Consider the following 68,728-nt stretch of genomic DNA (forward strand, 5'->3'; position numbering starts at 1 on the left):
TTGCCAGTTATTGTGCTCCCACTGCTGTAACCACCCCCATAGGGCATTTGCCACCATCCCTGAGTCAGTGTGAAGATAAGGCATTGGCCACCTCTCCCATTCAGCAACATCTATGGCCAGCTGCACAGCCTTTACCTCTGCAAATTGGCTTGATTCTCCTTTCCCTTCAGTGGCCTCTGCAACGTGTCGTGTGGGGCTCCACACAGCAGATTTCCATCTGCGATGCTTTCCCACAATACGACACGATCCATCAGTGAACAGGGCATATTTCTTTTCATTTTCTGGTATTTCATTGTATGGTGATTCCTCTTTAGCACACAATACTTCTGCTCGTGACGTTCCAAACATTTTTATGTTCAGACCAGTCCATGATCATCTCTAGGATTCCTGAACGGCTGAGTTTTCTCATCTGCACTCTGTTTTGCACATCTGCATTGTGTAATCAGCGCAGTCAGCTTACTCCAAGTGGCATCAGTTGCATGATGGATGGAGGGAACCTTTCCCTTGAACATCCAGTTCAACGCTGGCAGTCGAGGTGCCAGAGGAGCTGTGGTTCAGTACTGATTACTTCAGAAGGAGCCTGAACTCCCTCATACGCAGCTAAGATCTCCTTCTCAGTTGGAGTGTAGCACTTTTCGGACCCCTTGTATGCTTGACTCCAGAATCCCAGGAGTCAGCTTCGGGTCTCTCCTGAGGCTCTTTCCCACAGACTCCAAGTAGAACTTATCTCCTGTTTAATCTGTTCAAAAGCCTGCTGCTGCTCAGGACCCCATGCAAAATTATTCTTCTTCGGAGTCACCTGCTACAGGGGGCTTACAGTGAGGCTACAGTCTGGAACATGCATTCTCCAAAAACCCACTACACCCAGAAAAGTCTGTGTCTCTTTCTTAGACATGGGCGGAATCATGGAGATTTTGTTGATCACATCTGTTGGGATGTGACGATGTCCTTCTTGCCACTTTCTATCTAGGAACTGAATTTCCTGGGCAGGTCCTGAAAGGTGAGAAGGGCCCCATAAGTGAACATAAAAATGTAAGAAAGCTTCACAGTGACTGAAAACAAGGCGGGGGGGGGGAAGGGGGGGGAAGGGACAATAGTTAGAGATAATTTATAGAAGTAAGAATGTAGAGCTTGTTAGAAAAATAAGGGATGGCAGACACTGGGTCTGGCATGTGCACCCAGTGTACACGCACCGCTGAATAAACCAGACCTGCTTTGTAATCTTACTTGGGTTACAGAGTTTGATTCCAAACATCACAGTGACCAGTGTCATATTCTCCTCAGTCCTGCTGGTAAGGAGGAGAGCCCTGGGGACTGGACAGGTTCTGGCTGTCAGCAATTGTTTGTGCAGCGGCTATCAGCAACAGGCTTTTATTTTATGGGAACAGGAGACTCAGTACGCAGGGAGAAGAAATGCCCAGCATCAGTGCGGGAGGGGAATTGATTGAATGAGAGTTCCCTGCAGCTTTGTCAGAAGGAACTTGGGCTCCTTGTGGACAACAAGCTCACCATGAGCTAGCAGTGTGCTGTTTCTGCAAAGGAGGTTGAAAGCTGCTGGGCAGCAGTAGGACTAGCATAGCCAGCAGATCAAGGGAGGGGATCGTTCCTCTCTGTTCAGCACTGCTAACATCACTCACTCACCATTACACACAGAGCACTGGCTTAGGGAAGCAGGACCAACAAAGATCTTCAAAAAGTGGACTGGGTTCACCTTCCTAACAGGTGAGGCTATGAGAGCAGGGCATGTCCAGCCTGGAGATGAGAAGCTCCAAGGAGACGTACCTTGACAGTGTATCTAAACGTCTGACGGGAGGCCAGAAGAAGTGGGAGCCAAGCTCTTCTCAGTGATGCCTAGTAAAAGGACAAGGGGCAAATGGATCCAGATGAAACACATAACATTTCATCCAAGTCCAGGGAAGAATTTATTTACTGGGGGCTGCTGATCACTGGAACCGGCTGCCCAGAGAATTTCCTTCCCTGCAATCAAAATCAAAACCAAAAGATGTAACCAAAAGATGTGTAGACACACCCCTGGAAATTCAAGTCAAATCTACAGCCCTATGTCCAGATGGAGGCCTGTGACGAATGTTGTCCTTGGGACAGGTGATCTGCAACATCTTTATGAATGGCATAGACAGTGGGATCAAGTATTCCCTTAGCAAGTTTGGTGATCACACCAAGCTGAAGGGTGCAATTGACACAGCAGAAGGAAGGGACACCATTCAGAGAGACCTGGTTGGATTTGAGAAGGTGGCCCACATGAACCTAATAAGATTCAACAAGGTCAAGCACAATGCACTGCACTTGGGTCAGGGCAATCTCAGATATTTCTACAGAGTGGAAGAAGATCTCGTAGAGAGCAGCCCTGCAGAGAAGGTCTTGGGAATCCTGATGAGTGAAAAGCTGGACATGAGTCAGCAATGTGCAGCCCAGAAGGTCAACTGTGTTCTGGGCTGCATCAGATAGGAGTGCCCAGCAGTGGAGGGAGGGAATTGTCCCCCTCTACTCTGCCCTTGTAATGCCCCAGCTGGAGTAGTGCATCCAGCTCTGAGGTCCCCAGCACAAGAAGGATGTGGAACTGTTGGAGTGGGTCCAGAGCAGCACCACCAGAGTGCTGGAGCACCTCTCATGTGAAGAAAGGTTGAGGTCAGTCTGGAGAGAGCTCTAGAGAAGCCTTTTCAATAATTAAAGAGAGCTTATAAACAAGAGGGAGACCGACTTTTTGCTTAGGAAGAACGTGATACAAAATGGGGCAACATTTTAAACCAAGAGACAAGACATTTGGATTACACAATAGCAGGAACGTAGTTACTCAGGGAGTGGGAAGGCACTGGTACAGAGAAAGAGGGCAATCTGGAGGTCCTCAAGGCCAGGCTGGATTCAGCCCTGGGCAACCTGATCTAGTGGGAGGCAACCCTTCTCTTGACAGGTACTTAGGAAGGAATTGTTAAGGCCCCTTTCCACCCAAGATATTCTATGGTTTTATAATACCAGAATAAATGCCACCAAGAAAGGAGCTCTTGGTTCAGCACTCAATCACTTCCAGATCACCTAGGACTCTCAGCCTGTGTCCTTCAGTCTGTGGAGAACTCCAGCAAATAATAATAAAAAAGAGCAACTCTGCAACCACAGGACTGCCACTGTGAGATGCAACAGGGCTGCTGTGAAATGACATGAGACCCGAAGGCTACTAGGAGTGTAGAGGTACAGCATGGGTACAGGAGTGTAGGAAAGCATAGGAGTGGAAAGAGCAGCACTCAAAAGACCACCTCCTGCCCTGCCCATCGCCATGGCCCCAGCAAAGAAGCAGCCCCAGCTCAGTGGGCACAGATAGCGGGAGACAACCAGGCAGTGAGGAGCATCGCCCAGGGACACCAGGGCTGCTGCTCCATTTGGCAGCTGGGCTTCTGGTCCCTGAAATCCTCCTGCATAACAGCTTTGTTCCACCAGGTCCAGAGCAGAAGGAGAGAAATGGCTGCTGGAAGAAATGAACTTCTTCTGGCTCAGTTATAGTGTTTATCTACAGAGGAACCCTACTTCTGTAGGTACATGAGATGACTGGGTCAAAATAAACAGCTAACAAGTAGGAGGCTTAAATTCAAAATGCAAGTTTTAAGAAATAGCAACAAAGAAAAATAACAAAATATTGTTCTAATAGTTTCTGAGCTACTGTGGGATTCTTCTAAGAGTCCACAAAGCGTCCTTGAGCTCCTGGTTCCTCATGCTGTAGATGAAGGGATTCACAGTGGGAGGTATCACTGAGTACAGAAATGAAACCATCAGGTCAAGGGATTGGGAGGAAATAGAAGAGGGCTTCAGGTAGGCAAGCATGCCAGTGCTTAGAAACAAGGTGACAACAGCCAGGTGAGGGAGGCACGTGGAGAAGGCTTTGTGCCGACCCTGCTCAGAGGGCATCCTCAGCACAGCCCTGAAGATCTGTGCATATGACACAACAATAAAAACAAAACATCCAAGGACTACAGAAAAACTAAAAGCAAGAATCCCAGTTTCCCTGAGGATGTCTGATTCTGAGCAGGAGAGCTTGAGAATCTGGGGGATTTCACAGAAGAACTGATCCACAGCATTGCCTTGGCAGAGAGGCAGGGAAAATGTATTGGCAGTGTGCAGCAGGGAATAGAGAACCCCAGTGCCCCAAGCAGCTGCTGCCATGGTGGCACAAGCTCTGCTGTCCATCAAGGTCCCGTAGTGCAGGGGCTTGCAGATGGCAACGTAGCGGTCATAGGACATGATGGTGAGAATGCAATACTCTGCGGAAAACAAAAACAACAAAAAAAAGACCTGTGCAGCACATCCAGCATAGGAGATGTGCCTGGTACCCCAGAGGGCATTGGCCATGGCTTTGGGCAGAGTGGTGGAGATGCAGCCCAGGTCGAGGAGGGCGAGGTTGAGGAGGAAGAAGTACATGGGGGTGTGCAGGCAGTGGTGGCAGGCTACGGCTGTGCTGATGAGGCCGTTGCCCAGGAGGGCAGCCAGGTAGATGCCCAGCAAGAGCCAGAAGTGCAGGAGCTGCAGCTGCCGCGTGTCTGCCAACGCCAGCAGGAGGAACTCGCTGATGGAGCTGCTGTTGGGCATCTGCAGTACTTCTGGGCACCAGGACCTATTCAAGGAGGAAAAAAGTCAAGGACAAGTCTTTCTATGTGGGCTGTGTTCATTCAGCTCCCTGATGTGATCTACATTTCATGAGTTTGTGTTTGCCATGAGGGATTCTGTACTTTTTATCTCAATGAAGCAGACTTGTCCCTGTACATAGGAACGTGGTGATCGTGTGTGGGAAGATTTTTGTTTCAGTATGTATCAGATAAAATCACTACTAATGCAAAAGTGCTGGTCTGCATCTGAACCTTAACGCCAAAAATATGTAGGTCAAAAATAGAAGTTCTAGGGATCGCTTTTTCCTACAAATTCTCATCCTGCTCACCATGCCGAAGGAGTGTTTGCTGAAGTCTGAACAGCTGTAAGACCTGAGAGGCAAAGGGATTCACTGCTGCTTAGTGCAGGGTAAGGGGAGCTGACTGGCTTTCTTTCCAATTGCTCTGAGCTTGACTACTTAGCAGATGCAAGACGATTGCATTCCCATAAAGTTCTGAAGTCAGACCCACTCAGAAAACAGGAGTCCTCTGCCCATCACTGTGTATTCACCCTTTCTCGACGTACTTCAGCAGTGCCTCATCACCACACATCTTGCAAATGACCCCTAACCCTGATTTCACCAACCCCACAGCATTTGCATATTGCATCTCTCTGCTTCTTCCCTGCACTTTGATCGCCTGACTAGGGGAAATATTTGCATCCTGAAGGTCAGCTCATGGCTCTGAAGGACACCTCAGGGAGATGTGTCCTAATGATGGCATCTCATTAAGGGAAAGCCAGCTCCTTCCCAGCCTCACAGACTGCATTGCCCAAAGCCCCCGGCAGTGGCTCTCAGCCCCTGTGCACTGCAGAGGGTGATGGACACATGCCTGGGGAGATGCTGCTCTGCTCTGCTGGAGCTCTGCCTGCACAGGAGCTGGTTCACGCATCAGACCCCATGGTCATGTGGGCAGAAACGTTTCTAGTTGGGAGCTTGCTCAGAGGAAGGTCCCTGCACTGAAGGGGGTAATTCCCTGATCATATCTCTGTGGTCTGCAGATTTTCATCCTGGGGGCTGTTTTCCTGTCATTTCCCAGACTGAGCATACTGACACCAGCCCAAATCTCTGCGTTCCTATTTGCTGTCCAGAACCCACCCTGTTTGCAAGGCACTATCTAAGTGCATGTTTACTTTTTCAAGTGAAAAAGGGAACCTAAGAGAGCTCCCATGGCTTTATTGAAAGAATATATACGTTAAAGGAAAGCAGAGAGGTAAAATGCATTCAGGATTCTCTCTTGATGTGCCCTCAGAGCTGTGCTCTGATGCTGCAGCAGGGAAGCCCTCTGCTGTAACAGCTCTTATTCCATGATAAGGAAACACAGACTGTATGCAGCCTGATCTGCACTGGGATGTGCCAGATTTGGTGATCCCTCTTGGAAAAGTGTTTGCATTACCTATAGTGAGAGACTTACCTTGTCAGTGGCTGAAAGCAATGCTCCTGCAGTGAGGTCGCAGCCCACTCACACCCCTTATATCCTGTAATCCCTCTCTCCTTTCTCTTCCATCTTCATGTCACCTGCTGAATGCGCCCCTTGTGCTGAGGCAGAGTACACGGGAACTGCTCTTAGTCAGAGCTGTGTCTCTGCAGCACTGCCCACTTGTAGGAGCTCCCTGTGTCCCAGGAGCTCAGAACAGCTCAGCAGAAGAGGATGTGACTTTATTTTTCCCAACTGATCTTCCCTGAGATGACCCTGGGTCTCTGTGGCCAACAGCTCCTGAAAGACAACAGCATCATGATTGTACTCTGAAATCTGCTGAATTAACCACCAAATGCCCACTGGACAGTGACCAATTGCATACATGTGGTTAGTCCTACCAGAGAGTGTTTGCTGTAACAAAAAGGGCACAAAGACCTGGACAGAGAGAGGTGGACTTCTCCTGGGCAGAGCAGTGATGAAGCTGAGGCAGTGCAGGCATCTCATCCCTAGATGGAAACCCTGTGACTGAAATGGGATTCAGATCCCCACAGACCCAGAGAAGCTGGGATTCCTCTGGTTCAGTTCAGATGTGCACAAGGAGTTGCCTGCATGTGAGCTCTTGCTCTGAGTCCTTGGTCCTTCAGCAGCAGGGAGTCAGTTGCTCACACACAGACCCTGGGTGATGACCAAGGTGCCTGGGGTGCTCCTGGATGTGTGCTAGTGCTTGGGAAGTGTGTGGGAAATCCCTGAGACAGACACCTCCTTCCTGAGAATCAGCTGAGGGCCAGAGAGGGGATAAAGCATTTCTTGGCTATCCTAAACAACAAGAGGACCCTGCATTGAGTTCTCCTCTAAGACCCTTTTTCCGCCCTTCTCCATGGAGCATGCAGAGTTATGCAGCTGACTAAATGGCTGAGCTCACAAAATGAGCCAGATCTTTCTCTCTTCTCCATCTGATGCATATTCTGGCGCTCCAGGCACTGCAAAGCTAACACACATCTTCATTCTTCAACTGAGAAAACGTCAGTTTACTATGTGTTCTCATGTGAATGGCATCAGAAGCAGCCTAATGTCATACTGACTTCCTTAGGTGTCCAGCACACTCTCTTGCAGCTGCAGGTGCAGCTCGAGGCCTTCAGGAAAACCGTGACCTAGGAGTGTCCGTGCTGCTTGGACAATTCTGAGCCCCACAATGGGTCTAAGGCCTGTGTTTTTCCTTCTGGACACAAATACCATAGGCCTCAGGTCATGTTTGGACCACAGGGACACGGTTCAATGGCTTCCACAACTGACTGCAGCACAGGGGGGATACAGAGTCTTAACGATGGATGGGCGAGGAGACAAGGAAGTGTGAGAGTGCACTGAGCTCTTGATGGGGATGGCCGAACAGCCAGGTCAGAGAGAATGGAAATGGCAAACAGAGGAGACCTATGGTGTCTGTTCCTGCCTTCCTGATCAGGAAAAGCAAGTGGAAAGTGCCCTGTACACACAGATGGGAGCCTCATGTTGTCAGGCCCTTGTCCACTTTGGGAGTATTTTTCATTGCAGTATCTGCTGCAGGGACAGCACAGCAAGGCATGCACCATCCAGAAGATCCCTGGAGAGCACAGATGGCAGCTTCTTGACCAAGCCCTGGAGGAACCAAAGAGAAGAGGTGCTCTACTGGATCTCATACTCACCGGCACGGAAAGGCAGGTGGGGAATGTGAAGATGGAAGAGAGCCTTGGCTGCAGTGGCCATGGGATGGTGGAGCTGAGGAGTCTGAAGGGAGGGCAAATGACAAGCTCAATCCTTTGGGCTTCAGTAGAGCACATCTGGGCTTCTCCAAGTGTCTGGGAGGAACAGTCCAGCAGGGTAAGGCTCTGAGGCGCATAAGGTCAAAAAATCTGCTAACTATCTGAGGATCACTGCTTCCAAGCAGAATAAGTCCTTTCCAAGGAGGAAAGAATTTCCTTTCCAAGTCAGGAAAAGAATTGCAAAACTGCAGCAGGAATCATAATGGATTGACCTGTTCAAATCCAAACACAGAAAAGAAGCATAGAAGAAGTGGAAACAAGGAGAGATCACCTGGCAGCAATGCAGAGACTTTGTCCAGCGCACATGCTGAGATGAGTATAGGTAAGTCAGAGTTCAACCACAATTGAATGTGCCCAGGCATACCACAGACAAGAGGGGCTTGTAGAAATACAATGTAGTCTACAAAAGGAAGGCTAGAGAGAATGTGGGCCCAGTGTAGAATGGGGCAGGGAACCTGGTGAGACAGGACATGGAAAAGCCTCTGATACTCATTTCCTTCCTGATCTCATGGTGTATTAGTTGGTCTGGTCTTCTTGGAATCCTAGGTGCCAGAGACAGGTGGGAACTGTTAGTGTAAGGCAGATGTACTGTTGGTGAAAGAAGAGGTGATCAGGGAATACCTAAGCAAACTGGATCCCGTGTTGGAAGAGGCTGAGAAGTATCGTAGGATTTTGGAATGGTTTGGGTTGGAAGGACCCTAAAGACCATCCAGTTCCACCTCCCTTGCTGTGGGCAGAGCTGTCAACCAGTAGATCAGGATGCTTGGACCCTTGACATCTTGAACATCTCCAGGGATGGAGCAGCAACATCTTCTCTGGGCTGCCTGTTCTCTACCAGCTCCATGCCTCACATCGTGATCTATGGAATGTTCGAAATTCCCTCCAAATGTCTAATGTAAAACTCTCTTTAGTTTATTATCATTCATCCTTGTTCTATTATTCAGAAATGATGTAAGAATTCAGTCTCCACCTTTTTTATTTGAACAAGACAGTGACTAGAAGATGAAGGGAAGGCATTATCCAGAGTAGTACATCCATATTTCAGATCCCCAACAAAACAAAGATGTCTGCAAGTGGGAGTTGATATAAATGCATTAACGCTTCTCAACTTCAAATATTCTCACATCTCTCTCTCTCTTTTTAAGCTGAAAACACTCACATTTGAGGGAATATCGTGTCATTTATTTATTTATTTATTTATTTATTTATTTATTTATTTATTTACCCTAAAAGGACAATGTTTTCCAGAACTGTGTTTTCAGTACACAAATGCCTTCAGGCACAGGGACACAGACAGTGGTGCCAGTGCCAATGCCCTGTGACCAATGCCCAGCGTCCACTGTTGCTCTACCCTGCTGTGTATTTGATGTCCCTCACTTTCCAGATGTCTCCAGCTCTCCTAAATAAATGGCCATGCTTAAGGGTGTGTTTTCAGCAGGCCGTCTGGACACATGTCTTCCTACTGCTCTCCAGATTTCCCCATCTGTTGCTCATTGATCTATCATCTTCAGGGAGATTATTGGAATTTGTTCCATCTCTCCAAAGTCCGATGGACTCTTTTCTCAACTCCTTAACTGTGATTCTATCAATCCCTTCCTATCTCTGTCTAACTCATGTCCTGTACAAATATTCCCAGTGTAAGACAAACCTCATTACATGCAGCATGGATAAGGATAAGGCTTGCAGTTAACCACTGTGTCATTCATTACTGATCAATTGCATCACTTTTTTTTTTTTTTTTTTTTGCCCATGTGCAGCTTATTCTCTGAGGAAAGCAGGGGGGAGTTGGTGCAAAGGAGATTTAACACTGAGCGAGTGACTCCAGAGGAGAAGAGTGAAGTGAGGAAAAGTAATGCAAGTCCCATGGGGCCAATGAGAGTAGAAATGGGGTGGGGAGGTTGAGAAGAATGTTTGTCCACACAGTGACAGAAGAGAACTTATTAGGGGGCATCCTGGATCAATATAACTCACAAAGTACTGCTTAAACATCTTGTTTAAGCCCAACTATAAATAAATACTCAAGAGTACAAAGTCAGAAGGAACAGTAAAGTTTCCTGGAGTATTAATGGGCCCCACTGAGGGCCATGGACAAGCAAGCTTCCCCAGGGACTCGTTAGAGCAGATAATTGGAAGCCATGATTGCAGGCAGACCAAGGCACTGGGATGGTGGCTGTGATGCTGAGCAAAGCCTCCTTTGTCTTCTGAAGCAGAAAGGCCAAGCCCTGATCCCCAGAGCCTTGGCAGGGAGATCGTGTCCCTCCCTCGTGCTGGCTCAGGGCCCTTCCTGGGGCAGTGGGATGGAGGTTTGTCTGATGTCAAATGGAAGACCAGGGCACAGCAGCTGCCAGACTCTGCATGGGGTGCAAGGATGCCGTGAGGCCCAAGTCCCATGTGGGCAGTGTGTCTCATGCCAGGATGTGGGATGTGAGAAGGGCCCAGTCTGGACATGTACTCAATCACAAGGGAACTCTGAACTTCAGATGTCTCAGTGCTCGAGCCCTCCATTGGACTGTCTCCAATAGTTTTATGTCCTTTATGTTCTTTGGTGCCCAGAAGTCCACCCAATGGTCCAGCTGAGGCTGCAGCAGTGCAGAGCAGAGTGGGACAAACCCCTCCCTCACCCAGCTGGCACTGCCATGCTCAATGCACTCAGGGGACAGTTGGCCTTCCTGGCTGCCTGGGCACACTGCTGACTCACGTTCCATTTGATGTTGGCCAGGACCCCCAATCCCTTTCATTGGGACTGCTCTCCAGTATCCCACTTCCCAGTCAGTGTGTATGTCCAGGGTTGCACCTACCCACGTGCAGAATCAGGCACTTGTTCTTGTTACACTTCATGTGGTTGTGTTTAACCAGTTCTCTAACTTCAGCACAGCTCTCTGTAAGTCCTCTCCACCCTCAATGGAGGAAACATTTCCACCGAATTTGATGTCACCAGCAAACTGGCTCAAACATCTTCTAGTCCTACATGCAAGTCATTCACAAAAACATTGAAGAAAAGCGGCCTTCAAATGGAGCCCTGGGAAACCCTGCTAGTGACCATCCACCAGCCTGATCGAACTCCACTTAATGTGATCATTTGGGCAGGATCCATTGGCCAACTGCTCACTGCTCACCCAGCAGTTTTTTTCTGTCTAGACCTATGCAGTTTGTCCAGAAGAATTATCTAAGAAAGAATATCAAAAGCTCCACTGAAATCCTCAAGGATAACATCAGCTGCTTTATCTTGGTCAACCAGATGTGTGATTTTGTCATAAAAGGACACTAAGTTTAACGGGAACTTCCACTCATGAACTTGTGTGGGCTGTGACCAGTGACGGAATTATTCTACTGAGGTGTTTCTCAGTAAATACCAGCATCTTATTTTGCATAATTATACCAGGCACTGAAGTGAGACTGACAGCTCTGTAATGGCCTAGATAATCTTTCTTGTTCTTATTTAAAGCTGGAACAACGATTGACATCTTCCTGTCAACTGGGTACTTGCATGACCCTAGACTTCATCTGATGCCTCTCAAATGAGAGCCCAGAGCAAACTAATAAGGCGTCGTCAGTGAAAGAATGTAGATGTGTCATATAGCTTTGTAACACCTTGAACTCCAGAGGATGCCACAAATTCTATGAGAAAGAGTATCAAAAGCTCCACTGAAAGCAGCTGGCTTCCCTTGGTCAACCAGATGGGTGAGCACTTCACAAAAGGACGTTAAGTTAAACAGGACCTTCCCCTCACTAGCAAGCATTGCCTGTGACCAATGACAGAATTCTTCTTAATTCATCCTCTTCAGGTGTTTTTCAATAACTCCCAGCATTATTTTCTCCATCACTTTAACACACTGAGAGACAGTGAGACAGACAGGTCCATAATTGCTGGGGTCTTCTTTCTTACTTTTCTTTAAAACTGGAACAATGTTTGCCAGCTTCCTGTCAACTGGGAACTGGCATAACCCCAGACTTCTTCTGATGCCATTCAAGTGAGAGCCCAGAGCAAACTAATAAGGTGTCATCAGTGAAAGACTGAAGATGTGTCATAGCTTTGTAATGCCTTGAACTCCAGACTATGCCACAGATGGAGCAGAGAGGAAGATTTGGCTCTTGTGTTCTGAGCTCATCCATTTGGGCAGCAGAATAACACGACATGCTCCATGGGGACAGGTGCAAAAGGCACAGTGGGTGCCCCAAGCACAGGGCTGTGGTGGCATTTAGGATGGCCAAGAATACCTCCCTTCTGGCCCTCAGCTGATGCTCAGGAAGGAGCTGTCTGTCTCACAGATTTTCCACCACAGTTTACAAGCACAAGCACACAGCTAGGATCACCCCAGGCACCTTGGTCATCCCTGAGTGTGTGTGTGTGAGCAGTGCAGTCCCTGTTGAATACAGAGCAAGGATTCAGATGAGGGGCTCACACACAGACACCTCACTGTGCACATCTGAACTCAGCTAAGAGGACTGCCAGCCCCCATGGTTCTGTGAGGAACTGATCCCATTTCAGCCCAAGGTTTTCTATCAGCTGATGAGTTGCCTAATTTTAGGCTTAGGTTGTGATGGTCTGATATTAATAGGACAAAGGGCAAGGACATTAAATAAAAAAGTGGTGATTTAGTTTATCTGTTAGGGAGAAATTTTCTGCTCAGAATATATGGCACAGGTTGCCCAAAGAAGTTTTGTGTCCCATCCCTGGAAGCATTCAAGGTCAGGATTGATGCAATCCTGGGCAGCTTGATCTTGTGATTGACAGCCCTTGCCCACAAATGGGGGCTTGGAACTAGGTGATCTTTCAAGTCCCCTCCAACCTAAGCAATTCTGTGATTCTGTAATGTTATGTCTGGACTTCCAGATCATGAATGGAGGATTCCCAGATTTGGCATTTGCTTCTCCCTTGGTCAAACTTCTTTTAGTACAAATAACGGTGCTTCTGGAAAACAGTGGACATCCTGATTAACTGAGCTGACTTTGAAATACGTTCAGCTGTGATGACCCTGCTGCCTTGCAGGAGCTGTCAGCTCAGGAGAAACATGGATATCTCCATGGAGAGAATGAAATCACATCCTCGGCTGCTGAGCTGTGCTGGACTCCTGGGACACAGGGAGCTTATAGAAGTGGCAGCACTGCAGAGAGAGCTGTGCCCAGGAGCAGCTCCTGTGCCCCATGCAGCAGGTCTGTGGGCATGATCTGCAAGAGACAGGGAGAGGAAAGAAGGAAGAGAACTAACAGGCAGTGTGGCACGTTGGGCTGTGAGCTCATGGAAGAAGCATTGCTCACAGCCATTGACAAGGTAAGTTTCTCATTGCAGGCAATGTATCAGTTTTTATTGCTGGAATCACTAAATTTGGGGCATCCCAATTCAGGATGTAAACACTCAGTGTTTCTTTATCCATCAACTCCAGCTGAGGGCTTCTGTGCTGCAGCATCAGAGCACAGCCCTGAGGGCTGCGTGTCCCAGGATGGCTGCAGGCTGTGCAGCCGGGGCTGCAGCCGGGTGCCCAGGGCTGTCCTGCAGAGCAGGTCCCTGCTGTGCCCCAGGGGCTGTGTGCCGGGCCAGGGACTCTGCCGCCTGCCAGGCTCAGCACTCAGCACTCAGCACTCAGCACTCAGCACTCAGCACTCAGCACTCAGCCTGCCCAGGGAGCTGCCCATGGCGCTGTGGGGAGATGTGGGGGGGGAAGGAGCCCCCCGGCAGGGCAGGGCAGGGCAGGGGCCTTCTGCTGTCACAGCTGCTGCCTGGGGCTGGGGGATCGCAGATACACTGCACCCCAGAGTGTTTCTAAGAGCACTTTGCGAGTGGAGTGACAAGGCAGGGATTTTTCTTTTCTTGTTCTTAGGGACGAGGAAAAAGTCATAGGCAGAAATCTAAAAGGAACTGTGAAATATGAACACATCTCTGAGAATCCTGAACTGCACGTTTCTCAGTCTGCTGTTATGCAAACAATCTCCTAAAGTACTTTCAAACTCTCGTCTTCCAAAGGACAGCACCAGCTGAAATTGTCATTGTTTCCCACAGAGATGAATAATGCACTTATCCTGCAGACAGGCAGCTTTCTCTAACAGAAGTTTAAGGGCACAGAGGTAGGGATGGGCACTCCGAGAGCAGACAGGATAAAGATATGAGACATGGAAATTGCTCAAAGATGGAAAATATCCAGGAGGCTGAAATATGATTAGGAAACGAGAGGAAAATTAGAGCTCCCTAAGCTTCTCCTTCTTAAGGGATGGTGAAGCTCATGAAAATAAATTCAAGTTAAAGAGCTAAATGAACATTGTGCAGAGAGAAAGAAAATACTTTTATAGCGTCTGTGTCTGTGTGAATGATCTTGACTCACCATTACTTTTCTGCACTCTGCACAGGACTCCATGCCCAGGAACTGCAGATGCCCAACAGCAGCTCCATCAGCGAGTTCCTCCTGCTGGCGTTGGCAGACACGCGGCAGCTGCAGCTCCTGCACTTCTGGCTCTTGCTGGGCATCTACCTGGCTGCCCTCCTGGGCAACGGCCTCATCAGCACAGCCGTAGCCTGCCACCACCGCCTGCACACCCCCATGTACTTCTTCCTCCTCAACCTCGCCCTCCTCGACCTGGGCTGCATCTCCACCACTCTGCCCAAAGCCATGGCCAATGCCCTCTGGGGCACCAGGCACATCTCCTACGCTGGATGTGCTGCACAGGTCTTTTTCTTTCTCTTCTTCATCTCAGCAGAGTATTGCATTCTCACCATCATGTCCTATGACCGCTACGTTGCCATCTGCAAGCCCCTGCACTACAGGACCTTGATGGACAGCAGAGCTTGTGCCACCATGGCAGCAGCTGCCTGGGGCACTGGGGTTCTCAATGCTTTGCTGCACACTGCCAATACATTTTCCCTGCCTCTCTGCCAAGGCAATGCCATCAATCAGTTCTTCTGTGAAATCCCCCACATCCTCAAGCTCTCCTGTTCACGGTCCTACCTCAAAGAAAATTCACTTCTGCTTCTTAGTATATCTTTAGCATCTGGGTGCTTTGTATTCATTGTTGTGTCCTATGTGCAGATCTTCAGGGCCGTGCTGAGGATGCCCTCTGAGCAGGGACGGCACAAAGCCTTCTCCACGTGCCTCCCTCACCTGGCCGTGGTCTCCCTCTTTCTCAGCACTTCCACATTTGCCTACCTGAAACCCCCATCACTTTCTTCCCCATTTCTGGACCTGGTGCTGGCACTGTTATACACAGTGGTACCTCCTGTAGTGAACCCCCTCATCTACAGCATGAGGAACCGGGAGCTCAAGGTTGTCCTCAAGAAACTATTTCTATGTATGTTTTTTCAGCATTAATTATATCTTCATCATCTTCACATGATTACCACAAACTCAAGAAAAGCTGGGAATGGCATCATGTAATATTTCTTTTTTATTTTTTTTGGTTTTAATTTTTTTAATTCTTGCAATAGTTTTTACTCCACTTAAATAATATTATTAATTGATATTTCCCATGTACATTTGTTTTTTTTTCTTACTCCTGAAATCTTTACTATTCTTCAAGCACTTGGCTGTTTGAGTAGATTAAAAAAAAAAATAATAATAATAATGAAATTTGACTATCATCTGTATCTCAGAGAGCAGCCCTGCACACAGGAGGGCTGCAGGAACCAAGAGCCCAATGCCACACGTTGCAGCAGCCCTGGTGTCTGTGGGGCTGCCCCTCACCGCCCGCTGGGCGCTCCCTCTCTGCTGCCTTGGAGTTGTGCTGCTGCTTCCCTGGAGCCACGGCCATGGGCAGCAGCAGGACGTGCTCTTTTCAGTGCTGCTCTCTTTGCACCACCTTTGCACGCTGTTCTCCTTTCTCCTTGCACTTGTGTCAGCCCTCTGGTCCTGCAGACCAACAAAAAACACTTTGCCTGCGATGTGCTTGCAGATAATTGTAGTGCACATATTAGCATTAAAGCTGATGACTGTACCTGGACACTGAGTGTGTTTCACTGTCATATAACCAGGAGCTGTGAATCTGGGCACCCCTCCCACCCTTCGTGTGTGGGGTGTGACATGTTCCCTAATGACAATCCTCAAGGCAGGGGCAGAAGGATGGATGCCTCTCCCAAAGCTGGACTCAGCAATTCACTCACAGGGCTGCTCTCTGTAAAGACCCGTTGCTTTGATGGGATTCTCCATTGGGACTGAGGGGACAGTTTCACAGTCCCACAGTAACCTGAGAGGCATGAACGTCTGACCTTTTTGCTTCAGGGTGTCACAGAGCTATTTCAATCAATTTGTGCCCGTGAGAGGGGGCATCAGGTGCGTAGGCCCTGGACCCAAAATGGGAAGGAAAAAGAAGAAGGGTAGGGATATGGGAGCTGGGCTCCAAAAACAGAACAGCTGCAACAATCTATGGAGGAAAACTTAATTTTACTCAATATGGTATCAGAATGCAAGATAACACAATATAATACAATCTAATTGAAATTGAGGGGAATAAATCCAATAAAATAAGAGAGTCTCTGAAATTGAACATTCCACTTTGAACTGAAGGCGCATGGCTGGGGAGCACCACAACACTGCCAGGCAGCGGGAGAGGGAGAGATCCCGTGACTTCCTCCCATGACTTATCTTCCTCTCTGAATGCACAGTCCCCTGGGAAATGCAGTTCTTCTCTTCTGAGAACCAGGTATCCAGAAAGTTGTCAGTCCACGGAACTGGAGCATAAACTCTTTAATTACCTGTGCTTTACATGATGTTACGATATGGAATACTGATAACATGAATCATAAAAGCATGACATTCCACCCATTACTCTACATCACTACATCATCATATATACAAAAAGAATAATTAAAATGCATTACACACATGTCTATATACATATATACACATGGAATTACTGACTGCATTCCGAACATCAAATTCCCTTCTGGTACACATTGAACATCCCCATCTTTCTCCATCACCCACCAGGTGGACCCTGGTCTCTGTGCAAAATCAGTTCCACAGAGGAGAGGTTTGCCCTTTCCAGAGGCTGGAAGGACCCAAACTCTTTTCCCACCATGCACTTTACATGTACTACAGGGACTTTATCTCCCTCTACAGCATGTGGGAATCTGGATTGGGTAGGACCATCACGATTGATAGATCCTCTGGTATTGACCAACCAGGTGTCTTCTGCCAAATGCTTCTCCCAGTGCTTAGTTGTTCCGACACTCATTACTTTCAGCACAGTTTTAACAACCCATTGTATTGTTCAGTTTTACCAGAGGCTGCTGCATGGTAGGGAATATGATAAATCCACTCAATGCCATGATCTTTGGCCCAAGTGTTTACAAGAGAATTTTTGAAATGAGTCCCATTATCTGACTCAGTTCTTTCTGGGGTGCCATGTCGCCACAGGACTTGTTTCTCCAGACCCAGTATGGTGTTTCGGGCGGTAGCATGGGGTACTGCATATGTTTCAAGCCACCCAGTGGTTGCCTCCACCATGGTGAGCACATAACACTTACCACTGCGAGATCGTGGCAAGGTGATAGAATCAACCTTGCCACTGCTTCCCATATTTATACTTTTGCCATCGCCCTTCCCCCCAGAGAGGTTTCATCCTCTTGGCTTGTTTAATTGTGGCACATGTATCACAGTCATGGATAACCTGTGCAATAGCATCCATAGTTAAGTCCACCCCTCGATCTCTAGCTCACTTATGTGTTGCATCTCTCTCCCTTAATGGCCCATGGTCTCATGGGCCCACTGAGCTAGAAATAATTCACCCTTGTTTTCTGCCAGTCCAGGTCTATCTGAGCCACCTCAGTTCTGGCAGCTCGGTCTACCAGATGGTTTTTTTGCTGTTCATGTGCCCGACTCTTGGGCACATGTGCATCCACATGGTGCACCTTTGCAACCATATTCTTTATTTGAGCAGCAATATCTTTGCACATTTCAGCAGGGCAAATAGGTTTACCCCTCCACTGCCAGTTATTTTGTTCCCACTGCTGTAACCACCCCCATAAGGCATTTGCCATCATCCATGACTTGCAGATGACACCAAGTTGGCAGGAAATGTTGATCTGCCTGGTGGTTGCATGGCCCTACAGAGGGATCTGACAGGCTGAAGCCAATAGGATGAGGTTCAACAAGACCAAATGCTGGATCCTGGGCTTTGGCCACAGCAACACCAGGCAATGCTTCCGGTGTGGGGCAGAGGGGCTGGAAGACTGTAGAGGAAATGGACCTGGGGGTATTGATTGATGCTCATAGGACCTGGGGGTATTCATTGATGCTCATAAGAACGAGCCAGCAGTGTGACCAGATGGCCAAGAAGGTCAATGGCATCTTGGCTTGCATCAGAAAAAGCATTGCTAGCAGGAGTAGGGAAGTCATGGTCCCTCTGTACTCAACATTGGTGAGGCTGTAACTTCAGTGCTGCATTCACTTTTAGGCTCCTCACTGCAAGGAGGACATTGAGGCCTGGAGCAAGTCCACAGAAGGTAACAAGGCTGGTAAGGGGTCTGGAGCACAAGTGTTAAGAGGAGCAGCTGAGGGAGCTGGGATTGTTTGTATGGAGAAGAGGAGGCTCAGAGAAGACCTTATTGCTCACTGTAACTACCTGAAGGGAGGTTGCAGTGAGCTGGGGGTCAGCCTCTTCTCTCACATGACAGTAATAGGACAAGAGGGAATGGCCTCAAGTTGCTCCAAGGGAGATTCAGGCTGCACTTTAGGAAATACTACATTACCAAAAGGGTGGTCAGGCACTGGAATGGGCAGCCCAGGGAGGTGGTAGAGTCACCGACCTTGGAGGTGTGTAAGGAATGTGAAAACATGGTGTTGAGGGACATGGATGAGTGAGAACTGTTGGTGATGGGTGGATGGTTGGACTGGATGATCTCGAAGGTATTTTTCAACCTTGGTGATTCTAGGATTCTATGATCTCCAGACCCCTGGTCATCAAACTGGTAGAAGGAGCTCACCCTGACCAACATCAGGCAGTACTGCTTTGTCTGCAGATTATCACCTGCCTCATCTCTTCAACTACAGTCGTGTCTCTCAGGGAAGTCAGATGCAGCCCCTCTCTCCTCTCCAGATTCTCTGATTAAATCAGAAGCAAACCATTATGCTATGATGAGCAAACCATGCTATCTCCCAGTATGATGTCAGAATCTTTCTTTACCACTGTTCCCTTCCCTGCGCGTGAAGCAGCAATCTGCTGATCGTCAGAGGGCTTATTTTGCCATCAGAAGATGACTGTGGTCATCTGAAGGCTTTGTTGGTTGTCAGAGTGTTCCATTGATTGTCAGAGGTGTTCATTAACCATCAAAGGCCTCATTAATCAAGAGCGGGTGTCACTGGTCATCAGAGGGCGTCACTGATCATCAGGATATTTGAGGAGTCCATGGGTGTGGATATGCAGACCTTGTTTTAGGTGGCAGGGTAGGGGATAGGGGGACTGAAGGAAGATGAATAAAGCAGACCCAGAGGAGGGACAGGTAGCTGCAATAAAAGAGGGGGCTAAAGGAGAGTGATGTGATCGCACTGTGGCCATACAGAGGTAGAGCAAAGGGTGAAGAGTTTGGAGAAACTGGAAGGAGGATCTGGGAGAAAACAGAGGCAGGGTATTGAGGCTGCATGGCAGCATGAGGAGCTCCATCCTTCAGGACTTTGGAGCAGATGATGAGAGAGTGTGGAAGCCCACAGGGTTGTAGGTCACTGTGTGCATGGCATGGAGCTGGGGACCCCTCCCAGCACTTCAGGGTGGCCACTGCCAGGCAGGAACAGGTCCAAGCAGTCCCTGCTGAGCATGAGAACAAGGACACAGACACAGAGTGTAGCTTTGCTGAGGGATTTATTGATCATCAGAGGGTGTCATTAATCATCTGGGTCTCCATTGGTCGTCAGAGGGCAACCTTGGTCATCAGAGGATGTCAGAGGGCATCAGAGGTGAGGAGAATCCTTGTCCCTGCAGGGTTTGTCCCCAAGGACTTAGGGCAGGAGAAGAAGGGCTGGCAGCAGCCAACAGGCCCAGGGCAGGATGTGGGTCCCCTTGGGACAGCAGCCACAGCTCCTGTCCCACCTGCACGGTGACCCTTGGCTATCCATAGGGCAGCCTGAGCTTGCCCCTTCCAAATCCCCTCCTCTGCACTGCCCCATAGAGTGCAAGGGAAGGTATGGAGGTGTCAGTGCCCAGGTCCCCCTGGAGCAGGCCAGAGTCAGTCCCCTCCATACCATCCATCCCCAGCCCCTGATCCCTGGTCCTCAGGGCTACGGGACACCCAAGGTCCCCAAGTGCCCTGTGGGGTTGCAGGTGTCCCCGTGCTGCTCACCTAGACATGCAGATCCAGGACCGCACGTTTCTCACGTGGGGGATTCTCCTCTGCTCTGCTGAGCACGACCTGGGGAGAAAGGAGGTGTAGGGACACACCGAGGGACAATGGGAAATGCTGGAACACACTGGGAACACCAAGGGAAAATGGGACACACTGAGAGGCCCTGAAGGCGCAGGGACCCATTGTGGGTTCTAGAACACCGTGTCCAAAGCAAGGTCCTGTAGTCTGCTCAGCCCCAACTGCCCTCCATTGCCTCCTTCCCCTGCCCATTGATCGCCCGCCGCAGGAGGGAGCCAAACAGAGGCCTTGGGGCCCAGGGGTGTCTCCAAGTCCCAGGAAAACAGAGAGGACAGCAACACATCGCACCCCCGTTCTTATCCCAGGGTCACCCCTCAACTTACAGGACCAGGAATGTCAACGACGACAGGTGGTGGTTCCTGGGGAAGAAGAGCCAAGGGGCAGCCATGAGGGAACTGTGAGATTGGGTGTCCCCACCCAAGACCCCTGTTTGGCCCTAGGGCTGCCCCCAACCCCGTGGCTGCCAAGTTCTGTCTGCACTTCTGCCCATGGAGAAACCCAGGGTTGGGTTAGGACATAGGGACAGGACAGGAGCTTGGGGGGCCCAAAGCAAGGGGAATAGGGATGACAAAGAGATGAGACTTGGGAGTACCAAATGAAGAGGAATGAGGATATCAAAGAGAGGTGAATGGGGGAAAATGAAAGAGAGGGGACTGGGGACCTAAACAGATGAGAATTGGGATGCCAAAGGAAGGAGATTTGTTGGTGCCAAAAGGATGGGGTATGGGGACCCAAAGTGAGGGCATTTGGAGCTCCAAAGAGAAGGCATTTGGGGACCCAATGAAAAGGGGACTAGAGTGCAAATGGAAGGAATTTGGATGTTCCAAGTTGAGGGGTGGCCTCTGCCAGGCAGGGGCAGACTCCACCTGTCCCTGCGGAGCTCCCTGCAGGGCAACCCTTGGACACAATCTGTGTGGCTGCCCGGGCACTCACCACAACAACTTCCGGTGCTTGCACAAGTGGCTGTAGGGAGAGGAGTAGGAGAGGGAGTGAGAGAGACCTTGGCATCAGGGACCCCCATGGCCAATCCCCTCCAGCCTCAGCCCACATCCCCTATCGAGGCTTCACCTGAGCTTCCACTGTGCAGCACAGGGCAGCGAGGAGCATCATGAGGCTGAGCGCAGCTGCCTTCATCTTCCTCTGTGCTCTGGGAGCTGGGTGAGGCTGCAGGAAGCAAGGGCTGCATTTATCCTCCCACTGTCCCTCCCACAACCCCCAAGGGCCCCTGGGTTTGGCAGGCTCCGTTGGCACAGACTGACCTGGCATGCAGCCATCCCCTGCCCCAGCCCTGGGGCACAGGAGGCAACCAGGGATCAGAGGAAGTGCTGGGATCCCCATGGCATTGAGCCCAAAGCTCCCAGATACCAGCACCTAGCACACCCCAGCCTTTCTGTCCCCGGGACCACCGTCCCCATATCAAGGCTTTGTCCAAGGATTCATCCCTGACTTCTCTTGAGTCCTGTGATGCAAGTTGTTGGGCTGATAGTTTGGGGAACTGGGGATATAGCATTTGGGGGAGGTGAGAGGGCAACTGGGATGTGGGCAGTGAGGAAATTAGGGAGATATTTGGAAAGCAAGGAGACATACGGATATAGGGACACAAAGATATGGGAGCATCATGGAGATATGGGGGCATCATGGGAACATAAGAATATCATGACAATATGGGGAAATCATGAAGATATGGGGATATGGGGACATGCAGCCAAATGGGAGCTGGTTGGTGACAGGGACCTGGAAGTCTGTGGGGACAGGTGGGTGTTGGGGACACATAAGCACAGGGAGGCTGGCAGTGTCCACTCAGTGCCTTTGTGGTCATGCAGGAGGTCAGGAATGAATAACAGGCCTGGGCTATGGCAGAAACGTTTCCTCCTTACCAAACCTAAAGACCATGACTTTTAGAATCATGGAATCTCAGAATCACGGAATACCTGAACCACAGAAGTCACAGACTCATAGAATCAATGAGTCATGGAGGCACAGAACCACAGAATCACAGTACCATAGAATTATCGAATCATGGAATCATTTAGGAGGGCCGAGACCCCTAAGGTCACGTCAGGAGATGTGTCACGTATTTTCTGCTCTCTTAAATAGCCAGCCTCAGAAGTCCCCACGTTTCATCCGGAAATCTGTGCCACGTGTCTGACATGGCAGTAGTGCTGCCTCTGTCCATGAGGACAGATTGTCATGAGGACACACAGGCAGGGAATCCAAGGCTGGGGGTGAAAATTGGCATTAGGTTCTGAAGTCACTGGGCTGTGTGCCTGAGCTTCAGCAGAACAAAGGTGTCCTATGGGCTTTGTGTCATCATGATACAGCCTCCTGTCAGGGCTGTAAGTGAAGCTTGTTTTATCCAGATGAAAGGAAGGAAATAATAGAGCACTGATAAATGGCTTAGAACTGCAAACAGCTCAAGGATTCTTCAAGGAAAGATGATAAGCCAATGTGAAGTGCTCCATCCGACAGAATAGCCAGCTGGTCACAGCTTCACGGGGCATTTCCCATAAATAAGAGAGCTGTTGTGGGTCCTCTCTGAAAACAGCAGTTCAGTGTTTGCTTTGGAAATTGCCCAGAGAGCAGCCAGCTGGAAGAGCTTCCTTTGGGCTGATTCTGCTCTGCACAATCTTTGTCAGAGCTTAGCAGTGCTGCCTTATTCACTATATTTAAATACAGCGTGGCATTATTCCTGCTCTGGAGTTCTTTTGGAAAGAACCAATGAACTGCCCGTGCTGCCATCACTGAGGAATATTGACCGAGGTGAAGAACGGGCTGTTTTTGTGATCAACACAAAGCAGGTGGATGACACTTGATAGCAATTCCACGTGAAAGGTTCTCCTCAGGAAAACCCCTTGGCTGGTTTGAGGACATCTACAAAGAAATACTCAGGCTTTTGTAACAGCACAACACTGAACAAGTAAAATGTATGAGGTCTGAGTTCTCAGGCTGTGATCTCCCCCTGCAGTGATCTCCCCATCATGGCATCATGGCATCATTGAGGTTAGAAATGACCTCTCAGGTCATCCAACTGTTAACTCAGCACCATCAAGTCCACCGCTAAACCCATAGCTGTGACCTGTCACCAGATCTGTGCTGTGTCACCCTGCTGGGCCCTGAGCCTGTGCTGCTGGGGAGCAGGTGAGGGACTTCCATGGCATGGCACGTCCTGGGTTGGGCTCAATGACCTCATCTTCTCCAACCTCGATGATTCTGAGAGTCTAGGACATTCACATTCTAGCATGCTAGGATTCTAGGTTTCTACATTTATAGGATTCTGTGTTTCTAGGATTTGACGCTTCTGGAATTCTAGAGTTGTAGGAGTGTAGGAATTTAAGCACGTAGGATTCTTGTCTGTAGGATTCTAAATTTCTACTTTTCTTAGGTTTGCAGGATGGTAGGATTATAGCTTTCTTAGATTTCTAGATTGCTATGAAGTAGGATTCCAGGATTCCAGGATTAAAGAATTATAGGGTTCTATGTTTCCAGGATTTAGGTTTTTTGAATGCTAGGTAGGTTTCTAAGATTCCATGATGTGAGGATTCTAGATTTCTTCAGTTTATAGAATTCTAGGTTTCTAGGATTTATAGGATTACAGGATTCTAGGTTCAAGGCTTTTAGGTCTCTAGAACTGTAATTTTCTAAGGTTTCTCTAGTATTCCAGGATTCTGGTTTTCTAGGGTTGCAGGATGGGCTCTCACGACGACACACTGATGGAAGGGGGTTAAATTTTACCCACTGCCTAAGGCTCACTAAAGCCTTTTGGAAACCACAACAGGAAAAATAAGCTCTAATCTAATTTTACCCATTGTTTAAGGCTCACCACAGCAAGATCGAGTCTCCATAGATAACCATAGTTAGTCAGCATGGGTTCATGGAGGGCTCTGGTGAGGCTGCACCTTGAGTACTGGGTCCAGTTTTGGGCCCCTCGCTGCAAGAAAGACATTGAGGCTCTGGAGCAGGTTCAAAGAAGGGCGACAAAGCTGGTGAGGGGTCTGGAGCACAGGCCTGATGAGGAGAGACTGAAGGAGCTGGGATTGTTCAGTCTGGAGAAGAGGAGGATCAGGGGAGACATTATTGCTCTCTATAACTACCTGAAGGGAAGTTGTAGTGAGCTGGGCTAAGGCCTCTTCTCTCGTGTAACTGGTGATAGGACTAGAGGGAATGGCTTCAAGCAGTGCCAGGGGAGATTTAGGCCTGACGTTAGGAAATAGTACTATTCTGAAATAGTGGTCAGGCACTGGAATGGGCTGCCAGGGAGGTGGTGGAGTCACCAACCCTGGAGGTGTTCAAGGAACGTTTGGATGTTGTGTTGAGAGACACGGTTCAGTGAGAACTGTTGGTGATAGATGATGGTTGGACTGGATGATCTAGAAGGTCTTATCCAACCTTGGTAATTCTGTGATTCTGTGGTTCCTCTCTTTGCCATTTCCATTCGCTCTGACCTGCTCTGCCATCCCCAGGAAGAGCTCAGTGCACTCTCACAGAGGGCAGTCGTCCTTCCTTGTCTCCTCACCCATCCACTGTAAAGACTCTGTATCCCCCTTGTGCTGCAGTCCAGTTGTGGAAGCCATATAATTATATGGCTCTGTGGTCCAAACAAGAGCTCAAGCCTGAAACTGCACAAAAATTTCCGCCTCATCATATTTGGGTGTTTTCAACAGTGCAAAACACATGCCAATTGGGAAACATCATTAGGTTTAGCATGGCTGAGGAGCGCATCTATGGTATTTGTGTTCAGAAGGTGGCACACAGGCATCGGACCCATTGTGAGGCTTGGAGTTGTCCAAGCAGCACAGACACTCTGAGGGCATGGCTTTCCTAAAGGCTCTGTGCTGCATTTGCAGCTGCATGTGAGTGTGCAGGACAGCCCAGGACACTGCCATGACTTCTAAGGCCAGTCACATGAGAGCCCATAGAAAACTGAGGTTTCATCAGATGAAGAACAAAGATGTGTGTCAGCTCTGTAGTGCCTTGAGCTCCAGAACAGGCAGCAGATGGAGAACAGAGGAAGATCTGCCTCTTCTTTTGAGAGCTCATCCCTTTCGCCAGCTGCATAACTGCATGCTCCATGTGGTTTGGAGACAAATAAAAAAGGCACACTGAGGTGCCCTAAACAAAGGGGTCTGTTGTCGTACAAGATGGCCAAGTATATCTCCATCCCCTCTCTGGCTCTCAGCTGATGCTCAGGAAGGAGGTGTCTGTCTCAGGGATTTCCCACACACTTCCCAAGCACTAGCACACATCCAAGAGCACCCCAGGCACCTTGGTCATCACCCAGGGTCTGTGTGTGAGCAACTGATTCCCTGCTGAAGGACCAAGGACTCAGAGCAGGAGCTCACATGCAGGCAACTCCTTGTGCATGCCTGAACTCAACCAGAGGAATCCCAGCTCCTGTTGGTCCGTGGGGAGCAGAATCCCATTTCCATTGCTGGGTTTCCATGTAGGGATGAGGTGCTTGCACTGCCTCAGCTGTATCAGTGCCCTGCCCAGGGTTAGTCCACCCCTCCCTGTCCTGCTCTGTGTGCCCTTTTTGTTTTAGCAATCACACTCTGGTAGGACTAAGTATGTCTGGAGTTAGTCACTGTCCACTGGACGTTTGGTGGTTAATTTAAAGTACAGTACAAAGATTTCAAAGTACAGTCATGGTGCTGTTGTCTTTCAGGAGCTGTTGGCCATGGAGACCCAGAGACATCTCAGGGGAGATCAGTGGGTTGGATAGAAATGGCATCATCTGCTGCTGAGCTGTGCTGGGCTCCTGGGACAGAGGGAGCTCCTACAAGTCATCAGTGCTGCAGTGAAACAGCTGTGCCCAGGAGCAGCTCCTGTGCAGCACACAGCAGGACTGGGAGCATGATCTGCAGGTGACAGAGAGAAGGAGCAGGAGAGCTTGCAGCCTGCATGGCATCTGAACAGGCTGAGAGTCCACTGGAGGAGCATTTCTCACAGCCCTTGACAAGGTAAGTCTCTCATTACAGGCAGTGCCGTGGCTTTTATTGCAAGGATCACTACATTTGGGACATTCCATTACAGATGAGGCAGCTGACACTGTTTCTTTATCAGTGAAAAAGACCCACTCTAGTTGAGGGCTTCCGTGCTGCAGCATCAGAGCACAGCCCTGAGGGCTGCGTGTCCCAGGACGGCTGCAGGCTGTGCAGCCGGGGCTGCAGCCGGGTGCCCAGGGCTGTCCTGCAGAGCAGGTCCCTGCTGTGCCCCAGGGGCTGTGTGCCGGGGCAGGGACTCTGCCGCCTGCCAGGCTCAGCACTCAGCACTCAGCACTCAGCACTCAGCACTCAGCACTCAGCACTCAGCCTGCCCTGGGAGCTGCCCAGGACGCTGCAGGGAGACGTGTGGGGGGAAGCAGGGCAGGGCAGGGCAGGGGCCTTCTGCTGCCACAGCTGCTCCCTGTTGCAGGGGCTTAGAACTCCAGGGCACTTCTGAGGGCACTTTGCAAGAGGGAGAATAAGGCAGTTGTTATGCTTCAGGGTGGGCTTTCCTGAGCCTGTGCTTTCTGTTTTCTCTTCACTTGGCTTTGTGGGAATGGAGTTTGTGATTTCAGAGAAGAGACTGAGACTCCAATACTATCACACTGAGAGTTACCAGGCCTCGCAGCAAATTTCTTTATTGCCCCTGCATCCATACAAATCACCATTGCCCTGTGTCCAGTGTCACCAGGATGTGTGTGACCTGACCCTTGGCACCTGCAAACACTGAGATTCCCGTGGGCCAAGAGGGGTTGGCAGGGCAGAGCTGTGCACACAGCATCTGTAATGTACCTGTGAGCCCCAGGTAGGGTACGTGGGGACAGAGAAGCAGCTGCAGGCAGGGACAGCTGCAGGCAGCAGAGACATGGACAGGGAGGGAGAGAAGAGTGCTGACTGCAAGGGCTGGGAGAGGAAAATGGGCACCTCACTGCCATCCCTGCAGTGCACATAGCTTCCCTACAGCAACCCCCTGGCCTGTTTTCACAGTCAGGCTGTGCATCCATTCCTAGTGCATGAGAACTTGATTAAGAGTTGCATTAAGGGCTCAACTCTCTGATAAATGCTGACTTTAGGGCGAGGAATGAGCTGACTCTCTTTCTAGGACACCCCACGTTCTGGGCTTTTGACTCTGCTCCTGTGGTTCCTCCTGGGCTGAAGTCAGCCCTGCAAAATATTGCAGCTCTGCCTGCCACGGCAGCTCTGTGTTCTCCAGCAGCACCATGGAGAAGATGCCTCAGTGCTAAGGCCATGGAAATGCTGCTGGACGGCAGTGTCCCAGGAGAGAAAGGGAGAGCTGAGATCTTCCTCTGGTACAGTAAGGAAGACGAGAGACTTGGAGTTCTGCACAACTAACCTTTGCTCTTACTGGCAACCAGAGTCTTGTCAGGTTAACTCCTAGAGTGTGACCATCCTCCATGGTGCAAACACAGAGCAGATCAGGTGGACCAAAAATTTGGAAGTGCAGGGTATGCTCTTTGCCTCTCTGACATCAAAAGTGACACTGACACCTGAAGTGTCTCACAGTGATCAAGGATTTCTACCTTAAAAACACTTTTCATGAATGCTGGGGCAACTGAAGAAAATATATTGACAGAGCTCTGCTGTCCAGTTTTGAGAAATTTGTGGAAAGCTCCTTGATACCTCAGGTTTTTAATCTGAGATTACTCTATTTTTCAATTGTTTTCTTGCTGTAGAACAGAGCTGACTCATCCACAGCCTGCAGCAGAATTCCTTGTACTCTGTGGCACCGTCAGCCAGCAGCAGCCAGAGTTGAGAGGTCTTGCCGAAAAGACGGAGGCAGTGTAGGAGGTTTCAGAAGTCACTGAGTACGGTTTGCTTGGAGAAATCTGGAGTAACATTTTCCCTTTTTTCCCTCCTCAAACAGGTGACTATGCCTTGAAGCAGCAGATGCCCAACAGCAGCTCCATCAGCGAGTTCCTCCTGCTGGCGTTGGCAGACACGCGGCAGCTGCAGCTCCTGCACTTCTGGCTCTTGCTGGGCATCTACCTGGCTGCCCTCCTGGGCAACGGCCTCATCAGCACAGCCGTAGCCTGCCACCACCGCCTGCACACCCCCATGTACTTCTTCCTCCTCAACCTCGCCCTCCTCGACCTGGGCTGCATCTCCACCACTCTCCCCAAAGCCATGGCCAATGCCCTCTGGGACACCAGGCACATCTCCTATGCTGGATGTGTTGCCCAGACCTTCCTGTTTGTCTTTCTCATGTCAGCTGAATATTCTGTCCTCACCATCATGTCCTATGACCGCTACGTTGCCATCTGCAAGCCCCTGCACTACGGGACCTTGATGGACAGCAGAGCTTGTGCCACCATGGCAGCAGCGGCCTGGGGCACTGGGGTTCTCTATTCCCTGCTGCACACTGCCAATACATTTTCCCTGCCTCTCTGCCAAGGCAATGCCATCAATCAGTTCTTCTGTGAAATTGCCCAGATCCTCAAGCTCTCCTGCCCTGGTTCTTACCTCAGAGAAGTTGGGCTTATCATATTTAGTGCCTTAATCTTTCTTGCTTGTTTTGTTTTCGTTGTGCTGTCCTATGTGCAGATCTTCAGGGCCGTGCTGAGGATGCCCTCTGAGCAGGGACGGCACAAAGCCTTCTCCACGTGCCTCCCTCACCTGGCTGTGGTCTCCCTGTTTGTCAGCACTGCCACATTCGCCTACCTGAAACCCCCATCACTTTCTTCCCCATTTCTGGACCTGGTGCTGGCACTGTTATACACAGTGGTACCTCCTGTAGTGAACCCCCTCATCTACAGCATGAGGAACCGGGAGCTCAAGGTTGTCCTCAAGAAACTATTTCTATGTATGTTTTTTCAGCATTAATTATATCTTCATCATCTTCACATGATTACCACAAACTCAAGAAAAGCTGGGAATGGCATCATGTAATATTTCTTTTTTTTTTTTTTTGGTTTTAATTTTTTTAATTCTTGCAATAGTTTTTACTCCACTTAAATAATATTATTAATTGATATTTCCCATGTACATTTGTTTTTTTTTCTTACTCCTGAAATCTTTAATATTCTTCAAGCACATGGCTGTTTGAGTAGATTAAAAATAATAATAATAGAAATAAAATTTAGACTATCATCTGTATCTCAGAGAGCAGCCCTGCACACAGGAGGGCTGCAGGAACCAAGAGCCCAATGCCACACGTTGCAGCAGCCCTGGTGTCTGTGGGGCTGCCCCTCACCGCCCGCTGGGCGCTCCCTCTCTGCTGCCTTGGAGTTGTGCTGCTGCTTCCCTGGAGCCACGGCCATGGGCAGCAGCAGGACGTGCTCTTTTCAGTGCTGCTCTCTTTGCACCACCTTTGCACGCTGTTCTCCTTTCTCCTTGCACTTGTGTCAGCCCTCAGGTCCTGCATTACGTAGCAGACCAACAAAGAACACTTTGCCTGCTGTGTGCCTGGAGTTGTCTCAAAGGCTTGGAAGTACATTGATATGTCAACAGACTGAAGGCTGGACACTTGGGGAGGAGGGAATCCTGTGAAAAATGAGACAGCCTTGCTCTGCCCAAAACGTTCCCATCATGCTGTAGGATGTTCTGACTTCAAACTTGTTTTTGATGGACTTGTTTATTGCCACCTCACTCACAACCCTGGATGGCACACCTGTAAACCTAGGAGCCACAGAAGGATGCCAGAGAGATCCTTGAGGTCCTGTTTGGAGACTTTCATGCTTCAAAACTATGAGAAAGCACGCTTACAAGTCAAGGACCCCCCACTTCTCTCTGCTGGATCAAAGCTGGAACCCAGACCTGTGATGTCTTTCTCTGTCCCTCTTTCCTCCCCACCCCCCTACTCTGTCTCTCTCTTTTCTTTCTCTTCCTCTCATAGAATTGTTAAGTAACACAAGGCTTACTTTGATTTCTTATAACATCACAAAGTGTAGCTGCACATGGAAATAAGTGTAGAAGTGCCAGTACCTTACAGATAACTGTAGCGCACAGATTCACATTAAACTGATGACTGTGTCTGGACACTGAGTGTCAGTTTCACTGTTATCCAACCAGGGGTTGCAAATCAGCTGAGGTTCCCCATCCGCGCTCGTTGTGTAATCAGTGCAACCCACTTACTCCAAGTGGCATCAGTTGCATGATGGGTGGAGGGAACCTTTCGTTTAAACATCCAGTTCAGCACTGGCAGTCGAGGTGCCAGAGGAGCTGTGTTTCAGTACCGACCACTTCAGAAGCAGCCCGAATCCCCTCATATGCAGCTAAGATCTCCTTCTCAGTTGCAGTGTAGCACTCTTTGGACCCTCTTTATACTCGCCTCCAAAATCCCAGGCATCATCCTCGGGTCTCTCCTGAGGATCTTTACCACAAACTCCAAGTGGGACCTTTCTCTCCAGCAGCAGTGTACAGGATGTTCTTTACATCCTGTCCCAGCCATACTGGCCCTAGGGCCATGGCACGGGCTATGTCCTCTTTAATCTGTTCAAAAGCCTGCTGCTTTTGAAATGTAAAGTCATTTTTCATCCACGACACCTGATGAAGGAAGTGCACAATAAGGCTATAGTTTGGAACATGCAGTCTCCAAAAGCCCACTACACCCAGAAAAGACTGTGTCTCTCTCTTGCTAGTGGGTGGAGACATAGCAGTGATGTTGTTGGTCACATCTGCTGGAATGTGATGACGCCCATCTTGCCACTTTATACCTAGGAACTGAATCTCCTGGGCAGGTCCATTCACTTTGCCTCGCTTAATAGCAAAACCAGCTTGCAGAATAATTTGGATTATTCGCTCTCCTTTTGTGAAGATGACTTCTGCTGCACCTCCCCACACAACAGTATCACAAATGTAATGCAGGGATCCTTGAAATGCCCACCTCACTCTTTACTCCAAGTTCTCTCACACATTACTCTGGGTTTATTCACATTTTGTGTGTGTGTGTGTTTTACTCACACTTTCCTCAGCGTTTACTGAAACATTTCTTCAAGTTTACTCACACTTCACTCTGGGTTTACTCAAACTTTTCTCCGATTTTTACTGACACCCTGCTCCGGGTGTACTCACGCTCTACTCCTGGTCTACCCACACTTTGCTCCTGGTCTTTCTCACACTTCAAGTTTATTCACACTTTAGTCCAGCTTTATTCACACTTCTCTACGTGCTTTACCCATACTTCACTCTGGTTTTTACACACACATTTCTTTAGATTTGCTCTCAATTCACATCCAGTTTTCTCTTCCATCCTCCCCATGGGCAAAGAACCCATAGTTCTGTGGTGGCACCAACCTTTCTGCCACTTATTCAAAGCCTGCCATTTCCTAGACTGCTCTGCATCCCTCACCACCCCAGAAGAAGGAGAGAGAAAAATACCACTTGTGAAGCCACTCTCTCAGCCATTCGCCCTAACCCCTGAAATCCTTTTGCATAGGTCGCAGGCTTCCCTGAACAATTTCATCACTGCTTACCTGAACTATCAAGAATGGGTAGTAATCAGAGGAGCGAACCAGACCTGGGACTTTTCTGGTGATGCTGGTGGTGCAGGGAGGCCCCAGGGAGGCCACGCACTCTGGGAGAGGTGGAAGGGCCGAGAGCTAGTAGATGGGTTTAACAAATGGATCACAACAGCAACGATCTGAGGAGGAATGGTAATTTACTAAATCCTACTGAACCAAAGTGTGCCCAAAGTGTGAGTCCCCACGATAGTACAAGGGAAGCACATGCCCTTCTCTGCTGCAAACTGAGTGGGGCCTGAGGGAGAGCCACTGTGGTTCAGTCTGGATCTCCACCTATCTTCCTCTTCACACCATGTGCTCCAGGGAATTCTGCCCCTCCCCTCCCATCAGAATGCTCAAAATGCCCATAAAAGGCAGCAAGTGGAACCAGAACGCTAACTCTTTAACTCCCACTGCTTCACATGATGTTTTGGTGTGGAATACTGACATAAAAAAAAATCACAACACCACAACAGCCAGGACCTCACCACCCTCTCTCTGAAAAGATCCTCCCAGTCTCTAATCTAAATCTCAACTCTTGTAATTTAAAACATTTGTACCTTGTGATATCTGCCCATGTTAAAAGTTGATTTCCATCTTGTTTCTGAGCTCTCGGTGAGTACTGGAAGGCTGCAATGTGTTCTCCTCCAGGCTGTTTCTTCTCCCATCTCCCTCAGCCTGTCTTTCCAGGAGAGGTCCTCCAGCCCTCTGATCACCCTCGTGGCTTTCCTCTGGACCTTCTCTAAAAGCTTTACATCATGCTCCAGATGGGGCCTTCTGAGGGCTGAGTAGAGAAGGACAGTGCCCTCCCTTGCTCTGATGACCACCTCTCTGTTGATGCAGCCCAGGGTGCAGTTGGCCTCTCAGGCTGCAAGCACACACTGCTGGCTCCTGTTAAGGTTTTCATCTACCATCTCGAAGTCCTTCCCCTCAGGGCTGCTCTCTAGGAATTCAACCCTCATGCCTGCGATTGTCCCGACACAAGTGCAAAAACTGGCATTTGATCTTGTTGAACCTCATGCTGTTTCTTTGGGCCCACTTTTCAAGCCTGGCCAGGTCCCTCTGGATGGCACCCCTTCATTCTGTCATGCCAACTGCACCACACAGCTTGGTGACATCAGCACACTTGCTGAGGGTGCTCTCTGTCTCATCCTCCATGCCTATGATAGACGTTGAACAGCTCTGGTCCCAAGGCTGACCCCTGTGGACATAACTTGTGATCAGCCTCCACCTGGTGGAGCCGATTTCCCAGAGAGCCATTTACCACAGTCCTTTGGCTGCCACCTTCCAACCAATTTCTTATCCAATGAACACTCTGCCCTTCAAATCCATCTCAGACATCTCTCCACAGAGATAAGGAAGTGATGTGGGACCATGCCAAAGGACTTCCAAAAGTGCAGGGAGATTTCTGTACCACCCTGTGTAACTGATGTACTGTCAAAGCATCCACATTATCATTCTGACCATAAAGAACCAGGACATGTATTGAACTGTGGGGAAAATACTGATTTCTCATTTAGATCCTTGTAATATTGAGCTAAAGAAAGCATTGTAGATCCTAGGACTAAGGCTGTGTTATAGTAAAACACATCTTTTTACAGCACACACGAAGAAATTGTTTATTAGATTGATTCTTTGCTTACAAGTGGCACCTGGTAGATAAGTGTGTTTCTGTAACTTAGCAACCTTCCCTTCAGTACCCAGAGAGCTGTTATTGGAATGGTCTGGAGTTCAGCAAAGGAATCATTACCAGAGCTGCAGTGACACAACAGACTGGGTCTGACAACAAGAACAGAAATAACAACTTGTACACAGGGGTAATTTGGGAAGTTATTATTAAATATCAGGGAAAAAAAGTCAGGACATGAGACAATAAAGATTAAATAGAAACATGGCATATCACTTGGATTAGAGTAAATAGGTAAGGAAGAAGAGGATGTGAAATCCTAACTAACAGTGAGCAGATGTATGTGCTGGAAATAATTTATATTATATAGAATAACAGTAAAATGTGTTGTGGGTTAGGTGCAGTTTCAAATAATATATTAACGTGAAAGGGACGCAGAATTCAATAGCTGATCCCAAGTGTGCAGAAAGAAACAAACAAACAACAACAACAAAAAACCCTGCATTGATATGTAGCCATTGACACACACAGTTTGTTGTCTTTGGGTTTTAAGCAAAGAAAGAATAAAACGCTTTGTGCCTCAACCCAGGAATTGCTGAGATGTGTTCTCTCCCCTGTCCTGTAGAGGGGCAGTGACAGAGCAGCACAGGGGGCACCTGGGAACCAGGCAAGGTGAGCACAGCGCAGCTGGGCGCTGAGTTCCAGGCTGATTTTGGGGTCCCAGCCCCGCAGCATGAGGCTCCGTGTGCCTTCCCCTCTGCAGGACAGCCCGGCCCCACCGCCCCACAGGCAGCCCCTGGCAGCTCAGTGCAGGCACTGTGTGGGGCAGCATGCGTGCAGTGGTACAGAGATGGGCCCCCAGCACAGCCCCTGACACCACATGTCCTCCTTGTCACAGCACCTACTTCCTCCCCTTTAGTTCATCTTCCTCTTCATCACGGTGCACCCTGGCTCACCTTTTAGCTCTTTCCCCCCAGTTTGGCAAACTTCCATTGCTTGTTTTGCCACAATCAACAACTTTCTATCTTGGTCTGGTGTAAGTGCAAACAGTTATGTCAAACCCAAGAACAAGTCCTTGCACCTGGTGGAGGCAAAAAAGTGATTTCAGAGCTTCGGTGAAACAGGATCATTGATAAAAACAGGGCTGTTCACACACCAGTCAAAGCTAAACACAGAAGTTTTACGACAAGCACACACTGATTCCTTCTGCTAAAGTAATATATTGTTCAACCGGCTAATACATTGATCCCATTTGCTAATCAAGCCTATATCAGCTCCACGTTGCCCGCTGGCATCTAATTTGCCTGCAGACACAGAGGTGGAACATGGAGGCTGTGAGAAAGTCAGCACTGAGCCAGAGTTCCTATGGGCTCCAGGAGAATGAGAGCACGGTGATGCCTCAGTACAAGTAGAAGGAAGCCAAACATATGTGTAGGACCATGATAACCACTAATGATAATTACACACACACACATATAAATATGAACAGCAAAGAAAAATGAAGTGATAAACATAAATAAATATTATAATCAGTAAGGAACATAAGTTTGTTATTGCACAGACTGAGTCACTTATTGAGACAGATGTGAAGTTTATCCCTGCTGAAATGTGACCAGGGCATCATTTTCCTCACCGTGTTCTTGAGCTCCTGGTTCCTCATGCTGTAAATGAGGGGGTTCACTGCTGGAGGCACCACTGAGTACAGAAATGACACCACCAGTTCCAGGGATCGAGATGAGATGGAGGGGGGCTTCAGGTAGGCAGCCAGGCCAGTGCTGAGAAACAGGGAGACCACGGCCAGGTGAGGGAGGCACGTGGAGAAGGCTTTGTGCCGTCCCTGCTCAGAGGGCATCCTCAGCACGGCCCTGAAGATCTGCACATAGGAGAAAAGAATGAAAACAAAACACCCAGATGCTAAAGAGGCACTGATCAGAAGAAGCCAAATCTCTTTGAGGTAGGAGTGTGAGCAGGAGAGCTTGAGGATGTAGGGGATTTCACAGAAGAACTGGTCCACTGCATTGCCTTGGCAGAGAGGCAGTGAAAATGTATTGGCAGTGTGCAGCAAAGCATTGAGAACCCCAGTGCCCCAGGCAGCTGCTGCCATGGTGGCACAAGCTCTGCTGTCCATCAAGGTCCCGTAGTGCAGGGGCTTGCAGATGGCAACGTAGCGGTCATAGGACATGATGGTGAGAATGCAATACTCTGCCGATATCAGAAAGACAAACAGGAAGGTCTGGGCAACACATCCTGAGTAGGAGATGTGCCTGGTGTCCCAGAGGGCATTGGCCATGGCTTTGGGGAGAGTGGTGGAGATGCAGCCCAGGTCGAGGAGGGCGAGGTTGAGGAGGAAGAAGTACATGGGGGTGTGCAGGCGGTGGTGGCAGGCTACGGCTGTGCTGATGAGGCCGTTGCCCAGGAGGGCAGCCAGGTAGATGCCCAGCAAGAGCCAGAAGTGCAGGAGCTGCAGCTGCCGCGTGTCTGCCAACGCCAGCAGGAGGAACTCGCTGATGGAGCTGCTGTTGGGCATCTGCAGTTCCTGGGCATGGAGTCCTGTGCAGAGTGCAGAAGATAATGTCAAGATCATTCTCAGAGGCACTCCTTCTGCTATAATTTTTTTTTTCTTTCTCGCTGCACAATGTTCATTTAGCTCCATAACTTCTATTTAATTTCATGAAGTTTAGCATTCCATAAGCAGAAGACGAGTATGCAGCTTATATATTTTTCTCATTTTTTAATCTTATCCCATCTCCCTGGATATTTTCATCTCTTTCCCTGTCTTTAACCCAACTGCTTTTAAAGCACCCAGTCCCATCCTATGTGCCATTACATTTCTGTTAGAGAAAGCTGCCCGACTGCAGGTTAATTTCATTATTCATGTCTGGAGAATACGACAGTATTGTAATTTTGTTCTATCCTTCAAGAGAGGAGAGGCTGAATGCACATTGTGTGACTGTTCACAGAATGAGTGAGAATAGTGTGAATCAGGAGTCTCAGAGATGTGTTCTAAGTGAACAGCCCCATCTAGATTTCTGCCTCCAGTCCTCTCCCTTCCCCTGCCTTGTCTCTCCTCTTGCACAGTGTCCTTAGAAACATTCTGGCATGCAGTGAATCTGTGAGTCCCCCGCCCCAGGCAGAAGCTGTGGCAGCTGAAGGCCCCTGCCCTGAGGGGGGAAGCCCTCATATGGAACAAGTCATTTTCATAATAAAGAAACACAGACTCTCTGCATCCTGATCTGCAATGGGAAGTCCCTGATTTAGTGATCCCTCCAGTAAAAGCAGCAGCACTGCCTGCAGCCAGAGACTTACCGTGTCTATGGCTGTGAGCAGTGTTCCTTCAGTGAGCTCACAGCCTGCTCACACTCCACATAGACTGTAACTCTCCTTCCTCTCTCTTCTATCCTCATGTCACCTGCGGATCATGCCCCCAGCCCTGCTGTGCTGTGCAGAAGAGCTGCTCCTGGGCACAGCTGTCTCTCTGCAGCACTGCCCCCTTGTAGGAGCTTCCTGTGTCCCAGGAGCCTGGCCCAACTCAGCAACAGAGGATGTGATTTTTTTTTCCCCAGGTAATCTCCCTTGAGATGTCCCTGCATCTCCATGGCCAACAGCTCCTGAAAAACAACCGTGTCATGACTTTACTTTGAAATCTGCTTAGTTAACCACCAAACGTCCAGTGGACAGTGACTAATTCCAGACATATGATTAGAGAGTGTTTGCTGAAACAAAAAGGACACACTGAGAAGGTCAGGAAGGGTGGACTTCCCCTGGGCAGGGCACTGATCCAGCTGAGGTAGTGCAGGCATTTCATCGCTAGTTGGAAACTCTGGGGCTGAAATCAGATTCTGCTCCCCATGGACCAACAGGAGTTTCAGGGATTCCTCTGGTTCAGTTCAGATGTGCACAAGGAGTTGCCTGCATGTGAGCTCCTGCTCCGAGTCCTTGGTCCTTCAGCGGGGAGTCAGTTGCCCACACACAGGCCCTGGGTGATGACCAAGGTGCCTGGGGTGCTCCTGGATGTGTGCTAGTGCTTGGGAAGTGCGTGGGAAATCCCTGAGACAGACACCTCCTTCCTGAGCATCAGCTGAAGGCAATAGAGGGGTTAGAGTTATTCTTGGCCATCCTAAATGACAACAGACCACTACGTTTAGGGCACTGGAGTATGTCTTTTTCACTTTTCTCCATGGAGCATGCAGAGGTATGCAGCTGACTAAATGGATGAGCTCTCAAAAGAAGAGGCAGATCTTTCTCTGTTCTACATCTGCTGAATATTCTGGAGCTCAAGGCACGACAGAGCTAACACATCTGTATTGTTTAACAGAAAACACTTCAGTTTTCTATGGGCTCTCAAGCAAACGGTGTCAGAAGCAGCCACGTCATGTCATGTCATGCCAGTTCTCCAGGCTGTCCAGCACACTCACATGCAGCTGCAAATGCAGCACAGGGCCTTCAGGAAAGACAGATCCAGGAGTGTCTGTGCTGCTTAGTCAACTTGACGCCCCACAGTGGATCCAATGCCTTTGTGCCATCTTCATAAATACCATGGATGCACTGAATCCAATGACCCATCCTGAATAGGTTGTTTTCTTCTGTGCTTTTTCACTATTGAGAACACCAGCACATGCTGGGCTAGAAAGCTTTGAAGAGTTGCAGACCTGAGGTCTTGTTTGGATCTCAGGGATGTGGTTAAATGGCTTCCAAAAGAGACAAGGAAGGGCAACTGCCCTTTCAGAGAGTGCACTGAGCTCATCTTGGGGGAGGCAGAGCAGCCAGGTCAGAGTGAATGGCAATGGCAATGGCAAACAGAGGAGACCAACGGCGTCTGTTCCTGGCTTCCTGATCAGGAAGAGCAAGTGGAAGGTGCCCTTTACATGCAGATGGGAGCCTCGTGTTGTCAGGCCCTTGTCCCATTTGGGGGCATTTTCCACTGCAGTATCTGCTGCAGGGACAGCAGAGCAGGGCATGCACCATCCAGAAGAACCCTGGAGAGCACAGCTGGCAGCTTCTTGACCAAGCCATAGAGGAACCAAAGAGCAGAGGTGCTCTGCTGCATCTCATACTGCCAAGGAAGGGTTGATGGGGAATGTGAATGTGAAAGAGAAGCTGGTCTGCAGTGGCCATGGGATGGTGGAGCTGAGGAATCTGAAGGGAGAGCTCACACCTTTGGGCTTCAGGAGAGCACACCTTGGCTTCTTCAAGTGTCTGTGGTGTACAGAACAGCAGGGAAAGGCACTGAGGGAATAGGGTCAAAAAATGTGGCAACTATCTAAGCAACTTGGCTTCCAAGCAGAATATTTCCATTCCGAGGAAGAGGAAGGCAAGTTAAGATGTCAGAAATCCTGCATTATTGTGAATTGATTGTGTTGCTCTAACCCAAACACAGAAAGGAAGCGTACAGGAAATGGAAACAAGAAGTGAGCACCTGGCAGCAATGCAGAGACTTTGTCCAGTGTTCCTGAGATGAGTCTAGGAAAGTCAGAGCTCAACTGCAATTGAATGTGCCCAGGCATATCACAGACAAGAAGGGCTTGTAGAAATATGTAGTCTACAAAAGAAAGGCTAGCGAGAATGTGGGCCCACAGTAGAATGGTGTAGGGAACATGGTGAGACAGGACATGGAAAAGTCTCTGATACTCATTTCCTTCCTGACCTCACGGTTTATTAGTTTGTCTGGTCTTCTTGGAATCCTAGGAGGCAGAGACAGGTGGGAATTGTTGGTGCATGGCAGATGTGTCCTTGGTGAAAAAAGAGGTGATCAGGGAATACCTAAGCAAACAGGATTCTGAGTTGGACGAGACTGACAGGAACCACAGAATCCTTGAATGGCTTGGATCGGAAGGACCTAAAAGACCATCCAGTTTCACCTCCCTTGCTGTGGGCAGCGCTGTCATCCAGTACATGAGGATGCTTGGGGCCCTTGACATCTTGAACTTTGCCAGGGATGGGGCATCCACCACTTCTCTGGGCTACCTGTTCTACAGCTGTTCCATGCCTCACAATCATGATCTTAGAAATGTTAAGAATTCCTTCCAAATGTTTAATGTTAGTATCTCCTGTAATTAATAACTATTCTTCCTTGTTTCAGAATTTGGAAATCTGGTAAGAAATCAAGTTTCCAGTTTTTTAATATGAAGAAGATAATGGGTGGAAGATGGAGGGAAGGCATTCTCCAGAGCATTGCCTCTACAGTTCAGATCCCCAACACAAGGCTGATGAGAGCAAGACAAAGTGAGTTTGGGAAGGTTCACTCAAGGTGACTGGAGATGGAGCACTTCACATGTGAGGAGAGACTGATGGAGCTGGGCTTGTCCAGCAAGGAAAACGGAAGCCTGATGGGGATCTGTCCACACAGTGACAGAGCAGAGCTCATTAGGGGACATCCTGGGTCAATATCAGTTGCAAAGTGTTGCTTTAAATTCTTGTTTAAACTGAACAATAACTAACTAAATAAATAGAATTCATTAATGCCTGTCGTTCTCTTCCTCTTTTAGATGTCTCCAGATACCTCTCCAGTTTGCTGCACAAGTTCTGAACACCTGAAGAAGATGACAGGAAGGCACAAGGCACAGGAGGGCTCTTCAGGTTGTAATGGGCCCCAGGGGGCATTTGCTGCTGAGTCCATCACCTCCAGTGCTGAGAGTAGATTGCACGAAGTGCTCAAGAAGACAAAGTCAGAAGGAACAGTGAAGTTTCTTGGAGTATTAATGGGCCCCACTGAGGGTCATGGACAAGCCAGCTTCCCCAGGGACTTGTTAGAGCAGATAATTGGAAGCCATGATTGCAGGCAGACCAAGGCACTGGGATGGTGGCTGTGATGCTGAGCAAAGCCTCCTTTGTCTTCTGAAGCAGAAAGGCCAAGGCCTGATCCCCAGAGCCTTGGCAGGGAGATCTTGTCCCTCCCTCCTGCTGGCTCAGGGCCCTTCCTGGGGCAGTGGGATGGAGGTTTGTCTGATGTCAAATGAAAGACCAGGGCACAGCAGCTGCCAGACTCTGCATGGGGTGCAAGGATGCCGTGAGGCCCAAGTCCCATGTTGGCAGTGTGTCTCATGCCAGGATGTGGGATGTGAGAGGGGCTCAGTCTGAACAAGCAGTCAATCCCAACAGAACTTTGAACTCCCAGGCCCAAGGTGGAGGCACCATTTCCTCACTGGTAGCATTTGGTTCTGGGGATGCCGTGTTTGATGCTCACCCACATGCAGAGCTCCTGTCTGACTGCAACACCACTGTGCTCATATCAGCTGTGACGACACAGTGGAGCTGAAATCACTGAGCTTGTCTCCCCTTTCCAGCACAGTGACTCTGACATCACTGTAATAATGATCACTGCCATAACTCAGTAATTCTGACATCACTGCTCTCCACACTTTTGAGAGAACATCGTGACTGTGTTACTGAACTCCTACCCACAGTGACACCACAGTCATTCCAACCCACCGTGCTTGTATCCAGCTTGTCATGGAATCCTAGCACAACCCACAATGGGAAGGACCCATAGTGATCATCAGGTCCAACGTTTGGCTCCACACACCCGTCCTAAAAGCAGAGCATATGACTGAGTGTGTTGTCTTGTTACGGAGTTATCTGGATCAATGTGTGTCCGTGACAGAGGGCTGAAGGCTTGGCAGTCCCACTGGCCAAAAAATAAAATAAAATAAATAAAAAAAAATAAAATGAAATAAAATAAAATAAAATAAATAAAATAAAATAAAATAAAATAAAATAAAATAAAATAAATATATAATAATAAATAAAGAAATCAAATAATAATAAAAATAATAAAAAACAGCATCAATGATTGAAGAAGGAAACTTATTTTTACTAAACATGATACTGGAATGTAAGATAACACAATGTTATAAAATAAAATTGGAATTCAGGGTAATAACTCAAATATAAAGAGAGCAAGTGTCTGAAACCAAAAGCCTTACTTTGAACTGAAGGCGCACGGCTGGGGCGCGCAGCCACACACTGCCAGGCAGCGAGCAAGTGAGAGATCCCAGGTCTTCCTCCCACGGCTTATCTTCCCCTCTGAACTCAGAGTCCCCTGGGATATGCGGTTCTTCTTCCCTTCTGAGAACCAGGTATCCAGAAAGTTGTCCGTCCACAGAACTGGAGTATTAACTCTTTCATTCCCGGTGCTTTACATGATGTTATGATGTGGAATACTGATAACAAGAATCATAAAACCATGACACCAGATGGGGCATTGGCAGCTTTGCTCGGCACACACAATCTGTTAGGACAAACAATGCTTCCGAAATCAGCTTGGCTACTGGTGATTAATTCATCTGACTTCAAAGTACGTTTTGCAGAGATGACCCTGTTGTCTATCGGGAGCTGCCAGCCCTGCAGCCCCCAAGTCATCTCCAGGGAGAGCAGTGAGGAAGAGAAAATGACATCCTCTGCTGGGCTGGGCTGGGTTGGGCTCCTGGGACTCAGGTAGCTCCTACAAGTGGGCAGCGCTGCAGAGAGACAGCTGTGCCCAGGAGCAGCTCTTCTGCACAGCACAGCCTGCAGGTGACAGGAGGAGAGGAGAGAAAGGGCAGAGAGCTTATAGGATGTGTATGGTTTGAGCAGGTGTTGAGTTCACTGCAGGAGCACTGCTCACAGCCTTTGACAAGGTAAGTCTCACTGCAGGCTTTGACTCTGCCGCCTGCCAGGCTCAGCACTCAGCACTCAGCACTCAGCACTCAGCACTCAGCACTCAGCACTCAGAACTCAGCACTCAGCCTGCCCGGGGAGCTGCCCAGGGCGCTGCGGGGAGATGTGTGGGGGGAAGGAGTCCCACGGCAGGGCAGGGCAGAGGTCTGCTGCTGCTACAGCTGCTGCCTGGGGCAGGGGGATAACAGCTACACTCACCACTGGGTGTTTTTTTTTCCAAGGGTGCTTTGCAGGAGGAGAGACAAGGCAGGGATTTTCCAACACGTGTTCTTAGGGAAGGAGAATGAGTTGGAGGCAGAATTCTGAAAGGAGATGTGAAATATGAACACATCTCTGAGAATCCTGAATTGTACCATTCACAATTTGCCCTTATATGAACATTCTCCTAAAGTGCTTTCAGCTGAAATTGCTATCGTTTTCTGCTGACATGAATAATGCTCTTATCCTGAAAACAGACAGCTTTCTCTAACAGAAATTTAAGTGCAGAAAAGAGGTAGGGATGGGCACTGTGAGTGCAGACAGCATAAAGATATGAGGGATGGAAATTGATTGTAAGAGGAAATTATCTAGGAAGCTGAGATATGATTAGGAAATGAGAGGAAAGTAAGAGCTCTTTCAGCTTCTACTTCTTAAGGTACACTAAAGCTCATGCAAGTAAATTGAAGTTATGGAGTTAAATGAACATTTTTCAAAGAGAAAGAAACATTTCTATAGTATAGCAGGAGGAGAGTGTCTGCAAGTTATCTTGACTTCTGTCATTATTTTCTGCACTCTGCACAGGACTCCATGCCCGGGAACTGCAGATGCCCAACAGCAGCTCCATCAGCGAGTTCCTCCTGCTGGCGTTGGCAGACACGCGGCAGCTGCAGCTCCTGCACTTCTGGCTCTTGCTGGGCATCTACCTGGCTGCCCTCCTGGGCAACGGCCTCATCAGCACAGCCGTAGCCTGCCACCACCGCCTGCACACCCCCATGTACTTCTTCCTCCTCAACCTCGCCCTCCTCGACCTGGGCTGCATCTCCACCACTCTCCCCAAAGCCATGGCCAATGCCCTCTGGGACACCAGGATCATCTCCTACTCAGGATGTGCTGCACAGGTCTTTTTTTTGTTGTTTTTGTTTTCTGCAGAGTATTTCATTCTCACCATCATGTCCTATGACCGCTACGTTGCCATCTGCAAGCCCCTGCACTACGGGACCTTGATGGACAGCAGAGCTTGTGCCACCATGGCAGCAGCTGCCTGGGGCACTGGGGTTCTCAATGCTCTGCTGCACACTGCTAATACGTTTTCCCTGCCTCTCTGCCAAGGCAACGCCATCAATCAGTTCTTCTGTGAAATCCCCCAGATTCTCAAGCTCTCCTGCTCACAGTCCTATCTCAAAGAGATTTGGCTTCTTGTGGTCAGTGCCGCGTTAGCATCTGGGTGCTTTGCTTCAATTCTTTTCTCCTATACGCAGATCTTCCGGGCTGTGCTGAGGATGCATTCTGAGCAGGGACAGCACAAAGCCTTCTCCACGTGCCTCCCTCACCTGGTCGTGGTCTCCCTGTTTCTCAGCACTAGCATCGTTGCCTACCTGAAGTCCCCCTCCATCTCATCTCCATCCCTGGACCTGGTGCTGTCATTTCTATACTCGGTGTTGCCTCCAGCAGTGAACCCCCTCATTTACAGCTTGAGGAACCTGGAGCTCAAGGATGCCCTCAGGAAAATACTCCAATATACTTTGTTTCTCCATCAAAACTATTTTCATCACTCTCTCAAGACTACAAGAACTTAGGAGAAGCCAGATTGACTTAATTGATGTTTCCACTTTTTCTTCATGTTTGTTTGTCATACCTATGTTAATTTTAATTCCAATTAAATAGTGTCCATTATCAGTCTTGATCTTTTACTTTTTATTTCTATGTGATTAACATATTGCACTGAAGGAACCGGGCTCTTTGAGTAGATAAAGAAATCAGCACAAGATCATTTGCTTTGCCTTCCATCCAGTCTGGATCATCAGAAGAGGCTCAGGATCTAATCAACAAATGCACACAGAGCAGCAGTGTCCCTGAGTTACACCTGCCACTGCCTGGTGGGGACTCTCTGCTGCCTTGGAGTTGTGCTGCTGCTTCCCTGGAGCCACGGCCATGGGCCGCAGCAGGACGTGCTCTTTTCAGTGCTGCTCTCTTTGCACCACCTTTGCACGCTGTTCTCCTTTCTCCTTGCACTTGTGTCAGCCCTCAGGTCCTGCATTACGTAGCAGACCAACAAAAAACACTTTGCCTGCTGCGTGCCTGGAGTTGTCTCAAAGGCTTGGAAGAACACGGCCAGGTTAACAGACTGAAGGCAGGAGAGTTGGGGAGGAGGGAATCCTATGAAAAATGAGACAGCCTTGCTCTGTCCAAAATGTTCCCATTGTGCTGTATGAAGTTGTGACTGCAAACTTGTTTTTGATGGGCTTGTTTATTGCCAGGTCACTCACAGCCTTGGATGGCAAACCTGTAAACCTAGGAGCCACTGAAGGACGCCAGAGAGATCCTTGAGGTCCTGTTTGGAGTCTTTCACGCTTCAAAACTATGAGACAAGCACGCTTACAAGTCAAGGACCCCCCACTTCTCTCTGCTGGATCAAAGCTGGAACCCAGACCTGTGATGTCTTTCTCTGTCCCTCTTTCCTCCCTACGCCCCTACTCTGTCTCTCTCTTTTCTTTCTCTTCCTCTCATAGAATTGTTAAGTAACACAAGGCTTACTTTGATTTCTTATAACATCACAAGGTGTAGCTGCACATGGAAATAACTGTAGAAGTGCCAGTACCTTACCGATAACTGTAGTGCACAGATTCGCATTAAACTGATGCCTGTGTCTGGACACTGAGTGTCAGTTTCACTGTTATCCAACCAGGGGTTGCAAATCAGCTGAGGTTCCCCATCCGCGCTCGTTGTGTAATCAGTGCAACCCACTTACTCCAAGTGGCATCAGTTGCATGATGGGTGGAGGGAACCTTTCGTTTAAACATGCAGTTCAGCACTGGCAGTCGAGGTGCCAGAGGAGCTGTGGTTCAGTACCGACCACTTCAGAAGCAGCCCGAATCCCCTCATATGCAGCTAAGATCTCCTTCTCAGTTGCAGTGTAGCACTCTTTGGACCCTCTTTATACACGTCATTTTTCATCCGCGTCACCTGATGAAGGAAGTGCACAATAAGGCTATAGTTTGGAACATGCAGTCTCCAAAAGCCCACTACACCCAGAAAAGACTGTGTCTCTCTCTTGCTACTGGGTGGAGACATAGCAGTGATGTTGTTGGTCACATCTGCTGGAATGTGATGACGCCCATCTTGCCACTTTATACCTAGGAACTGAATCTCCTGGGCAGGTCCATTCACTTTGCCTCGCTTAATAGCAAAACCAGCTTGCAGAAGAATTTGGATTATTTGCTCTCCTTTTGTGAACGTGACTTCTGCTGCACCTCCCCACACAACAGTATCACAAATGTAATGCAGGGATCCTTGAAATGCCCACCTCACTCTTTACTCCAAGTTCTCTCACACATTACTCTGGGTTTATTCACATTTTGTGTGTGTGTGTTTTACTCACACTTTCCTCAGCGTTTACTGAAACATTTCTTCAAGTTTACTCACACTTCACTCTGGGTTTACTCAAACTTTTCTCCGATTTTTACTGACACCCTGCTCCGGGTGTACTCACGCTCTACTCCTGGTCTACCCACACTTTGCTCCTGGTCTTTCTCACACTTCAAGTTTATTCACACTTTAGTCCAGCTTTATTCACACTTCTCTACGTGCTTTACCCATACTTCACTCTGGTTTTTACACACACATTTCTTTAGATTTGCTCTCAATTCACATCCAGTTTTCTCTTCCGTCCTCCCTATGGGCAAAGAACCCATAGTTCTGTGGTGGCACCAACCTTTCTGCCACTTATTCAAAGCCTGCCATTTCCTAGACTGCTCTGCATCCCTCACCACCCCAGAAGAAGGAGAGAGAAAAATACCACTTGTGAAGCCACTCTCTCAGCCATTCGCCCTAACCCCTGAAATCCTTTTGCATAGGTCGCAGGCTTCCCTGAACAATTTCATCACTGCTTACCTGAACTATCAAGAATGGGTAGTAATCAGAGGAGCGAACCAGACCTGGGACTTTTCTGGTGATGCTGGTGGTGCAGGGAGGCCCCAGGGAGGCCACGCACTCTGGGAGAGGTGGAAGGGCCGAGAGCTAGTAGATGGGTTTAACAAATGGATCACAACAGCAACGATCTGAGGAGGAATGGTAATTTACTAAATCCTACTGAACCAAAGTGTGCCCAAAGTGTGAGTCCCCACGATAGTACAAGGGAAGCACATGCCCTTCTCTGCTGCAAACTGAGTGGGGCCTGAGGGAGAGCCACTGTGGTGCAGTCCGGATCTCCACCTATCTTCTTCTTCACACCATGTGCTCCAGGGAATTCTGCCCCTCCCCTCCCATCAGAATGCTCAAAATGCCCATAAAAGGCAGCAAGTGGAACCAGAACGCTAACTCTTTAACTCCCACTGCTTCACGTGATGTTTTGGTGTGGAATACTGACATTAAAAAAAATCACAACACCACAACAGCCAAGACCTCACCACCCTCTCTCTGAAAAGATCCTCCCAGTCTCTAATCTAAATCTCAACTCTTGTAATTTAAAACATTTGTACCTTGTGATATCTGCCCATGTTAAAAGTTGATTTCCATCTTGTTTCTGAGCTCTCGGTGAGTACTGGAAGGCTGCAATGTGTTCTCCTCCAGGCTGTTTCTTCTCCCATCTCCCTCAGCCTGTCTTTCCAGGAGAGGTCCTCCAGCCCTCTGATCACCCTCGTGGCTTTCCTCTGGACCTTCTCTAAAAGCTTTACATCATGCTCCAGATGGGGCCTTCTGAGGGCTGAGTAGAGAAGGACAGTGCCCTCCCTTGCTCTGATGACCACCTCTCTGTTGATGCAGCCCAGGGTGCAGTTGGCCTCTCAGGCTGCAAGCACACACTGCTGGCTCCTGTTCAGGTTTTCATCTACCATCTTGAAGTCCTTCCCCTCAGGGCTGCTCTCTAGGAATTCAACCCTCATGCCTGGGATTGTCCCGACACAAGTGCAAAAACTGGCATTTGATCTTGTTGAACCTCATGCTGTTTCTTTGGGCCCACTTTTCAAGCCTGGCCAGGTCCCTCTGGATGGCACCCCTTCATTCTGTCATGCCAACTGCACCACACAGCTTGGTGACATCAGCACACTTGCTGAGGGTGCTCTCTGTCTCATCATCCATGCCTCTGATAGACGTTGAACAGCTCTGGTCCCAAGGCTGACCCCTGTGGACATAACTTGTGATCAGCCTCCACCTGGTGGAGCCGATTTCCCAGAGAGCCATTTACCACAGTCCTTTGGCTGCGACCTTCCAACCAATTTCTTATCCAATGAACACTCTGCCCTTCAAATCCATCTCACACATCTCTCCACAGAGATAAGGAAGTGATGTGGGACCATGCCAAAGGACTTCCAAAAGTCCAGGGAGATTTCTGTACCACCCTGTGTAACTGATGTACTGACAAAGCATCCACATTATCATTCTGACCATAAAGAACCAGGACATGTATTGAACTGTGGGGAAAATACTGATTTCTCTTTTAGATCCTTGTAATATTGAGCTAAAGAAAGCATTGTAGATCCTAGGACTAAGGCTGTGTTATAGTAAACACACATCTTTTTACAGCACACACGAAGAAATTGTTTATTAGATTGATTCTTTGCTTACAAGTGGCACCTGGTAGATAAGTGTGTTTCTGTAACTTAGCAACCTTCCCTTCAGTACCCAGAGAGCTGTTATTGGAATGGTCTGGAGTTCAGCAAAGGAATCATTACCAGAGCTGCAGTGACACAACAGACTGGGTCTGACAACAAGAACAGAAATAACAACTTGTACACAGGGGTAATTTGGGAAGTTATTATTAAATATTAGGGGAAAAAAGTCAGGACATGAGACAATCAAGATTAAATAGAAACATGGCATATCACTTGGATTAGAGTAAATAGGTAAGGAAGAAGAGGATGTGAAATCCTAACTAACAGTGAGCAGATGTATGTGTTGGAAATAATTTATATTATATAGAATATCAGTGAAATGTGTTGTGGGTTAGGTGCAGTTTCAAATAATATATTAACGTGAAAGGGACACAGAATTCAATAGCTGATCCCAAGTGTGCAGAAACAAACAAACAAACAACTACAACAAAAAACCCTGCATTGATATGTAGCCATTGACACACACAGTTTGTTGTCTTTGGGTTTTAAGCAAAGAAAGAATAAAACGCTTTGTGCCTCAACCCAGGAATTGCTGAGATGTGTTCTCTCCCCTGTCCTGTAGAGGGGCAGTGACAGAGCAGCACAGGGGGCACCTGGGAGCCAGGCAAGGTGAGCACAGCGCAGCTGGGCGCTGAGTTCCAGGCTGATTTTGGGGTCCCAGCCCCGCAGCATGAGGCTCCGTGTGCCTTCCCCTCTGCAGGACAGCCCGGCCCCACCGCCCCACAGGCAGCCCCTGGCAGCTCAGTGCAGGCACTGTGTGGGGCAGCATGCGTGCAGTGGTACAGAGATGGGCCCCCAGCACAGCCCCTGACACCACATGTCCTCCTTCTCACAGCACCTACTTCCTCCCCTTTAGTTCATCTTCCTCTTCATCACGGTGCACCCTGGCTCACCTTTTAGCTCTTTCCCCCCAGTTTGGCAAACTTCCATTGCTTGTCTTGCCACAATCAACAACTTTCTATCTTGGTCTGGTGTAAGTGCAAACAGTTATATCAAACCCAAGAACAAGTTCTTGCACCTGGTGGAGGCAAAAAAGTGATTTCAGAGCTTCTGTGAAACAGGATCATTGATAAAAACAGGGCTGTTCACACACCAGTCAAAGCTAAACACAGAAGTTTTACGACGAGCACACTCTGATTCCTTCTGCTAAAGTAATATATTGTTCAACCGGCTAATACATTGATCCCATTTGCTAATCAAGCCTATATCAGCTCCACGGTGCCTGCTGGCATCTCATTTGCCTGCAGACACAGAGGCGGAACATGGAGGCTGTGAGAAAGTCAGCACTGAGCCAGAGTTCCTATGGGCTCCAGGAGAAAGAGAGCACGGTGATGCCTCAGTACAAGTGGAAGGAAGCCAAACATATGTGTAGGACCATGATAACCACTAATGATAATTACACACACACACATATATATGAACAGCAAAGAAAAATGAAGTGATAAACATAAATAAATATTATAATCAGTAAGGAACATAAGTTTGTTATTGTACAGACTGAGTCACTTGTTGAGACAGATGTGAAAGTTTATCCCTGCTGAAATGTGACCAGGGCATCATTTTCCTCACCGCATTCTTGAGCTCCTGGTTCCTCATGCTGTAGATGAGGGGGTTCACTGCTGGAGGCACCACCGAGTACAGAAATGACACCACCAGGTCCAGGGATGGGGAGGAGATGGAGGGGAGCTTCAGGTAGGCAACCATGCCTGTGCTGACAAAGAGGGAGACCACGGCCAGGTGAGGGAGGCACGTGGAGAAGGCTTTGTGCCGTCCCTGCTCAGAGGGCATCCTCAGCACGGCCCTGAAGATCTGCACATAGGAGAAAAGAATGAAAACAAAGCACCCAGATGCTAAAGAGGCACTGATCACAAGAAGCCAAATCTCTTTGAGGTAGGAGTGTGAGCAGGAGAGCTTGAGGATCTGGGGGATTTCACAGAAGAACTGGTCCACTGCATTGCCTTGGCAAAAAGGCAGAGAAAATGTATTGGCAGTGTGCAGCAGGGAATAGAGAACCCCAGTGCCCCAGGCAGCTGCTGCCATGGTGGCACAAGCTCTGCTGTCCATCAAGGTCCCGTAGTGCAGGGGCTTGCAGATGGCAACGTAGCGGTCATAGGACATGATGGTGAGAATTAAATACTCTGCCAATATCAGAAAGACAAACAGGAAGGTCTGGGCAACACATCCAGCATAGGAGATGGTCCTGGTGTCCCAGAGGGCATTGGCCATGGCTTTGGGGAGAGTGGTGGAGATGCAGCCCAGGTCGAGGAGGGCGAGGTTGAGGAGGAAGAAGTACATGGGGGTGTGCAGGCGGTGGTGGCAGGCTACGGCTGTGCTGATGAGGCCGTTGCCCAGGAGGGCAGCCAGGTAGATGCCCAGCAAGAGCCAGAAGTGCAGGAGCTGCAGCTGCCGCGTGTCTGCCAACGCCAGCAGGAGGAACTCGCTGATGGAGCTGCTGTTGGGCATCTGCAGTACTTCTGGGCACCAGGACCTGTTCAAGGAGGATAAAAGTCAAGGACAAGTCTTTCCATGTGGGCTGTGTTCATTCATGTCCATGATGTGATCTACATTTCATGAGGTCAAATTTGCCATGAGGGTCTCTGCACTTTTAATCTCAATGAAGCAGACTTGTCCCTATGGTTACATGGAACCATGGTGATGGTGTGGGGTCAAACTTTACTTACAGAATATATCAGATAAAATCACTTCTAATGCAGAAGTGCTGGTCTGCATCTGAATGTTAATGCCAAAAATATGTGGATAAATTAGAAGTTCTAGAGATCACTTTTTCCTTCAAATTCTCATCCTGCTCACCATGCCTAAGGAGTGTTTGCTGAAGTCTGAACAGCTGTAAGACCTGAGAGGCAAAGGGATTCACTGCTGCTTAGTGCAGAGTAAGGGGAGCTGACTGGGTTTCTTTCCAATTGCTCTGAGCTTGACTACTTAGCAGATGCAAGACAATTGCATTACCATAAAATTATGAAGTCAGACGCACTCAGAAAACAGGAGTCCACAGCCCATCACTGTGTATTCACACTTTCTCAATGTACTTCAGCAGTGCCTCATCACCACACATTTGCAAATGACCCCTAACACTGATTTCACCAACCCCACAGCATTTGCATATTGCATCTCTCTGCTTCTTCCCTGCACTTTGATTTCATGACTAGGGGAAATATTTGCATCCTGAAGGTCAGCTCACGGCTCTGAAGGACACCTCAGGGAGATGTGTCCAACTGATGGCATCTCATTAAGGGAAAGCCAGCTCCTTCCCAGCCTCACAGACTGCATTGCCCACAGCCCCAGGCAGTGGCTCTCAGCCCCTGTGCACTGCAGAGGGTGATGGACACGTGCCTGGGGAGATGCTGCTCTGCTCTGCTGGAGCTCTGCCTGCACAGGAGGTGGTTCATGCATCGGACCCCATGGCCATGTGGGCAGAAACGTTTCTAGGTGGGAGCTTGCTCAGAGGAAGGTCCCTGCACTGAAGGGGGTAATTCCCTGATCATATCTCTGTGGTCTGCAGATTTTCATCCTGGGGGCTGTTTTCCTGCCATTTCCCTGACTGAGCATGCAGACACCAGCCCAAATCTCTGCATTCCTATTTGCTGTCCAGAACCCACTCTGTCTGCAGGGCACTATCTAAGTGCATGTTTATTTTTTCAAGTGAAAAAGGGAACCTAAGAGAGCTCCCATGGCTTTACTGAAAGAATATATACGTTAAAGGAAAGCAGAGAGGTAAAATGCACTTAAGGGTTCTCTCTTGATGTGCCCTCAGAGCTGTGCTCTGATGCTGCAGCAGGGAAGCCCTCAGCTGGAACAGCTCTTGTTCCATGATAAAGAAACACAGAGTGTATGCAGCCTGATCTGCACTGGGATGTGCCAGATTTGGTGATCCCTGTTGGAAAAGTGTTTGCATTACCTATAGTGAGAGACTTACCTTGTCAGTGGCTGAAAGCAATGCTCCTGCAGTGAGGTCGCAGCCTATTCACACCCCACACATCCTGTAATCCCTCTCTCCTTTCTCTTCCATCTTCATGTCACCTGCCGAATGCGCCCCTTGTGCTGAGGCAGAGTACACGGGAGCTGCTCTTAGTCAGAGCTGTGTCTCTGCAGCACTGCCCACTTGTAGGAGCTCCCTGTGTCCCAGGAGCTCAGAACAGCTCAGCAGCAGAGGATGTGATTTCTATCCTCCCAGTGATCTCCCTGGAGATGTGCCTGGGTCTCCGTGGCCAAAAGCTCCTGAAAGACAACAGTGTCATGATTGTACTCTGAAATATGCTGAATTAACCACCAAATGCCCACTGGACAAGGACTAATTCCAGACATACTGTTAGTCCTTCATTGAGTGTTGCTGTAACGAAAAGAGCACACAGGCAAGGACAGGGATGGGTAGACTTGCCCTGGGCAGGGCAGTGATCCTGCTGAGGCAGTGCTGGCATCTCATCCCTAGATGGAATCCCTATGGCGGAAATAGGTTTGAGATTTCTCTGGTTCAGTTCAGATGTGCACAAGGAGTTGCCTGCATGTGAGCTCCTGCTCTGAGTCCTTGGTCCTCCAGAGGAGAGTCAGTTGCTCACACACAGAGCCTGGGTGATGACCAAGGTGCCTGGGGTGCTCCTGGATGTGTGCTAGTGCTTGGGAAGTGTGTGGGAAATCCCTGAGACAGACACCTCCTTCCTGAGCATCAGCTGAGGGCAAGAGAGGGGTTAGAGCTATTCTTGGCCATCCCAAATGACAACAGACCACTGCGTTTAGGGCACTGGAGTATGTCTTTTTTACTCATCTCCATGGAGTATGCAGAGTTATTCAGCTGACTGTATGGATGAGCTCACAAAAGAAGAGGCAGATCTTCCTGTGTTCTCCATCTGCTGCCTATTCTGGAGCTCAAGGCACTACAGAGCTGACACACATCTGTGTTCTTCACCTGAAGAAGCCTCAGTTTTCTATGTGCTCTCATGTGAATGACATCAGAAGCAGCCTAGTGTCATACCAGTTCCCTGGGCTGTCCAGCACACTCACATGCAGCTGCAAATGCAGCACAGGGCCTTCAGGAAAGCCATGCCCAGGAGTGTCCATGCTGCTTGGACAACTTGGCGCCCCACAGTGGGTCCCATGATTATGTGCCACCTTCATAGATACCATGGATGCACTGAATCCAATAATGCCTCCTGAACAGGACGATTTCTTATATGGTTTTACACGAATGAGAACACCAATATGTGCTGGGCTAGAAAGCTTTGTACACTTGCAGGTCTGAGTTCTTGCTTGGATCACAGGGACGTGGTTTAATGGCTTCCACAACTGGACTGTAGCACAAGTCTTTATGATAGATGGATGAGGAGACAAGGAAGGGCAACTGCTCTCTGTGGGAGTGCACTGAGCTCTTCCTGGGGATGGCAGAGCAGCCAGGTCAGAGTGAATGGCAATGGCAAACCGAGGAGACCAACAGTGTCTGCTCCTGGCTTCCTGATCAGGAAGAGCAAGTGGAAGGTGCCCTCTGCAGACAGATGGGAGCCTGATGTTGTCAGGCCCTTGTCCCCTTTGGGGGCCTTTTTCACTCCAGTACCTGCTGCAGGGACGGCACAGCAGGGCATACAAGATCCAGGATATCCTTGGACAGCGCAGCTGACAGTTTCTTCGCCAAACCTCAGAGGAACCAAAGAGGAGAGGTGCTCTGCTGCATCTCATACTCACCGGCAAGGAAGGGCTGGTGGAGAAGTTGAAGGTCAAAGTGAACCTGGTCTGCAGTGGCCATGGGATGGTGGAGCTGAGGAGTCTGAAGGGAGGGCAAAAGTCAACCTCACACCTTTGGGTTTCAGGAGAGCACACCTTGGCTTCTTCAAGTGTCTGTGGTGTATGGTACAGAAAGAAAGCAGATATAGGAATTGGAAACAAGATGTGGTCAGCTGGGAGCAATGCAGAGTGTTTGTCCTAGTGCACCTGCTGAGATTAGTTTAGAAAGTCTAAAGCTCACACAGAATTGAACCTGCCCAGACATATCAAAGACAGAAGGGCTTTCAGAAATTTATACACTGCAAAAGGAAAGCTAGGGTGAATGTGAGCTCACAGTGAAATGGGGCATGCTACCTGGCATGAAGGGCGTGAAGCGTCCTGTGCTGCATGTGACCTTCTAAAACAAGGTCTGAGAACGTGAGAAGATCTCAGTATCACAGTGTGACCCAGATAGTGGGAACACTGAGAGCTGCCATGGACAATTCTCGGCAGGGAAATTCTGGGGAGCGCCAGGCTCTGTTCAAAACACAGATGGATTTTCTTTTATTTTTGAAGCGGTAAGTCTGAAAGATGTTCATGTCAATAAAACTGAAGCAATTGAACTGAATTGAATGGATTGAAGACCAAGACAGAAATCAGTGAAAATGAGTTAACACACCTCTCAAGTTCTGAAATACTCATGAGATCTGGTATTTTTTAAGTTGAAAATTCAAGTCTTTCAGGGGATTTTGTGTCCTTTCTATCTTATTCCAAAAAGAACAGCATTTTGCAGAACTGTGTTAGCAGGAAACACAAGCCTTCAGGTACAGGGACACAGACTGTGTTTCATTGTTCATCATGAAGGAATTCTGTTTGTTGGAAAAAAGAGAAATCTTTCATTGCCCATGTGCAGCTGGTTCTCTGAGGAATTGGTGCCAGTGCCAATGCCCTGTGACCAATGCCCAGCATCCACCGCTGCTCTACCTTGCTGTGTATTTGATGTCCCTCATCCTCCAGGTGTCTCCAGCTCTCCGAAATCAATGACCATGGTTCAGGGCAAGTTTTCTGCAGGCCAGCTGGACACATGCTCTTCCCACTGCTCTACAAATTTTTCCTTCCCTTGCTCTTTGTTCACTCAGATACCTCCCAGTTGTCTGGCTGATCTGCGAACTTCAGGGAGATTATAGGAACTTGCTCCACCTCTGCAAAGTCTGATGGACTCTTTGATCAACTCCTTAACTGTCTACCTATGTCTTCCTATCTCTGCCTAACATATTTCTTGTACAGATATTCCCAGTAAAAGACAAACCTCATTAGGTGTGGTTTGGACAAGGCATGCAGTTGATTACATTGTTCTACTGTTCATTCAATTGCATGATGTTTACAGCTGATGGCAAAAAAAAAAAAAAAATCTTTCATTTCCCATGTGCAGCTGGTTCACTGAGGAAAGCCAGTGGGCGTTGGTGCAAATGAGGTTTAAAACCGAGTAAAGGAATGCAGAGAAGTGTGATGTGAGAAAAACTGATGCAAGTCCCATGGGGCCAATGGGAGTAGAAATGGGGTGGAGTAGCTGGGGAGGACATTTGTCCACACAGTGATGGGGCAAAGCTCATTAGGGGACATCCTGGGTCAATATAATTTACAAAGTGCTGCTGCAACTTCTTGTTTAAACCCAACTATAAATAAATAAATAAATAGTCTTCATAAATGCCCATCATTGTCTTCCTCTTTAAGCACTTTCGAGATACCTCTCCAATTTGCTGTACAAGTTCTGAACAGCTGAAGAAGATGACAGGAAGGCACAAGGCACAGGAGGGCTCTTCAGGTTGTAATGGGCCCCACGGGACTTTTGCTGCTGAGTCCATCCACCTCCAGTTCTGAGAGAAGATTGCACAGAGTGCTCAAGAAGAGAAAGTCAGTAGTAACAGTGAAGTTTCCTGGAGTATTAATGGGCCCCACTGAGGGCCATGGACAAGCCAGCTTCCCCAGGGACTCGTTAGAGCAGATAATTGGAAGCCATGATTGCAGGCAGACCAAGGCACTGGGATGGTGGCTGTGATGCTGAGCAAAGCCTCCTTTGTCTTCTGAAGCAGAAAGGCCAAGGCCTGATGCCCAGAGCCTTGGCAGGGAGATCGTGTCCCTCGTGCTGGCTCAGGGCCCTTCCTGGGGCAGTGGGATGGAGGTTTGTCTGATGTCAAATGAAAGACCAGGGCACAGCAGCTGCCAGACTCTGCATGGGGTGCAAGGATGCCGTGAGGCCCAAGTCCCATGTGGGCAGTGTGTCTCATGCCAGGATGTGGGATGTGAGAGGGGCTCAGTCTGAACAAGCAGTCAATCCCAACAGAACTTTGAACTCCCAGGCCCAAGGTGGAGGCACCATTTCCTCACTGGTAGCATTTGGTTCTGGGGATGCCGTGTTTGATGCTCACCCACATGCAGAGCTCCTGTCTGACTGCAACACCACTGTGCTCATATCAGCTGTGACGACACAGTGGAGCTGAAATCACTGAGCTTGTCTCCCCTTTCCAGCACAGTGACTCTGACATCACTGTAATAATGATCACTGCCATAACCCAGTAATTCTGACATCACTGCTCTCCACACTTTTGAGAGAACATCGTGACTGTGTTACTGAACTCCTACCCACAGTGACACCACAGTCATTCCAACCCACCGTGCTTGTATCCAGCTTGTCATGGAATCCTAGGACAACCCACAATGGGAAGGACCCATAGTGATCATCAGGTCCAACGTTTGGCTCCACACACCCGTCCTAAAAGCAGAGCATATGACTGAGTGTGTTGTCTTGTTACGGAGTTATCTGGATCAATGTGTGTCCGTGACAGAGGGCTGAAGGCTTGGCAGTCCCACTGGCCAAAAAATAAAATAAAATAAAAATAAATAAATAAATAAATAAATTTATAATAATAAAAATAATAAAAAACAGCATCAATGATTGAAGAAGGAAACTTATTTTTACTAAACATGATACTGGAATGTAAGATAACACAATGTTATAAAATAAAATTGGAATTCAGGGTAATAACTCAAACATAATGAGAGAGCAAGTGTCTGAAACCAAAAGCCTTACTTTGAACTGAAGGCGCACGGCTGGGGCGCGCAGCCACACACTGCCAGGCAGCGAGCAAGTGAGAGATCCCAGGTCTTCCTCCCACGGCTTATCTTCCCCTCTGAACTCAGAGTCCCCTGGGATATGCGGTTCTTCTTCTCTTCTGAGAACCAGGTATCCAGAAAGTTGTCCGTCCACAGAACTGGAGTATTAACTCTTTAATTCCCGGTGCTTTACATGATGTTATGATGTGGAATACTGATAACAAGAATCATAAAACCATGACACCAGATGGGGCATTGGCAGCTTTGCTCGGCACACACAATCTGTTAGGACAAACAATGCTTCCGAAATCAGCTTGGCTACTGGTGATTAATTCATCTGACTTCAAAGTACGTTTTGCAGAGATGACCCTGTTGTCTATCGGGAGCTGCCAGCCCTGCAGCCCCAAGGGCATCTCCAGGGAGAGCAGTGAGGAAGAGAAAATGACATCCTCTGCTGGGCTGGGCTGGGCTGGGCTCCTGGGACTCAGGGAGCTCCTACAAGTGGGCAGCGCTGCAGAGAGACAGCTGTGCCCAGGAGCAGCTCTTCTGCACAGCACAGCCTGCAGGTGACAGGAGGAGAGGAGAGAAAGGGCAGAGAGCTTATAGGATATGTATGGTTTGAGCAGGTGTTGAGTTCACTGCAGGAGCACTGCTCACAGCCTTTGACAAGGTAAGTCTCACTGCAGGCTTTGACTCTGCCGCCTGCCAGGCTCAGCACTCAGCACTCAGCACTCAGCACTCAGCACTCAGCCTGCCCGGGGAGCTGCCCAGGGCGCTGCGGGGAGATGTGTGGGGGGAAGGAGACCCACGGCAGGGCAGGGCAGAGGTCTGCTGCTGCTACAGCTGCTGCCTGGGGCAGGGGGATAACAGCTACACTCACCACTGGGTGTTTTTTTTTCCAAGGGTGCTTTGCAGGAGGAGAGACGAGGCAGGGATTTTCCAACACCTGTTCTTAGGGAAGGAGAATGAGTTGGAGGCAGAATTCTGAAAGGAGATGTGAAATATGAACACATCTCTGAGAATCCTGAGTTGTACCATTCACAATTTGCCCTTATATGAACATTCTCCTAAAGTGCTTTCAGCTGAAATTGCTATCGTTTTCTGCTGACATGAATAATGCTCTTATCCTGAAAACAGACAGCTTTCTCTAACAGAAATGTAAGTGCAGAAAAGAGGTAGGGATGGGCACTGTGAGTGCAGACAGCATAAAGATATGAGGGATGGAAATTGATTGTAAGAGGAAATTATCTAGGAAGCTGAGATATGATTAGGAAATGAGAGGAAAGTAAGAGCTGTTTCAGCTTCTACTTCTTAAGGTACACTAAAGCTCATGCAAGTAAATTGAAGTTATGGAGTTAAATGAACATTTTTCAAAGAGAAAGAAACATTTCTATAGTATAGCAGGAGGAGAGTGTCTGCAAGTTATCTTGACTTCTGTCATTATTTTCTGCACTCTGCACAGGACTCCATGCCCAGGAACTGCAGATGCCCAACAGCAGCTCCATCAGCGAGTTCCTCCTGCTGGCCTTGGCAGACACGCGGCAGCTGCAGCTCCTGCACTTCTGGCTCTTGCTGGGCATCTACCTGGCTGCCCTCCTGGGCAACGGCCTCATCAGCACAGCCGTAGCCTGCCACCACCGCCTGCACACCCCCATGGACTTCTTCCTCCTCAACCTCGCCCTCCTCGACCTGGGCTGCATCTCCACCACTCTCCCCAAAGCCATGGCCAATGCCCTCTGGGACACCAGGCACATCTCCTATGCTGGATGTGCTGCACAGGTCTTTTTCTTTTTCTTTTTGTTTTCCGCAGAGTATTGCATTCTCACCATCATGTCCTATGACCGCTACGTTGCCATCTGCAAGCCCCTGCACTACGGGACCTTGATGGACAGCAGAGCTTGTGCCACCATGGCAGCAGCTGCCTGGGGCACTGGGGCTCTCTATTCCCTGCTGCACACTGCCAATATATTTTCCCTGCCTCTCTGCCAAGGCAATGCAGTGGATCAGTTCTTCTGTGAAGTCCCCCACATCCTCAAGCTCTCATGCTCACACTCCTACTTCAGGGAATTTGGGTTTCTCCTTGTTAGTGTCTGTTTAGCCTTCGGGTGCTTTGTTTTCATTGTGCTGTCCTATGTGCAGATTTTCAGGTCCGTGTTGAGGATGTCCTCTGAGCAGGGACGGCACAAAGCCTTCTCCACGTGCCTCCCTCACCTGGCCGTGGTCTGCCTGTTTCTCAGCACAGGCATGGTTGCCTATTTGAAACCACCCTCCATCTCTTCCCCATCCCTGGACCTGGTGGTGTCATTTCTGTACTCGGTGGTGCCTCCAGCAGTGAACCCCCTCATCTATAGCATGAGGAACCAGGAGATCAAGGATGCTCTTCGGAAACTGATGACCAATTGCTTTTCGAAAGCAGTGAACTGCCCACATTTTTCTACCTAAGCATTTTAATGCAGATTTTAGCGGAATACAACTGCCTTTTTTTTTGGTTTGTATATTCATCTTCTAAGTGTAATTTATTGAATTTTTTTTTGTGTGTGTTTTATGTACTCTAATGTTTTTTGCTGAAACATCACTATCCACATCCAGTAGTACTCAGTTTGTACCTATTCAGTGTTGTCCAGACACGCTGTACATGAGTGACCAGCATTTCTGTGAAGTTTAACAAAACAAAGGACATGTAATGGCTTCGTTTGTCTTCCTTCCTATGAAACATTTCTGGAGCTGCTGGTCTAAACTGTTCTCAGAAACCCAAAATCCAGCAGGAAGCATACAACTGTTAATCAAACTGTGCATGAAAATGCACAATGTTGTGCTAAGAGACAGAATTCAGTGGTGTGGTGATGGTGTGTTGAGCTGAAACTCAATCCCATTGACCCTTAGCATTGCAGCTCCTGTGGCTTGGTGACAGTGCTGCTCTGTGGCTGCAAACACAAGCAAGGACACGCAGTAGGCAATTGTGTCACACAGTTTCCACCACAGCAAGTCCATCGTTAGTGGATATCTCCTCATGGCAGTGCCTGAAGGCTCCGGGCTTCTTTAAACGTTGCTGCCAAGAACATTCCCAAGGAACGGACTGCACAGATTCCCACACTTACTCTCCCACTCATTCTAAAACCAAGCTTTAGTTGCTAGCATTAAAATGTTATATTTAACGCTAGCCCAAACTGCAGCCCAAAACAAAACACCTATCTGTAATGCTTACCTGTACCCTAACACTGTCCTGAAAACCTTAGCAGAACACCAAACTCTCTCACTAAATCTTTGCATCATCTATGCCCCACAAGGTGACTTTTAACCCTTAATCCCTATCCTGAACTCCCAACACCCACAGAGCCTGCTCCTGCACTCTGCCCTCCTCACCTTCAACCCCTCCCCTAACCCTAAACTTTGCGTACTTGGTTATGCAGGGCAGAGCAGGTCATCCTGGATGACATGCTTGATCACATGAGGAAAGGGCGTGTGATCCATGACAACCAGCACAGCTTCACCAGAGGAAGGTCATGCTTGACCAATCTGGTGGCCTTTTATGATGGAGTGACGGCATCGGTGGACAAGGGAAAGGCGACCGATGTCATTTACCTGGACTTGAGCACAGCCTTTGACATGGTCCCCCACCACATCCTTATCTCCAAACTGGAGGGATGTGGATTTGATGGATGGACCACTCAATGGATAAGAAACTGGTTGAAAGGCCGCAGACAGAGAGTGGTCATCAATGGCTCCATGTCCAGGTGGAGGCTGGTAACGAGCGGCGTCCCCCAAGGATCTGTCTTGGGACCGGTGCTCTTTAACATCTTTATCAATGACATCGATGACGGAATCGAGTGCACCCTCAGCAAGTTTGCTGACGACACCAAGCTGAGTGGTGTGGTCGACACGGTTGAAGGAAGGGATGCCATTCAGAGGGACCTCAAGAGGCTAGAAAGGTGGGCCCGGGTGAACCTGATGAGGTTCAACACGGCAAAGTGCAGAGTTTTGCACTTGGGCCGGAGGAATCCCAAGCATCCCTACAGACTGGAAGGAGAGGTCCTTGAGAGCAGCCCTGTGGAGAAGGACCTGGGGGTCTTGGTAGACGAAAAACTTAACATGAGCCAGCAGTGTGCCCTTGCGGCTCGGAAGGCAAATGGGATCCGGGGCTCCATCAAAAGAGGGGTGGCCAGCAGGGACAGGGAGGTGACTGTCCCCCTCTACTCTGCTCTTGTGAGGCCCCATCTGGAGTACTGCGTCCAGGTCTGGAGCCCCCAGTACAAGAAAGACAGGGAGCTGTTGGAGAAGGTCCAGAGGAGGGCCACGAAGATGATCAGGGGACTGGAGCACCTCCCCTATGAGGACAGGCTGAAAGAGCTGGGCTTGTTCAGCCTGGAGAAAAGAAGGCTGCGGGGTGACCTCATTGCAGCCTTTCAGTACCTAAAGGGAGCCTACAAACAGGAGGGAAATCAACTCTTTGAAAGGGTGAGAGACAGCAGGACAAGGGGAAATGGTTTTAAGCTAAGGGAAGGGAGATTTAGGTTGGACGTCAGGGGGAAATTCTTTACGGAGAGAGTGGTGAGGTACTGGAACAGGCTGCCCAGGGAGGTTGTGGATGCCCCGTCCCTGGAGGTGTTCAAGGCCAGGTTGGATGGGGCCCTGGGCAGCCTGGTCTAGCATAAGGTAGGATGGTTGGTGGCCCTGCGTGTGGCAGGGGGGTTGGAGATTTATGATCCTTGAGGTCCCTTCCAACCCTGGCGATTCTGTGATTCTGTGAACAGCAGATCATATCTGATGCTTAGATACTGTGAGAAACACACTCAAGATCAACAATTTCTAATCAGGCAAAGATCTCTGTGAAGAGCAGTTTGTTCATTACTGCAATAATGGGCGCACACCCCCTACTGACCAGGGAGAAGTTGCACAACTAGTCAGCAAAATCCATCCCGTTATGTACCCTGGGTCTGACGCAGGTAAAGCCTCTCCTGGCACTCACTGGTTGAACATCTTAGGCTCACAATCTTCTAACACTATGGCTATGTTACACTTCCATAGCTATGTTACACTTCCATAGCTATGTTACACTTCCATAGCTACGTTTACACTTCCACACAATGCCTGCTACCAATCCATTGTCTATGGGAATATTCTGGACTTTTTATTGTGATAGGAGGACAATATTTTCACTTGTTCTGTCTCTTCTTTACCTTAGTGCATGTACCAATTCTTCCTAGGTCGAAATGCCCCAGTCTCAACTTGACTCTGTTCAGGAGTTTTCTTTGTAAAAGGTTTCTTATCCTATGCTATATACAGAAAATACTGAAACTTCCACTGCAAAAAAAAAACCAATCTGCCTCTCACAGGCCCATGGCCATTCTGGGCCCTTCTGGACACAAATGAAAGGGGATTGTATTTGCACCATGGTAAAACATAGTATCATTATTATGATTATTAATATCATTATTCAACCTGCTGGGTCATCCTGAAATCAAGGTCCGTCTGTCCACGTGTGGGTCATTCAAGACTCCTGTAGACACAAAAGGAAGCAAAATGCACTCAGTCACATTTGATTGCAAGCATTAAAAATTGACATCTATCAGGTGCTTATTCAGGATACCTTTGCCAAACAATGTCTTGCTTCTCACACTTAGGGATTTTGGGGTATAGATAGTACCACTGATATTGCTCCAATCTGAGGCGTTTTCAGCAGTACAGGTTGTTGCAGAATCCCATAGGATCTTTTCCTGGCTTGGTATGAACTTCTAGGATGGTTGTATTCACAGATAGACAAATGGCTTTCATGTTGAGGCAGCCACCCCCACTTCATCTATTAGTTAATTGGTAGGCAGCATTATACAATTGCAAACACCACCCAGATTCAAGTATTTCTGAAAGAAACTTAACCAACCAGTTGGTGAGTTCAGAGATGCCCTTAGCCTGAGAATAGGAGGGAGTGTGGCATACCCAACAAACCCCTTCCTACTTGGCCCAGTCTTAGAATCATAGAATCATAGAATCCTTAGAGTTGGAAGGGACCTCTGAAGGTCATCCAGCCCAACTCCCCTGCAGTGCACAAGGTCACCACAGCTCCATCAGGCTGCCCAGGGCCTGTGCAGCCTCACTTGGAAAATCTCCAGAGACAGGGCATCAACCACATCAGTGGCCCATCTGTGCCTGTGCCTCGCCACCCTCACTGTAAAATACTTCTTCATTATATCTAACTTAAATCTACCCTCTTTGAGCTTGAAGCCATTTCCCTTTGTCCTTGCCACAGACTTTGCTGAAGATTCTGTCCCCTTCTTTCCTGTAGCTCCCCTTTAGATACTGACAGGCTGCTCTCAGGTTGCCTTGCAGCCTTCTCTTCTCCAGGCTGCACAGCCCCACCTCTCTGCCTGTCCTTGTAAGAGAGGTGTTCCGTTCTGTGGATCAGTTTTGTGGCCCTTCTTTATACGTGCCCCAACAGCTCCATGTCTCCCCTGTACTGAGGACTCCACATCTGGACGCAGTACTGCAGGTGAATTCTCACCAGCGCGCAGTAGAGGAGCAGGATCACCTCTCTTACCCTGCTGGCCACGCTTCTTCTGAAGCAACCCAGAGTACGGCTGGCTTTCTGGGCTGTGAGGGCACACTGCTGGCTCACATCCAGCTTCCCATCCATGGTCGTGTCAACCACACCTCACAGCTTGGGATTTCATGACTGGCAAAAAAAGAAAAAAAAAAAAAAGGAAAGGAAAGGAAAGGAAAGGAAAGGGGAAAGGGAAGGGAAGGGAAGGGAAGGGAAGGGAAGGGAAGGGAAGGGAAGGGAAGGGAAGGGAAGGGAAGGGAAGGGAAGGGAAGGGAAGGGAAGGGAAGGGAAGGGAAGGGAAGGGAAGGGAAGGGAAGGGAAGGGAAGGGAAGGGAAGGGAAGGGAAGGGAAGGGAAGGGAAGGGAAGGGAAGGGAAGGACAAATGGTATTGGAACTGTGCAGAGTGTCACTAGTGCCATGCTTCAAGGTAACAGCCATGTACCATCCTGTGGTTTTACCTGCGTGACCATGGAGAGGGTATGAAGATGTGGGATGGCAAAACCTACCTCAGCCCTACAGGCATGGGTACGTGAGGTGCAAGGGAAAATAATCACAAGAAAGGGTCCTTCCAGGAAAGTGGCGGCTCCACTTTCCAGTGAGCCTGATGGTCTGATCTTGTCTCTGTGGTTGTCAGTGAGCCTTCTGTATTTTACACACAAAAGATGAGTTATGAATACACAAATCAGAACTCGAGGGGCCCTGCCTGCAGCTAGGTAGAGGAAAGGGGCAATTGGGTTTATTGGACTGCATGGATTCAATGGCCTGGCACATCAGGGCCACAGAAATAGGAGGCTCCAGCTGACACTGGTGCACAATGTACTCTAATGCCATCAAGTTATAAAGGAACAAAACCGATTTGTATTTCAGGAGTGACAGGGGAATCCAAGAGTTAACTCTGCTAGAGGCCAAAGTGAGCCTAACCAAATGAGTGGCAAAAGAATGTTTGTGATTACCATTGTGACTGGCCCAGAGGCTCTGTGCATCCCTGCTACAGGTTGCCTTGGGAAAGAGCACTTCAAGGAGCCAAAAAGGGTACTGGTGGGCTTTCAGTACAGCTGCCTTGGAGATGGAGGACATTAAACAGCTGTATAGCTTGTCTGGTCTCTCAGAGGATGCTTCTGTTGCAGGATTGCTAAGAGCAGAACGGCAGCAGGTGCCGATCGCTACTGAAATGGCATGTTGACATCAATATTGCATCAACAGGGACTCCCTGTTTCTCATTCATCATCTGATTCACCACCTGCAGAATCAAGGAGTAATCAGCAAGATTCACTCACCCATTTGGTCCTCTAGACTCACTAATGTGCTATTTGGCCCAAAAGTCTAATGGGGAGTAGAGGCTGAGAGGAATGTCATGGCCAGAATGAAGTCACACCACTGCTAAGCACTGCTGCGCCAGGCATGCTAGAACTTCAGTATGAACTGGAGTCAAAGGTAACCAAGTGATATGTCACAACTGACAATGGCAGTGCATTTTTCTCCACCCGTCTGTCAGCAGAGTGCAGGCCATATTTGGCTTTTACTTGGAGGGGCAATATGGGACAGTATTTGGGCATGTGTGTTATACTCAGCCACCCTGAACATGGCTAGGCAATGAAGGGTGAGACAGAGACCATTTTACCCCCAGGGCAGCTGGGAAGTACAGCTTGGGCTGAAGAGAGAGAGAGACTTAGTTCTCCCTATGGCACATGAATCCATTTTCTCAGCTCAGTATTTCTGGATGATGTTTTGCACAAAAATGAGCAGAGAAGAGGTTCAATTGACTCCACATAGGTATCTTTCACTTCACTTAGAGAGATTTCCCACCAGAAGAACATCTCCAGATCCAGAATGAGGTACCTCAATCAACTCATCAGAGTAATTTTCTTCTGCTTGGGCACCTGTGATCCCTGCCTGTCACTGCCCAGGTGTCCTGTCTGTGTTGGGACAAGGGAGGGTGCCTTTTCTACTTCAGTTTGTCTCTGACAGGAGCAATGACACTGCTGGGAAGGAAGGTGTTCTCCCACTCAGAGGAAAGGAACATCAAGGACTCCTTCAGTATTTTTCCACGTATCATCCTGTGGAGCCCTAGGGACATCTGCAGGGAGCCCACAGGGATGGAGAAAGGGATCCCTTGTGCCTCTGCTGCTGAGCTGGGCCGGGCTTCTGGGACACAGGGAGCTCATACAGCTGCTGGTACAGGAGCAGCTTCTCTGCACAGTGCAGGACTCCAAAGACATGGCCTGTAGGTGACAGTTAGGAGAGAAGGGAGAGAAATGCAACACACTGTGTAGAAGGGAGAAGGCTGAGTTCGTGGAAGGATCAACGCTCGCAGACCTTAACACAGTAAGTCTACATTGGCAGGGCAAAGTACACAAGACCATCCAATCGTTCTTGGTCTTGTTAGACAAATGTATTAGTCAGGAGGCACTCCATGCTTCTTTATTGCAGAGCAGGACCTGCTCCAGCTGAGGGCTTCCGTGCTGCAGCATCAGAGCACAGCCCTGAGGGCTGCGTGTCCCAGGACGGCTGCAGGCTGTGCAGCCGGGGCTGCAGCCGGGTGCCCAGGGCTGTCCTGCAGAGCAGGTCCCTGCTGTGCCCCAGGGGCTGTGTGCCGGGCCAGGGACTCTGCCGCCTGCCAGGCTCAGCACTCAGCACTCAGCACTCAGCACTCAGCACTCAGCACTCAGCACTCAGCCTGCCCGGGGAGCTGCTCAGGGCGCTGCGGGGAGACGTGTGGGTGGAAGGAGCCCCCCAGCAGGGCAGGGCAGGGGCCTTCTGCTGCCACAGCTGCTGCGTAGGAAGGGGCATCACAGTTCCATAGCACCCCAGAGTAGTAAAGAGGGTATTTTGCAAGAAGGGAGACAAAGCAGGGATTTTCCTTTTATATTATAGTGCTTTTATATTACTTTTAGATTCATTTTATACAAAAAGGATTGGAGGCTGAAATCTAGAAGGGGTTTTCTACTTTGAACGCAGCTCTGAGACTCCCGAATTCTTATCAATCATTTGTTTTGTGTACAGTCACACTGAATGCCCTTTCAGTCTGTCCTTCCCCAGAGGATGGAACCAGCTGAAATAAATGTCTTTTTCTGCAGACTTGAATAATGCTCTTATCCTGCAAACAGGCAGCTTTCTCAAACAATAATTTTATAATAACAGCACAGAGGCTGGGGTTGGAGGCTCTAAGAGCAGTTGGAGTAAAGATATGAGGCATAGAAAGAGCTCCTAAGATGATAATATTCAGGGAAAGGGATATGAATAGAAAATGAAAGAAGTAAGAGCTCCTTAAGCCTCTGCTTCTTACAGGATGCTGAAGATCATGAAGTTAAGCTCAAGTTATGGATTTAAACGAGCACTTTCTGCAGGAGAAAGAATAAGCATGGTCTTGACTCGTCATTATCTTCTGCACTCTGCACAGGACTCCCAGGAACTGCAGATGCCCAACAGCAGCTCCATCAGCGAGTTCCTCCTGCTGGCATTGGCAGACACGCGGCAGCTGCAGCTCCTGCACTTCTGGCTCTTGCTGGGCATCTACCTGGCTGCCCTCCTGGGCAACGGCCTCATATATTATGTATTGCATTCTCACCATCATGTCCTATGACCGCTACGTTGCCATCTGCAAGCCCCTGCACTACGCGACCTTGATGGACAGCAGAGCTTGTGCCACCATGGCAGCAGCTGCCTGGGGCACTGGGGTTCTCTATTCCCTGCTGCACACTGCCAACACATTTTCACTGCCTCTCTGCCATGGCAATGCTGTGGATCAGTTCTTCTGTGAAATCCCCCCGATCCTCAAGCTCTCCTGTTCAAAACTCGTTAGGGAAATTAGGTTTCTTGTGGCTAGTAGTGTTCTTTGTTTTGGCTGTTTTGCTTTCATTCTGTTCTCCTATGTGCAGATCTTCAGGGCCGTGCTGAGGATGCCCTCTGAGCAGGGACGGCACAAAGCCTTCTCCTCGTGCCTCCCTCACCTGGCTGTGGTCTCCCTGTTTCTCAGCACTGCCATGGTTGCCTACCTGAAACCCCATTCCATTTCTTCCTCACCTCTGGATCTGTTGGTGTCATTTCTGTACTCTGTGTTGCCTCCAGTTTTGAACCCCCTCATCTACAGCATGAGGAACACGGAGCTCAAGGATGCTTTGTGGTAACTAATGGTCAAATGTGTTTTGAAAGTAATGAACTGCCCTTCTTCTATACGTGACTTGTAATTCAGATTTTAACATAATCACGCTGTTCTCTTTTGGTTTGAGCATTCATTTCTTAAGTGTTATTTATTGAATGTTTTATTCTGTGTTTTATGTATTCCAAACTTTTTCACTGAAACTTCATTACACCTATCCATTTCTATCCGGCTTGTACCTATGCAGTGTAACCCAGACACACTGTACAAGAGGAACCAGGCTCTCTGTGAGTCTTATCAGAGCAAAGGGAATGCAATGACTTTGTCTGTCTTTCTTCCTGTGAGACATTTCTGGAGTTGCTGGGGTCAGCTGTTCTCAGCACCCCATAATCCAGCATGAAGCATACGGCTGTTAATCCAACTGTGCGGTGACTGCAGCCTGCAATAGCTGACAGGCCATCCCTTGGTGCCTGGCTGGGGTCTGTGCTTCCAGGATCACATTTGTCAGTGCCTGCTGACTGTGGGATCCTCTTTGCCGAAGCACCTGGTAGCACCTATAGAGGGAGAAGGAGGTTTGTGTAAGAGATTGTGATGGCTCTTCTGCGTGTGTACACACCTCAATAGCAGGAGGGACGTGACTTGGTTGTGTCTACTTGAGAAGCTGGCACGTGCCTTGGAAGATGATGGTGAGGTTCCTTCTTCTCAATGGCTGACCGGCCACAAGAAAGCTGATTTGTGGCATATCCATGAGGAAGTGATTTCCAACATGATGGAGTTGACCTTGGTAGTAGAAATGTGGAAGGGGGGAGGGGGGGGGAAACTCCCTCAAAGTGCAGCTTGAAAGCTCGAGACTGGGCATGGGGAAGAAGAAATGTCACTGGAAGGGTGATGATGTGGGGCCATGCTGAGGGACCACTCAGCATGGCTTTGTGTTTCAAAGGAAGTTCCGAGAGGCTTGAGATACATCAGTGAAATGATCGCAATGCAGTGAAATGATCTCTCCACCCAGAGCGGGGTGGGTGGAGAGGTGGGCGTCTGCAGATCACAGGGAAATAGGGGCTGGGCTGGAACAGCATTGGAAATCCTGCAGAGGAGAAGGCAGTGGGTGCTGGTGAGGATGGAGGGCTCCAACAGCAATAACGTCTTTGTTCCCTTGGCTATGGTTTGTGAGGAGATTTATTATGCTCGTGGTGATGGGGCCTCACTGCTTCCTTGTATCCCTGTGCAGAGGCTGGTTGGTGTCACACTGTTGTCATTCTCGTGGCGCAGAATTCTGCCCCACCCCAGCCGTTCTACTCACACTTCACTCCGTGTTTGTCTCACACATTTCTTGTGGTTTATTCACACTTCACTCCTGGCTAACTCACAGATTTTTCAAGGAATCACTCACTCTTTGCACAAGGTTTGCAGACTGTTTACTCTGCATTTGCTCTTACATTATTCCAGGTGTACTCAAACCTTACTTTGGGTTTTACACACCGTTTACTCCATGTTTACTAACACTGTACTAAGTATTTTCTCACACTTCACTTGGGGCT

The 68,728-nt window shown here is 48.8% G+C and overlaps 7 protein-coding genes across 7 annotated transcripts; 4 read left to right on the forward strand and 3 right to left on the reverse strand.

Moving 5' to 3' along the window:
• Positions 1-3,666: 3,666 nt before the first annotated feature.
• On the reverse strand, positions 3,667-4,593 carry LOC149914536 (olfactory receptor 14J1-like). The gene has a single exon (XM_090126411.1). It carries the CDS (start codon positions 4,591-4,593, stop codon positions 3,667-3,669), a length of 927 nt encoding a protein of 308 aa, XP_089982537.1.
• A 9,636-nt stretch (positions 4,594-14,229) lies between these two features.
• LOC149914537 (olfactory receptor 14J1-like) lies at positions 14,230-15,162 on the forward strand. Its single transcript, XM_090126412.1, has one exon. The coding sequence runs from the start codon at positions 14,230-14,232 to the stop codon at positions 15,160-15,162; it is 933 nt and encodes a 310-aa protein (XP_089982538.1).
• Positions 15,163-28,093: 12,931 nt separating this feature from the next.
• Positions 28,094-29,026, forward strand: LOC149914538 (olfactory receptor 14J1-like). Its single transcript, XM_090126651.1, has one exon. It carries the CDS (start codon positions 28,094-28,096, stop codon positions 29,024-29,026), a length of 933 nt encoding a protein of 310 aa, XP_089982777.1.
• A 5,812-nt stretch (positions 29,027-34,838) lies between these two features.
• LOC149914539 (olfactory receptor 14C36-like) lies at positions 34,839-35,798 on the reverse strand. The gene has a single exon (XM_090126634.1). It carries the CDS (start codon positions 35,796-35,798, stop codon positions 34,839-34,841), a length of 960 nt encoding a protein of 319 aa, XP_089982760.1.
• A 6,931-nt stretch (positions 35,799-42,729) lies between these two features.
• Positions 42,730-43,701, forward strand: LOC149914540 (olfactory receptor 14J1-like). Its single transcript, XM_090126413.1, has one exon. It carries the CDS (start codon positions 42,730-42,732, stop codon positions 43,699-43,701), a length of 972 nt encoding a protein of 323 aa, XP_089982539.1.
• Positions 43,702-48,935: 5,234 nt separating this feature from the next.
• Positions 48,936-49,851, reverse strand: LOC149914541 (olfactory receptor 14J1-like). The gene is made up of 2 exons (XM_090126414.1): positions 49,303-49,851; positions 48,936-48,974 (listed from the first exon to the last, which is right to left on the reverse strand). The coding sequence occupies exons 1-2, from the start codon at positions 49,849-49,851 to the stop codon at positions 48,936-48,938; spliced, it is 588 nt and encodes a 195-aa protein (XP_089982540.1).
• Positions 49,852-58,041: 8,190 nt separating this feature from the next.
• LOC149914542 (olfactory receptor 14J1-like) lies at positions 58,042-58,998 on the forward strand. Its single transcript, XM_090126415.1, has one exon. The coding sequence runs from the start codon at positions 58,042-58,044 to the stop codon at positions 58,996-58,998; it is 957 nt and encodes a 318-aa protein (XP_089982541.1).
• The last annotated feature ends 9,730 nt before the right edge of the window (positions 58,999-68,728 follow it).

The sequence above is a fragment of the Phasianus colchicus genome, chromosome 29 (assembly GCF_987193195.1).
Source record: "Phasianus colchicus chromosome 29, bPhaCol1.hap1.1, whole genome shotgun sequence".
Classification (NCBI taxonomy): domain Eukaryota; kingdom Metazoa; phylum Chordata; class Aves; order Galliformes; family Phasianidae; genus Phasianus; species Phasianus colchicus.

Excerpts from the sequence above, each read along its gene's own strand:
- LOC149914536 (XM_090126411.1), bottom strand. The coding sequence starts at position 4,593 with ATGCCCAACAGCAGCTCCATCAGCGAGTTCCTCCTGCTGGCGTTGGCA.
- LOC149914539 (XM_090126634.1), bottom strand. The coding sequence starts at position 35,798 with ATGCCCAACAGCAGCTCCATCAGCGAGTTCCTCCTGCTGGCGTTGGCA.
- LOC149914541 (XM_090126414.1), bottom strand. The coding sequence starts at position 49,851 with ATGTCCTATGACCGCTACGTTGCCATCTGCAAGCCCCTGCACTACGGG. Across the intron at positions 48,975-49,302 it reads ACCAGGAGCTCAAGAATGCG|GCAAATGAGATGCCAGCAGG; the intron begins GTGAGGAAAATG and ends CTGTGTCTGCAG.
- LOC149914542 (XM_090126415.1), top strand. The coding sequence starts at position 58,042 with ATGCCCAACAGCAGCTCCATCAGCGAGTTCCTCCTGCTGGCCTTGGCA.
- LOC149914540 (XM_090126413.1), top strand. The coding sequence starts at position 42,730 with ATGCCCAACAGCAGCTCCATCAGCGAGTTCCTCCTGCTGGCGTTGGCA.
- LOC149914537 (XM_090126412.1), top strand. The coding sequence starts at position 14,230 with ATGCCCAACAGCAGCTCCATCAGCGAGTTCCTCCTGCTGGCGTTGGCA.
- LOC149914538 (XM_090126651.1), top strand. The coding sequence starts at position 28,094 with ATGCCCAACAGCAGCTCCATCAGCGAGTTCCTCCTGCTGGCGTTGGCA.